This window comes from Ranitomeya imitator, chromosome 1 (assembly GCF_032444005.1).
Source record: "Ranitomeya imitator isolate aRanImi1 chromosome 1, aRanImi1.pri, whole genome shotgun sequence".
NCBI lineage: Eukaryota > Metazoa > Chordata > Amphibia > Anura > Dendrobatidae > Ranitomeya > Ranitomeya imitator.
In genome coordinates this window covers 17,516,277-17,588,365 of record NC_091282.1, presented here as the reverse complement: position 1 = coordinate 17,588,365, position 72,089 = coordinate 17,516,277, and the positions used below count along the sequence as shown (strand labels likewise).

The 72,089-nt window shown below is 45.6% G+C and overlaps 3 protein-coding genes across 3 annotated transcripts; 2 read left to right on the top strand and 1 right to left on the bottom strand.

Annotated features, from left to right (window-relative positions):
- Positions 1 to 18,888: 18,888 nt before the first annotated feature.
- Positions 18,889 to 58,461, top strand: LOC138658245 (uncharacterized). Its single transcript, XM_069745740.1, has 12 exons — positions 18,889 to 18,990; positions 23,872 to 23,995; positions 39,966 to 40,063; positions 40,147 to 40,225; positions 40,324 to 40,421; positions 41,036 to 41,144; positions 52,950 to 53,011; positions 53,099 to 53,185; positions 53,362 to 53,406; positions 53,954 to 54,170; positions 54,274 to 54,424; positions 57,287 to 58,461. Exons 2-12 carry the CDS (start codon positions 23,911 to 23,913, stop codon positions 58,083 to 58,085), a joined length of 1,830 nt encoding a protein of 609 aa, XP_069601841.1. The 5' UTR covers positions 18,889 to 18,990; positions 23,872 to 23,910; the 3' UTR covers positions 58,086 to 58,461.
- Positions 58,462 to 62,455: 3,994 nt separating this feature from the next.
- Positions 62,456 to 64,891, top strand: LOC138658235 (uncharacterized). The gene is made up of 4 exons (XM_069745734.1): positions 62,456 to 62,596; positions 63,014 to 63,126; positions 63,248 to 63,394; positions 63,745 to 64,891. Exons 1-4 carry the CDS (start codon positions 62,513 to 62,515, stop codon positions 64,661 to 64,663), a joined length of 1,263 nt encoding a protein of 420 aa, XP_069601835.1. The 5' UTR covers positions 62,456 to 62,512; the 3' UTR covers positions 64,664 to 64,891.
- A 465-nt stretch (positions 64,892 to 65,356) lies between these two features.
- Positions 65,357 to 66,889, bottom strand: LOC138657574 (uncharacterized). Its single transcript, XM_069745334.1, has 3 exons — positions 66,583 to 66,889; positions 66,354 to 66,498; positions 65,357 to 66,273 (listed from the first exon to the last, which is right to left on the bottom strand). The coding sequence occupies exons 1-3, from the start codon at positions 66,797 to 66,799 to the stop codon at positions 65,505 to 65,507; spliced, it is 1,131 nt and encodes a 376-aa protein (XP_069601435.1). The 5' UTR covers positions 66,800 to 66,889; the 3' UTR covers positions 65,357 to 65,504.
- Between the last annotated feature and the right edge of the window lie 5,200 nt (positions 66,890 to 72,089).

The following is a 72,089-nucleotide window of genomic DNA, read 5'->3' as shown; positions in this document are numbered from 1 at the left end:
ACTAACGTTCATCTTGTCGGGTTAAAATCATGTGAAATAACTGTTCCGTTATTGCTTTACCAAAATGTAGGAATGATTGGAAGGAACACGAATTAAAAGAAAAGAAAAAACAAGAAATTCATGAGAAACAGAAACTGAAGACACTGCATGCTGAAAGGGAGAAGAAGAAAATAGCTCTGGAAAAATATAAAGAATGGCTGGTACGTTACCGTATAGGTTATTTACAATGTATATTTCCAGGTTTGCTTTACTTTTTGATATCCAGGATTTTTAATTTTCTCCTTTTCTGTTTCCTTTCTGCTAACTTTCTTAGATAATTGTATTCCCCATGAATGTAAAAATAACATCCCACATATCTCTTCATGCTATTTTCATTTTCCCAATTTGTCTCTGCTATCTCCATGTTCCATCTTGTGGTTACCATTGTACTAAATAAAAACCAAGAAATACATCGGAAGTGTTAACCACCATTACGGAGTCATAACAAAAGGCACAAGTGCGCGTATTCCTGAAGCGGTGCCGGCCGAAGATCACGTGGTCATATGTGTCAAAGGTATACACCCATCTCCGATATGTCGGCTGAGGATCATATGACCGTACGCATCAGTGAAATGTAAACTCACCCTTCTTTATGCACGCCCACAACTTACGTCATCAGGAGCAGGCTACAGAATAGTGAGAGCCATGCTCGTCGATGACAGATCGGAGGGGTGGAGGCCTCCACTAATCTCTAACATCAGTCACATCACAGATCCACCCTATGGTATGCGATCTAGACTGGCTAACAACACATGCCGATTGTGGTTACACATATTCATTAAATAGAAAACTTGAACCTCATAACAAAAATGATTAGCCATATTCATATATATAATTATTCAATATTCAATACATATAATTAGAAACCAAAATAAACTCCCCCAGGGGGAACTGTCATCAAAATGAGATGTACGTATATTTTTCCCATTTATTCTTACATATTCCAGTTTTAATATCTCTGCACCTTCTTTTATGATCCAGTGTGTACCTCTACAATATGAAAATACTGAAATACTATTATATTTTTTTTATATCACTGTCTCTGAGCTGTTGCTAGGGACAAACATATCTTGTTGGACACAATCTGGCATCATATATATGAACCTGTGTTCGCCCCTCCCTTTTGTTATTTATTTTCATCAGTGGATTCACGTACTTATTTATTTTATTTCAGTATAATTTAACTTGATGTCTCTTCATTCTTCATCACTAGATCACCAGGCTTAACGTGTTCTGTGCTACTATAAGCAGTCCAATATTTGGCAAGGGTGTCTGTGAGGCCCATAGTATATTTTTTTAAAATGTATTCCCCTTGGGGAATTTTTTGTCAGCCCATGCACTCAGTATATGGGCATTACAACTCTAGGTGACACACTCCTTTACATTGGGCCTAGTTTTTCAGGAGGCCTTCAGCAATATCTACTTATTCTCCATCACTAGATGAACACGCTTAACGTGTTCTGTGATGCTACAGGCAGTCCAATTTTTGTCAAGCCTGTCTATGCTGTCCATAAAAGATTTTTAAAAAGGTACCCCCCATGGTGAAATGTTTCTCAGCCCATGCACTTCGTGTATGGTCATTACAGGCCTAGTAGACCCGCTCCTTTTCATTGGGCCTAGTTTTTAATGAAGCCTTCTCCACCTCTCATAATTTTCCACCGCTACATCACCAGGGTTCAAGTATTCCCTGCTGCTACAGACAGTCAATTTTTTGGCAAGGGTGTCTGTGATCCCAATTAAATCTTTTTTTAAAAATTGTATCCCCCTTTGGGAAATGTTTGTCAGCCCGTGCACTGCGTGTATGGGCATTACAAGTCTAGGTGACACACTCCTTTACGTTGGGCCTATTTTTTCATGAGGCCCTCAGCAATGTCTCCTCATTCTCCACCACTAGATCACCAGGCTTAACATCCTCTGTGCCGCTACAGGCAATCCAATATTTGGCGAGGGCGTCTATGTCTAATTTTAAATAAATGGTGAAAAAAATGCATTTCTGCGGTGTTTCTTAGGGTTTTGATCTTACGTTATTCATTCTATGGTAAAAATGAACTAAAAAAATGACTTTCCAGGTAAATGTAATAACAGCGAGGGCAAAGGTGCAAAGATTTGTTGTTTAAAAAAAAAAAAAAGATAATGCTTTAGTTTGTTTAGCAGTTTTCCAGGACTTTTTGCAGTGAGATGATGTCCTTATTGTTTGTAGTTTGGGGACCATGCGGCTTTTTTCACATTTGTATGCTTTTGATTAGATGAGGCGATTTTATAAATTGATAGATCGTTATTTGTAAAAGTGCATTATATCAGTAAAGATGGGGCGATATTGTATATTTGTGATAAGTTTTGCGTCCACTCGCGGCGACTACAGGACAGGGGACACCGTGTACATCGCCGCCTACTATGAAGCTCGGGGTGAAGGAGGACAGGCCAGAGATGGCGGCCCCACAATGTGCAGCATTTCATCTCTATGGTCGGTGGTGAAGCCTCAGCCCCGCACACGGTGACGGCTTCCCCTTCTCTGCAGCCATGATGGAGGCGACACAGCATCTGTGAGAAGTCTGTCATCACCACATGGTAACAATATGGCGGATTATGTGCGAGGCCTCTGTGGCCTCCAAACAGCGTGTATTATTCCCCCGTGTCTGCAGCAGATTCTGCCATTATCTAATATTCCCCCTCATGGCTTCTCTGGCCCTGACCGCCGAACACATCGAGTATTATTCCCCCGTGTCTGCAGCAGATTCTGCCGTTATCTAATATTCCCCCTCATGGCTTCTCTGGCCCTGACCGCCGAACACATCGAGTATTATTCCCCTGTGTCTGCAGCAGATTCTGCCATTATCTAATATTCCCCTTCATGGCTTCTCTGACCCTGACCACCGAACACATCGTGTATTATTCCCCCGTGTCTGCAGCAGATTCTGCAGTTATCTAATATTCCCCCTCATGGCTTCTCTGGCCCTGACCACCGAACACATCGTGTATTATTCCCCCGTGTCTGCAGCAGATTCTGCCGTTATCTAATATTCCCCCTCATGGCTTCTCTGGCCCTGACCACCGAACACATCGTGTATTATTCCCCTGTGTCTGCAGCAGATTCTGCCGTTATCTAATATTCCCCCTCATGGCTTCTCTGGCCCTGACCACCGAACACATCGTGTATTATTCCCCCGTGTCTGCAGCAGGTTCTGCCGTTATCTAATATTCCTCCTCATGGCTTCTCTGACCCTGACCGCCGAACACATCGTGTATTATTCCCCCGTGTCTGCAGCAGATTCTGCCGTTATCTAATATTCCTCCTCATGGCTTCTCTGGTCCTGACCGCCGAACACATCGAGTATTATTCCCCCGTGTCTGCAGCAGATTCTGCCGTTATCTAATATTCCCCTTCATGGCTTCTCTGACCCTGACCACCGAACACATCGTGTATTATTCCCCCGTGTCTGCAGCAGATTCTGCAGTTATCTAATATTCCCCCTCATGGCTTCTCTGGCCCTGACCACCGAACACATCGTGTATTATTCCCCCGTGTCTGCAGCAGATTCTGCCGTTATCTAATATTCCCCCTCATGGCTTCTCTGGCCCTGACCACCGAACACATCGTGTATTATTCCCCTGTGTCTGCAGCAGATTCTGCCGTTATCTAATATTCCCCCTCATGGCTTCTCTGGCCCTGACCACCGAACACATCGTGTATTATTCCCCCGTGTCTGCAGCAGGTTCTGCCGTTATCTAATATTCCTCCTCATGGCTTCTCTGACCCTGACCGCCGAACACATCGTGTATTATTCCCCCGTGTCTGCAGCAGATTCTGCCGTTATCTAATATTCCCCCTCATGGCTTCTCTGGTCCTGACCGCCGAACACAATGTGTATTATTCCCCCGTGTCTGCAGCAGATTCTGCCGTTATCTAATATTCCTCCTCATGGCTTCTCTGGCCCTGACCGCCGAACACAATGTGTATTATTCCCCCGTGTCTGCAGCAGATTCTGCCGTTATCTAATATTCCTCCTCATGGCTTCTCTGGCCCTGACCACTGAACATATCGCGTATTATTCCCCCGTGTCTGCAGCAGATTCTGCCAATATCTAATATTCCCCCTCATGGCTTCTCTGGCCCTGACCACCGAACACAATGTGTATTATTCCCTGTGTCTGCAGCAGATTCTGCCGTTATCTAATATTCCTCCTCATGGCTGCTCTGGCCCTGACCACCGAACACATCGTGTATTATTCCCCCGTGTCTGCAGCAGATTCTGCCGTTATCTAATATTCCCCCTCATGGCTTCTCTGGCCCTGACCACCGAACACATCGTGTATTATTCCCCGTGTCTACAGCAGATTCTGCCATTATCTAATATTCCTCCTCATGGCTTCTCTGGCCCTGACCGCCGAACACATCGTGTATTATTCCCCCGTGTCTGCAGCAGATTCTGCCGTTATCTAATATTCCCCCTCATGGCTTCTCTGGCCCTGACCACCGAACACATCGTGTATTATTCCCCCGTGTCTGCACCAGATTCTGCCGTTATCTAATATTCCCCCTCATGGCTGCTCTGGCCCTGAACACTGAACACATCGTGTATTATTCACCCGTGTCTGCAGCAGATTCTGCCATTATCTAATATTCCCCCTCATGGCTTCTCTGGCCCTGACCGCCGAACACATCGTGTATTATTCCCCGTGTCTACAGCAGATTCTGCCGTTATCTAATATTCCCCCTCATGGCTTCTCTGGCCCTGACCGCCGAACACATCGTGTATTATTCCCCGTGTCTACAGCAGATTCTGCCATTATCTAATATTCCTCCTCATGGCTTCTCTGGCCCTGACCACTGAACACATCGTGTATTATTCCTCTGTGTCTGCAGCAGATTCTGCCGTTATCTAATATTCCCCCTCATGGCTTCTCTGGCCCTGACCGCCGAACACATCGTGTATTATTCCCCCGTGTCTGCAGCAGATTCTGCCGTTATCTAATATTCCCCCTCATGGCTTCTCTGGCCCTGACCGCCGAACACATCGTGTATTATTCCCCCGTGTCTGCAGCAGATTCTGCCGTTATCTAATATTCCCCCTCATTGCTTCTCTGGCCCTGACCACTGAACACATCGTGTATTATTCCCCGTGTCTGCAGCAGATTCTGCCGTTATCTAATATTCCCCCTCATGGATTCTCTGGTCCTGACCACTGAACACATCGTGTATTATTCCCCCGTGTCTGCAGCAGATTCTGCCGTTATCTAATATTCCCCCTCATGGCTTCTCTGGCCCTGACCACTGTACACATCGTGTATTATTCCCCCGTGTCTGCAGCAGATTCTGCCGTTATCTAATATTCCCCCTCATGGATTCTCTGGTCCTGACCGCCGAACACATCGTGTATTATTCCCCCGTGTCTGCAGCAGATTCTGCCATTATCTAATATTCCCCCTCATGGCTTCTCTGGCCCTGACCACTGAACACAGCGTGTATTATTCCTCCGTGTCTGCAGCAGATTCTGCCGTTATCTAATATTCCCCCTCATGGCTGCTCTGGCCCTGACCACCGAACACATCGTGTATTATTCCCCCGTGTCTGCAGCAGATTCTGCCGTTATCTAATATTCCCCCTCATGGCTTCTCTGGCCCTGACCGCCGAACACATCGTGTATTATTCCCCCGTGTCTGCAGCAGATTCTGCCGTTATCTAATATTCCCCCTCATGGCTGCTCTGGCCCTGACCACCGAACACATCGTGTATTATTCCCCCGTGTCTGCAGCAGATTCTGCCGTTATCTAATATTCCCCCTCATGGCTTCTCTGGCCCTGACCACCGAACACATCGTGTATTATTCCCCCGTGTCTGCAGCAGATTCTGCCGTTATCTAATATTCCCCCTCATGGCTGCTCTGGCCCTGACCACCGAACACATCGTGTATTATTCCCCCGTGTCTGCAGCAGATTCTGCCGTTATCTAATATTCCCCCTCATGGCTTCTCTGGCCCTGACCACCGAACACATCGTGTATTATTCCCCGTGTCTGCAGCAGATTCTGCCATTATCTAATATTCCCCCTCATGGCTTCTCTGGCCCTGACCACCGAACACATCGTGTATTATTCCCCGTGTCTGCAGCAGATTCTGCCGTTATCTAATATTCCCCCTCATGGCTTCTCTGGCCCTGGCCACTGAACACATCGTGTATTATTCCCCCGTGTCTGCAGCAGATTCTGCCGTTATCTAATATTCCCCCTCATGGCTTCTCTGGCCCTGACCACTGAACACATCGTGTATTATTCCCCCGTGTCTGCAGCAGATTCTGCCGTTATCTAATATTCCCCCTCATGGCTTCTCTGGCCCTGACCACCGAACACATCGTGTATTATTCCCCCGTGTCTGCAGCAGATTCTGCCGTTATCTAATATTCCCCCTCATGGCTTCTCTGGCCCTGACCACCGAACACATCGTGTATTATTCCCCGTGTCTGCAGCAGATTCTGCCATTATCTAATATTCCCCCTCATGGCTTCTCTGGCCCTGACCACCGAACACATCGTGTATTATTCCCCCGTGTCTGCAGCAGATTCTGCCGTTATCTAATATTCCCCCTCATGGCTTCTCTGGCCCTGGCCACTGAACACATCGTGTATTATTCCCCCGTGTCTGCAGCAGATTCTGCCGTTATCTAATATTCCCCCTCATGGCTTCTCTGGCCCTGACCACTGAACACATCGTGTATTATTCCCCCGTGTCTGCAGCAGATTCTGCCGTTATCTAATATTCCTCCTCATGGCTTCTCTGGTCCTGACCGCCGAACACATCGTGTATTATTCCCCCGTGTCTGCAGCAGATTCTGCCGTTATCTAATATTCCCCCTCATGGCTTCTCTGGCCCTGACCACTGAACACATCGTGTATTATTCCCCCGTGTCTGCAGCAGATTCTGCCGTTATCTAATATTCCCCCTCATGGCTTCTCTGGCCCTGACCGCCGAACACATCGTGTATTATTCCCCCGTGTCTGCAGCAGATTCTGCCGTTATCTAATATTCCCCCTCATTGCTTCTCTGGCCCTGACCACCGAACACATCGTGTATTATTCCCCCGTGTCTGCAGCAGATTCTGCCGTTATCTAATATTCCCCCTCATGGCTTCTCTGGTCCTGACCACTGAACACATCGTGTATTATTCCTCCGTGTCTGCAGCAGATTCTGCCGTTATCTAATATTCCCCCTCATGGCTTCTCTGGCCCTGACCACTGAACACAGCGTGTATTATTCCTCCGTGTCTGCAGCAGATTCTGCCGTTATCTAATATTCCCCCTCATGGCTGCTCTGGCCCTGACCACCGAACACATCGTGTATTATTCCCCCGTGTCTGCAGCAGATTCTGTCGTTATCTAATATTCCCCCTCATGGCTGCTCTGGCCCTGACCACCGAACACATCGTGTATTATTCCCCCGTGTCTGCAGCAGATTCTGCCGTTATCTAATATTCCCCCTCATGGCTTCTCTGGCCCTGACCACCGAACACATCGTGTATTATTACCCCGTGTCTGCAGCAGATTCTGCCGTTATCTAATATTCCCCCTCATGGCTTCTCTGGCCCTGACCACTGAACACATCGTGTATTATTCCCCCGTGTCTGCACCAGATTCTACCGTTATCTAATATTCCCCCTCATGGCTTCTCTGGCCTTAACCACTGAACACATCGTGTATTATTCCCCCGTGTCTGCAGCAGATTCTGCCGTTATCTAATATTCCCCCTCATGGCTTCTCTGGCCCTGACCACCGAACACATCGTGTATTATTCCCCCGTGTCTGCAGCAGATTCTGCCATTATCTAATATTCCTCCTCATGGCTTCTCTGGCCCTGACCACTGAACACATCGTGTATTATTCCCCCGTGTCTGCAGCAGATTCTGCCGTTATCTAATATTCCTCCTCATGGCTTCTCTGGCCCTGACCACTGAACATAGCGTGTATTATTCCCCCGTGTCTGCAGCAGATTCTGCCGTTATCTAATATTCCCCCTCATGGCTTCTCTGGTCCTGACCGCCGAACACAATGTGTATTATTCCCCCGTGTCTGCAGCAGATTCTGCCGTTATCTAATATTCCCCCTCATGGCTTCTCTGGCCCTGACCACTGAACACATCATGTATTATTCCCCCGTGTCTGCAGCAGATTCTGCCGATATCTAATATTCCCCCTCATGGCTTCTCTGGCCCTGACCACCGAACACATCGTGTATTATTCCCCCGTGTCTGCAGCAGATTCTGCCGTTATCTAATATTCCTCCTCATTGCTTCTCTGGCCCTGACCACCGAACACATCGTGTATTATTCCCCCGTGTCTGCAGCAGATTCTGCCGTTATCTAATATTCCCCCTCATGGATTCTCTGGTCCTGACCACTGAACACATCGTGTATTATTCCCCCGTGTCTGCAGCAGATTCTGCCGTTATCTAATATTCCCCCTCATGGATTCTCTGGTCCTGACCGCCGAACACATCGTGTATTATTCCCCCGTGTCTGCAGCAGATTCTGCCGTTATCTAATATTCCTCCTCATGGCTTCTCTGGCCCTGACCACCGAACACATCGTGTATTATTCCCCCGTGTCTGCAGCAGATTCTGCCGTTATCTAATATTCCCCCTCATGGCTTCTCTGGTCCTGACCGCCGAACACATCGTGTATTATTCCCCCGTGTCTGCAGCAGATTCTGCCGTTATCTAATATTCCCCCTCATGGCTTCTCTGGTCCTGACCACTGAACACATCGTGTATTATTCCTCCGTGTCTGCAGCAGATTCTGCCGTTATCTAATATTCCCCCTCATGGCTTCTCTGGCCCTGACCACAGAACACATCGTGTATTATTCCTCCGTGTCTGCAGCAGATTCTGCCGTTATCTAATATTCCCCCTCATGGCTTCTCTGGCCCTGACCACAGAACACATCGTGTATTATTCCCCCGTGTCTGCAGCAGATTCTGCCGTTATCTAATATTCCCCCTCATGGCTTCTCTGGCCCTGACCACCGAACACATCGTGTATTATTCCCCCGTGTCTGCAGCAGATTCTGCCGTTATCTAATATTCCTCCTCATGGCTTCTCTGGCCCTGACCACCGAACACATCGTGTATTATTCCCCGGTGTCTGCAGCAGATTCTGCCGTTATCTAATATTCCCCCTCATGGCTGCTCTGGCCCTGACCACCGAACACATCGTGTATTATTCCCCGGTGTCTGCAGCAGATTCTGCCGTTATCTAATATTCCTCCTCATGGCTTCTCTGGCCCTGACCACCGAACACAGCGTGTATTATTCCTCCGTGTCTGCAGCAGATTCTGCCGTTATCTAATATTCCCCCTCATGGCTTCTCTGGTCCTGACCACCGAACACATCGTGTATTATTCCCCCGTGTCTGCAGCAGATTCTGCCGTTATCTAATATTCCCCCTCATGGCTGCTCTGGCCCTGACCACCGAACACATCGTGTATTATTCCCTCGTGTCTGCAGCAGATTCTGCCGTTATCTAATATTCCCCCTCATGGCTTCTCTGGCCCTGACCACCGAACACATCGTGTATTATTCCCCCGTGTCTGCAGCAGATTCTGCCGTTATCTAATATTCCCCCTCATGGCTGCTCTGGCCCTGACCACCGAACACATCGTGTATTATTCCCCCGTGTCTGCAGCAGATTCTGCCGTTATCTAATATTCCCCCTCATGGCTTCTCTGGCCCTGACCACCGAACACATCGTGTATTATTACCCCGTGTCTGCAGCAGATTCTGCCGTTATCTAATATTCCCCCTCATGGCTTCTCTGGCCCTGACCACTGAACACATCGTGTATTATTCCCCCGTGTCTGCAGCAGATTCTGCCGTTATCTAATATTCCCCCTCATGGCTTCTCTGGCCCTGACCACTGAACACATCGTGTATTATTCCCCCGTGTCTGCAGCAGATTCTGCCGTTATCTAATATTCCCCCTCATGGATTCTCTGGCCCTGACCACCGAACACATCGTGTATTATTCCCCGGTGTCTGCAGCAGATTCTGCCATTATCTAATATTCCCCCTCATGGATTCTCTGGCCCTGACCACCGAACACATCGTGTATTATTCCCCGGTGTCTGCAGCAGATTCTGCCATTATCTAATATTCCCCCTCATGGCTTCTCTGGCCCTGACCACTGAACACATCGTGTATTATTCCCCCGTGTCTGCAGCAGATTCTGCTGTTATCTAATATTCCCCCTCATGGCTTCTCTGGCCTTAACCACTGAACACATCGTGTATTATTCCCCCGTGTCTGCAGCAGATTCTGCCGTTATCTAATATTCCCCCTCATGGCTTCTCTGGTCCTGACCACCAAACACATCGTGTATTATTCCCCCGTGTCTGCAGCAGATTCTGCCGTTATCTAATATTCCTCCTCATGGCTTCTCTGGCCCTGACCGCCGAACACAATGTGTATTATTCCCCCGTGTCTGCAGCAGATTCTGCCGTTATCTAATATTCCTCCTCATGGCTTCTCTGGCCCTGACCGCCGAACACAATGTGTATTATTCCCCGTGTCTGCAGCAGATTCTGCCGTTATCTAATATTCCTCCTCATGGCTTCTCTGGCCCTGACCACTGAACATATCGCGTATTATTCCCCCGTGTCTGCAGCAGATTCTGCCGTTATCTAATATTCCCCCTCATGGCTTCTCTGGCCCTGACCACCGAACACAATGTGTATTATTCCCTGTGTCTGCAGCAGATTCTGCCGTTATCTAATATTCCTCCTCATGGCTGCTCTGGCCCTGACCACCGAACACATCGTGTATTATTCCCCCGTGTCTGCAGCAGATTCTGCCGTTATCTAATATTCCCCCTCATGGCTTCTCTGGCCCTGACCACCGAACACATCGTGTATTATTCCCCGTGTCTACAGCAGATTCTGCCATTATCTAATATTCCTCCTCATGGCTTCTCTGGCCCTGACCGCCGAACACATCGTGTATTATTCCCCCGTGTCTGCAGCAGATTCTGCCGTTATCTAATATTCCCCCTCATGGCTTCTCTGGCCCTGACCACCGAACACATCGTGTATTATTCCCCCGTGTCTGCACCAGATTCTGCCGTTATCTAATATTCCCCCTCATGGCTGCTCTGGCCCTGAACACATCGTGTATTATTCCCCGTGTCTACAGCAGATTCTGCCATTATCTAATATTCCTCCTCATGGCTTCTCTGGCCCTGACCGCCGAACACATCGTGTATTATTCCCCCGTGTCTGCAGCAGATTCTGCCGTTATCTAATATTCCCCCTCATGGCTTCTCTGGCCCTGACCACCGAACACATCGTGTATCATTCCCCCGTGTCTGCAGCAGATTCTACCGTTATCTAATATTCCTCCTCATGGCTTCTCTGGTCCTGACCGCCGAACACATCGTGTATTATTCCCCCGTGTCTGCAGCAGATTCTGCCGTTATCTAATATTCCACCTCATGGCTTCTCTGGCCCTGACCACCGAACACATTGTGTATTATTCCCCCGTGTCTGCAGCAGATTCTGCCGTTATCTAATATTCCCCCTCATGGATTCTCTGGTCCTGACCACTGAACACATCGTGTATTATTCCCCCGTGTCTGCAGCAGATTCTGCCGTTATCTAATATTCCCCCTCATGGATTCTCTGGTCCTGACCGCCGAACACATCGTGTATTATTCCCCCGTGTCTGCAGCAGATTCTGCCGTTATCTAATATTCCCCCTCATGGCTTCTCTGGCCCTGACCACCGAACACATCGTGTATTATTACCCCGTGTCTGCAGCAGATTCTGCCGTTATCTAATATTCCCCCTCATGGCTTCTCTGGTCCTGACCACTGAACACATCGTGTATTATTCCTCCGTGTCTGCAGCAGATTCTGCCGTTATCTAATATTCCCCCTCATGGCTTCTCTGGCCCTGACCACTGAACACAGCGTGTATTATTCCTCCGTGTCTGCAGCAGATTCTGCCGTTATCTAATATTCCCCCTCATGGCTGCTCTGGCCCTGACCACCGAACACATCGTGTATTATTCCCCCGTGTCTGCAGCAGATTCTGCCGTTATCTAATATTCCCCCTCATGGCTTCTCTGGCCCTGACCACCGAACACATCGTGTATTATTCCCCCGTGTCTGCAGCAGATTCTGCCGTTATCTAATATTCCCCCTCATGGCTGCTCTAGCCCTGACCACCGAACACATCGTGTATTATTCCCCCGTGTCTGCAGCAGATTCTGCCGTTATCTAATATTCCCCCTCATGGCTCCTCTGGCCCTGACCACCGAACACATCGTGTATTATTCCCCGTGTGTGCAGCAGATTCTGCCATTATCTAATATTCCCCCTCATGGCTTCTCTGGCCCTGACCACTGAACACATCGTGTATTATTCCCCCGTGTCTGCAGCAGATTCTGCCGTTATCTAATATTCCCCCTCATGGCTTCTCTGGTCCTGACCACTGAACACAGCGTGTATTATTCCCCCGTGTCTGCAGCAGATTCTGCCGTTATCTAATATTCCCCCTCATGGCTTCTCTGGCCCTGACCGCCGAACACATCGTGTATTATTCCCCCGTGTCTGCAGCAGATTCTGCCGTTATCTAATATTCCCCCTCATGGCTTCTCTGGCCCTGACCACCGAACACATCGTGTATTATTCCCCGTGTCTGCAGCAGATTCTGCCATTATCTAATATTCCCCCTCATGGCTTCTCTGGCCCTGACCACTGAACACAGCGTGTATTATTCCCCCGTGTCTGCAGCAGATTCTGCCGTTATCTAATATTCCTCCTCATGGCTTCTCTGGCCCTGACCACCGAACACATCGTGTATTATTCCCCGTGTCTGCAGCAGATTCTGCCATTATCTAATATTCCTCCTCATGGCTTCTCTGGTCCTGACCGCCGAACACATCGTGTATTATTCCCCCGTGTCTGCAGCAGATTCTGCCGTTATCTAATATTCCCCCTCATGGCTTCTCTGGCCCTGACCACCGAACACATCGAGTATTATTCCCCCGTGTCTGCAGCAGATTCTGCCGTTATCTAATATTCCCCCTCATTGCTTCTCTGGCCCTGACCACCGAACACATCGTGTATTATTCCCCCGTGTCTGCAGCAGATTCTGCCGTTATCTAATATTCCCCCTCATGGATTCTCTGGTCCTGACCACTGAACACATTGTGTATTATTCCCCCGTGTCTGCAGCAGATTCTGCCGTTATCTAATATTCCCCCTCATGGATTCTCTGGTCCTGACCGCCGAACACATCGTGTATTATTCCCCCGTGTCTGCAGCAGATTCTGCCGTTATCTAATATTCCCCCTCATGGCTTCTCTGGTCCTGACCACTGAACACATCGTGTATTATTCCTCCGTGTCTGCAGCAGATTCTGCCGTTATCTAATATTCCCCCTCATGGCTTCTCTGGCCCTGACCACTGAACACAGCGTGTATTATTCCTCCGTGTCTGCAGCAGATTCTGCCGTTATCTAATATTCCCCCTCATGGCTGCTCTGGCCCTGACCACCGAACACATCGTGTATTATTCCCCCGTGTCTGCAGCAGATTCTGCCGTTATCTAATATTCCCCCTCATGGCTTCTCTGGCCCTGACCGCCGAACACATCGTGTATTATTCCCCCGTGTCTGCAGCAGATTCTGCCGTTATCTAATATTCCCCCTCATGGCTGCTCTGGCCCTGACCACCGAACACATCGTGTATTATTCCCCCGTGTCTGCAGCAGATTCTGCCGTTATCTAATATTCCCCCTCATGGCTTCTCTGGCCCTGACCACCGAACACAGCGTGTATTATTCCCCCGTGTCTACAGCAGATTCTGCCGTTATCTAATATTCCTCCTCATGGCTTCTCTGGTCCTGACCACCGAACACATCGTGTATTATTCCCCCGTGTCTGCAGCAGATTCTGCCGTTATCTAATATTCCCCCTCATGGCTTCTCTGGTCCTGACCACCGAACACATCGTGTATTATTCCCCCGTGTCTGCAGCAGATTCTGCCGTTATCTAATATTCCCCCTCATGGCTTCTCTGGCCCTGACCGCCGAACACATCGTGTATTATTCCCCCGTGTCTGCAGCAGATTCTGCCGTTATCTAATATTCCCCCTCATGGCTTCTCTGGCCCTGACCACTGAACACATCGTGTATTATTCCCCGTGTCTGCAGCAGATTCTGCCGTTATCTAATATTCCCCCTCATGGCTGCTCTGGCCCTGACCACCGAACACATCGTGTATTATTCCCACGTGTCTGCAGCAGATTCTGCCGTTATCTAATATTCCCCCTCATGGCTTCTCTGGCCCTGACCACCGAACACATCGTGTATTATTACCCCGTGTCTGCAGCAGATTCTGCCGTTATCTAATATTCCCCCTCATGGCTTCTCTGGCCCTGACCACTGAACACATCGTGTATTATTCCCCCGTGTCTGCAGCAGATTCTGCCGTTATCTAATATTCCCCCTCATGGCTTCTCTGGCCCTGACCACCGAACACATTGTGTATTATTCCCCCGTGTCTGCAGCAGATTCTGCCGTTATCTAATATTCCCCCTCATGGCTTCTCTGGCCCTGACCACTGAACACATCATGTATTATTCCTCCGTGTCTGCAGCAGATTCTGCCGTTATCTAATATTCCCCCTCATGGCTTCTCTGGCCCTGACCACCGAACACATCGTGTATTATTCCCCCGTGTCTGCAGCAGATTCTGCCGTTATCTAATATTCCCCCTCATGGCTTCTCTGGCCCTGACCACTGAACACATCGTGTATTATTCCTCCGTGTCTGCAGCAGATTCTGCCGTTATCTAATATTCCCCCTCATGGCTTCTCTGGCCCTGACCACTGAACACAGCGTGTATTATTCCCTCGTGTCTGCAGCAGATTCTGCCGTTATCTAATATTCCTCCTCATGGCTTCTCTGGCCCTGACCACCGAACACATCGTGTATTATTCCCCCGTGTCTGCAGCAGATTCTGCCGTTATCTAATATTCCCCCTCATGGCTGCTCTGGCCCTGACCACCGAACACATCGTGTATTATTCCCACGTGTCTGCAGCAGATTCTGCCGTTATCTAATATTCCCCCTCATGGCTTCTCTGGCCCTGACCACCGAACACATCGTGTATTATTACCCCGTGTCTGCAGCAGATTCTGCCGTTATCTAATATTCCCCCTCATGGCTTCTCTGGCCCTGACCACCGAACACATTGTGTATTATTCCCCCGTGTCTGCAGCAGATTCTGCCGTTATCTAATATTCCCCCTCATGGCTTCTCTGGTCCTGACCACTGAACACATCGTGTATTATTCCCCCGTGTCTGCAGCAGATTCTGCCGTTATCTAATATTCCCCCTCATGGATTCTCTGGTCCTGACCGCCGAACACATCGTGTATTATTCCCCCGTGTCTGCAGCAGATTCTGCCGTTATCTAATATTCCCCCTCATGGCTTCTCTGGTCCTGACCACTGAACACAGCGTGTATTATTCCTCCGTGTCTGCAGCAGATTCTGCCGTTATCTAATATTCCCCCTCATGGCTGCTCTGGCCCTGACCACCGAACACATCGTGTATTATTCCCCCGTGTCTGCAGCAGATTCTGCCGTTATCTAATATTCCCCCTCATGGCTTCTCTGGCCCTGACCACCGAACACATCGTGTATTATTCCCCCGTGTCTGCAGCAGATTCTGCCGTTATCTAATATTCCCCCTCATGGCTGCTCTAGCCCTGACCACCGAACACATCGTGTATTATTCCCCCGTGTCTGCAGGAGATTCTGCCGTTATCTAATATTCCCCCTCATGGCTTCTCTGGCCCTGACCACCGAACACATCGTGTATTATTCCCCGTGTCTGCAGCAGATTCTGCCGTTATCTAATATTCCCCCTCATGGCTTCTCTGGCCCTGACCACTGAACACAGCGTGTATTATTCCCCCGTGTCTGCAGCAGATTCTGCCGTTATCTAATATTCCCCCTCATGGCTTCTCTGGCCCTGACCGCCGAACACATCGTGTATTATTCCCCCGTGTCTGCAGCAGATTCTGCCGTTATCTAATATTCCCCCTCATGGCTTCTCTGGCCCTGACCACCGAACACATCGTGTATTATTCCCTCGTGTCTGCAGCAGATTCTGCCGTTATCTAATATTCCCCCTCATGGCTTCTCTGGCCCTGACCGCCGAACACAGCGTGTATTATTCCCCCGTGTCTGCAGCAGATTCTGCTGTTATCTAATATTCCTCCTCATGGCTTCTCTGGCCCTGACCACTGAACACATCGTGTATTATTCCTCCGTGTCTGCAGCAGATTCTGCCGTTATCTAATATTCCCCCTCATGGCTTCTCTGGCCCTGACCACTGAACACATCGTGTATTATTCCCTCGTGTCTGCAGCAGATTCTGCCGTTATCTAATATTCCCCCTCATGGCTTCTCTGGCCCTGACCACCGAACACATCGTGTATTATTCCTCCGTGTCTGCAGCAGATTCTGCCGTTATCTAATATTCCCCCTCATGGCTTCTCTGGCCCTGACCACCGAACACATCGTGTATTATTCCCCCGTGTCTACAGCAGATTCTGCCGTTATCTAATATTCCCCCTCATGGCTTCTCTGGCCCTGACCACTGAACACATCGTGTATTATTCCCCGTGTCTGCAGCAGATTCTGCCGTTATCTAATATTCCCCCTCATGGCTTCTCTGGCCCTGACCACCGAACACATCGTGTATTATTCCCCCGTGTCTGCAGCAGATTCTGCCGTTATCTATTATTCCCCCTCATGGCTTCTCTGGCCCTGACCGCCGAACACATCGTGTATTATTCCCCGTGTCTGCAGCAGATTCTGCCGTTATCTAATATTCCCCCTCATGGCTTCTCTGGCCCTGACCACTGAACACATCGTGTATTATTCCCCGTGTCTGCAGCAGATTCTGCCGTTATCTAATATTCCCCCTCATGGCTTCTCTGGCCCTGACCACTGAACACATCGTGTATTATTCCCTCGTGTCTGCAGCAGATTCTGCCGTTATCTAATATTCCCCCTCATGGCTTCTCTGGCCCTGACCGCCGAACACATCGTGTATTATTCCCCCGTGTCTGCAGCAGATTCTGCCGTTATCTAATATTCCCCCTCATGGCTTCTCTGGCCCTGACCACTGAACACATCGTGTATTATTCCCCGTGTCTGCAGCAGATTCTGCCGTTATCTAATATTCCCCCTCATGGCTTCTCTGGCCCTGACCACTGAACACATCGTGTATTATTCCCTCGTGTCTGCAGCAGATTCTGCCGTTATCTAATATTCCCCCTCATGGCTTCTCTGGTCCTGACCACCGAACACATCGTGTATTATTCCCTCGTGTCTGCAGCAGATTCTGCCGTTATCTAATATTCCCCCTCATGGCTTCTCTAGCCCTGACCACCGAACACATCGTGTATTATTCCCCCGTGTCTGCAGCAGATTCTGCCGTTATCTAATATTCCCCCTCATGGCTTCTCTGGCCCTGACCACTGAACACATCGTGTATTATTCCCCTGTGTCTGCAGCAGATTCTGCCGTTATCTAATATTCCCCCTCATGGCTTCTCTGGCCCTGACCACCGAACACATCGTGTATTATTCCCCCGTGTCTGCAGCAGATTCTGCCGTTATCTAATATTCCTCCTCATGGCTTCTCTGGCCCTGACCACTGAACACATCGTGTATTATTCCCCCGTGTCTGCAGCAGATTCTGCCGTTATCTAATATTCCCCCTCATGGCTTCTCTGGCCCTGACCACTGAACACATCGTGTATTATTCCCCGTGTCTGCAGCAGATTCTGCCGTTATCTAATATTCCCCCTCATGGCTTCTCTGGCCCTGACCACTGAACACATCGTGTATTATTCCCTCGTGTCTGCAGCAGATTCTGCCGTTATCTAATATTCCCCCTCATGGCTTCTCTGGTCCTGACCACTGAACACATCGTGTATTATTCCCCCGTGTCTGCAGCAGATTCTGCCGTTATCTAATATTCCCCCTCATGGCTTCTCTGGCCCTGACCACCGAACACATCGTGTATTATTCCCCCCGTGTCTGCAGCAGATTCTGCCGTTATCTAATATTCCCCCTCATGGCTTCTCTGGCCCTGACCACTGAACACAGCGTGTATTATTCCCTCGTGTCTGCAGCAGATTCTGCCGTTATCTAATATTCCTCCTCATGGCTTCTCTGGCCCTGACCACTGAACACATCGTGTATTATTCCCCCGTGTCTGCAGCAGATTCTGCCGTTATCTAATATTCCCCCTCATGGCTTCTCTGGCCCTGACCACTGAACACAGCGTGTATTATTCCCCCGTGTCTGCAGCAGATTCTGCCGTTATCTAATATTCCCCCTCATGGCTTCTCTGGCCCTGACCACTGAACACATCGTGTATTATTCCCCCGTGTCTGCAGCAGATTCTGCCGTTATCTAATATTCCTCCTCATGGCTTCTCTGGTCCTGACCACTGAACACATCGTGTATTATTGCCCCGTGTCTGCAGCAGGTTCTGCCGTTATCTAATATTCCCCCTCATGGCTTCTCTAGCCTTGAACGTGACTTTCTCTATAATCTATGCTGACAGGACGTTCTTCCCGCGCTTTCTAGTCAGTAACTAACAACGACAGACTGGCTAATGGCTCCGCCTCTTCCTGTCACATGACCACAGCTCCTTCATCGCCCAGATCCTAAATCACTGCTTAGCTCCGCCCCCGTGTCACATGACCATGTGTAAAGGTCCTTCACTACAACTAATCCTAGTTTTCCCTTCTGCTCCGCCTCTTCCAGCACTGGTCACATGACGGTGACGTCACCGCAGGTCCTTCCTCTCTCAGTGCAGCAGCTCCGTCCTGGTTGTGTGCAGCTCGTGTTCTCTGGTGTCAGCCAGCAGCAGATTTCCCGCCATTCCGGTGAGATTACAGGAGGGTTTGTGGTAAATCTGTGAGAGGAGAGTGTGGGGTGAGATCAGAGCTGTTCCTGTGCAGTGAGGCTGAAGTGATTTGTTGTTTTTTTTGGAGTTTTTTTTTATTATTTTGTTTTTCAAGGCACAGATAGGGACAGGTCACTAGTGCTTAACCCCTTCCCGCCACGGCCCTCTTTCATTTTTGCGTTCTTGTTTTTCGCTCCCCTCCTTCCCTGAGCCATAACTTTTTTATTTTTCCGTCAATTTGGCCATGTGAGGGATTATTTTTTGCGTGCCGAGCTGGCGTTTTTTAATGATACCATTTTGGTGCACATACGATCTTTTGATCGCCCGTTATTGCATTTTAATGCACTGTCGCACCAACCAAAATAACTTAATTCTTTCGTTGTTTTTTTTTTCTCACTCCGCCATTTAGCGATCAGGTTAATGCTTTTTTTTATTGATAGATCGGGCAATTCTGAACGCAGCGATAATAAATATGTGTAGGTTTGAGTTTTTTTTGTTTTGTTTTGAATGGGGCAAAAGGGGAGTTATTTAAAGGGAACCTGTCACCCCCAAAATCGAGGATGAGCTAAGCCCACCGGCATCAGGGGCTTATCTCCAGCATTCTGTAATGCATTCTGTAATGCTGTAGATAAGCCCCCGATGTATCCTGAAAGATGAGAAAAAGAGGTTAGATTATACTCACCCAGGGGCGGTCCGATCCAGTGGGCATCGCGGTCCGGTCCGGCGCCTCCCATCTTCATAGGATGACGTCCTCTTCTGGTCTTCACGCTGCGGCTCCGGCGTACTTTGTCTGCCCTGTCGAGGGCAGAGCAAAGTACTGCAGTGCGCAGGCTCTGGGAAAGGTCAGAGAGGCCCTGCACACTGCAGTACTTTGCTCTGCCTTCAACAGGGCAGACAAAGTACGCCGGAGCCGCAGCGTGAAGACCAGAAGAGGACGTCATCCTATGAAGATGGGAGGCGCCGAACCGGATGTGACGCCCATCGTACCGGGACCGCCCCTGGGTGAGTATAATCTAACCTCTTTTTCTTATCTTTCAGGATACATCGGGGGCTTATCTACAGAATGCATTACAGAATGCTGGAGATAAGCCCCTGATGCCGGTGGGCTTAGCTCATCCTCGATTTTGGGGGTGACAGGTTCCCTTAAAACTTTTATATTTTTTCATTTTTTTTTTAACTTTTTTTTTTTTAACTTTTGCTATGCTTCAGTAGCGGGAGGCTAGAAGCTGGCATAGACTGATCGGCTCAGCTACATAGCAGCGATTATCAGATCGCTCCTATGTAGCTGAATTACAGGCTTGCTATGAGCTCCTTCCACAGGGTGGCGCTCACAGCAAGCTGGCATCAGCAACCATAGAGGTATCAAAGAGACCTCTGGTTGTTATGCCGACGCATCGCTGACCCCTGATCATGTGACGGGGGTCAGCGATGCGCTCATTTCCAGCCCGATGGCCGGAAGTGGTAGTTAAATGCCGCTGTCAGAGTTTGAACAAAACAGCTGAGATGTCCCAGCTTTGACGTGGGCTCAGCGCCGGAGCCCACATCAAAGGGGGAGACACGACATGCGCCGTACTAGTACGGCGCATGTCATGAAAGGGTTAAAAGGGTGACTTGACTTTGTGCCTCCGCTCTCCTCCTGTCTGTAGGGTGACATGACTTTGTGCCTCCGCTCTCCCCTCGTCTGTAGGCTGACGTGACTTTGCGCCTCCCCCCTTCCTCGTCTGTAGGGTGATGTGACTTTGTGCCTCCGCTCTCCCCCTGTCCACATACACACAGACAGTAGTGCCCCGAATCAGTATCCGCTCCTGATATTCACCCGCCATCACCGTGCAGTGGTCATTCATTATTGATGTGAATATCTTAACTCCGATTCATCAGTATTTTTTGAGAGAATTCTGGAGTAAAACCAATTAAGGCTGTAAATGTTCGTGCAGCTCCGGGTTGTGTGACAGATTCACCAATATGGAGCATAACTGCACAACTTGTCTACGTCATGATGAGCCGCTGTGTTCCTTCTATCTGAAATCTAACTGCAGATCTTGCCGAGGTGCACTGAGGCGGGTGACACATTCCAGATCCGCCAAATTCATTACCACACGTGCACATCTTCCTGACTCAAGCACGCCCCACCGTGAATGTCAGCCTTTCTGAACCGGGGGCCGTTGTCCTGTAGAATCATTACACGCGGAGTCCTCGTGTAGCAGCACATAGGTCGCTCTGTGGTCACAGCTGTCGCACAGTGTCGGATGCGTAGCAGTGTAATATCTAATATACCAGAACCTCTTGGGATGGGACATATAGTGCTGCCTTGGTTAGCAGCTTATTTATATCTCCATACATGTGGCATTGGCAAGAACAGGTCACAATTCGACTTTTGTTACTTATTTTGGGTTTCTTCGTATCAATAACTGATCCATGGTATACTCCGTTATTATCTGACTATCCAATATCAATGTTAAAGTACCGGACAACCCACTTACGCTGAGCACATCCTCAAATTGTCACGGATCCACTGATTTTTTTTATTTTTTGGTTTCCTATGCTCCTCCGTTTCAAAGTGTTTTTTCTCTGGTAACAATAACACAAATGTTCCGTTCAACAACTGGTCATGTACCAGAAAACTTCTTCGTAGGCTTGTGGATTTTGTCCTCTAACACTGGGCAATCAAAACATCGCTGCGCCCACTTAGAAGATTTGTGATTGACACCTTGAAGTTAAAATTTGCACCTTCATTGGTCGGGGGAGCTCAGTACTAAAGGAAAAACTGCCCTAGAATCAGTGCAGCAGCAACAGTTGGAGGAGGCGCTTCTAAAGAGGCTCGAGGGACATCTCAGGATACCTTCAGGGCCTCCTCCACCTATGATTGATGAACACAGCAGGTAAAATCTCAGTTGAGCAGAGAGCCTTGACGCGCATCTGTTGGGGGTCTTCATCGGCAGTGTAGATAAAGTAGAAAATATCATAAGAGATGGACAGTGTTACAATCAGAGAGGTGATGACAAACATGATTCAGAGACTTCCTTAGGGCCACTAATCGCTTATTAGAATGCAGCACTGGACAGCTTCATTGATCTGTTTATAAGGTTAGCGCCAATCTGTCAATACCTGTAGTTTACGTAGCAAAATCCTGATGACAAGATCGCTTTAATGAGTCCAATGTGCTTGAAAAGTGACCTGCACCTCTGTGAGCCACACCAATAATCTTACTCCAATCCTTGGCAGTAAGATTTATGTCGTAAGGAATTCTTTAACTCACCATCAAGTAGACGAACTGTGGCGTCCTGCCCCCCGTTCCACCCTTTCTCTGCCCCTATTGATGGAGCTCTGCAAAACAGGCGAGAATTGACAAAAACTGGAATTTTTTGTGCAACTTGTAGTGGCGAAAACTTTTTGCGACTTATCAAAGTGTTTTTCTCCAGAATTCTGGCAAATGTACTTTGGTGAACTCAAGGCCATGATATTTAAATCGATATTGAATTTTCACTGCCCACTGTGCCTTGTTAATTCAGGAATTTATTTTGATAAAGGACATGGCTGTCAGTGTGTGAAGTCACCAGAGATATCAGACGCAGGACATAGGAGATGGCTGTACCGGGGGTCACTGGGGATATCAGACGCAGGACACAGGAGATGGCTGTACCGGGGATCACCAGAGATATCAGACGCAGGACACAGGAGATGGCTGTACCGGGGATCACCAGAGATATCAGACGCAGGACACAGGAGATGGCTGTACCGGGGATCACCAGAGATATCAGACGCAGGACACAGGAGATGGCTGTACCGGGGATCACCAGAGATATCAGACGCAGGACACAGGAGATGGCTGTACCGGCGATCACCAGAGATATCAGACACAGAGGACACAGGAGATGGCTGTACCAGGGGTCACCAGAGATATCAGACACAGAGGACACGGGAGATGGCTGTACCGGGGGTCACCGGGGATATCAGACACAGAGGACACGGGAGATGGCTGTACTGGGGCTCACTGGGGATATCAGACACAGAGGACATGGGAGATGGCTGTACCGGGGGTCACCAGAGATATCGGACACAGAGGACACAGGAGATGGCTGTACCGGGGGTCACCGGGGATATCAGACACAGAGGACACGGGAGATGGCTGTACCGGGGCTCACTGGGGATATCAGACACAGAGGACACAGGAGATGGCTGTACCGGGGCTCACTGGGGATATCAGACACAGAGGACACGGGAGATGGCTGTACCAGGGGTTACTGGGGATATCAGACACAGAGGACAAAGGAGATGGCTGTACCGGGGGTCACCAGAGATATCAGAAACAAAGGACACAGGAGATGGCTGTATCGGGGGTCACCAGCGATATCAGACACAGAGGACACAGGAGATGGCTGTACCCGGGGTCACCAGAGATATCAGACACAGAGGACAAAGGAGATGGCTGTATCGGGGGTCACCAGCGATATCAGACACAGAGGACACAGGAGATGGCTGTACCCGGGGTAACCAGAGATATCAGACACAGAGGACAAAGGAGATGGCTGTATCGGGGGTCACCAGAGATATCAGACACAGGATATGGAAGTAACGAGGGTCAATAGAGATATCAGACACAGAGGACACGGGAGATGGCTGTACCGGGGGTCACCAGAGATCTCAGACACAGAGGACACGGGAGATGGCTACAGGGGTCATCGGGGTTATTAGACACTGATGACACAGTAAACTGCTGTACCAGGAGTTGGAAAAAAATTAAATTTTACAAAATCCCAATGTGAACTTTTTGGTGTGGGTTATGACTGGAGAGGTGACTGCTGGGACATTATACAGGACAACACTGGAGGATTCTGGGTGATGACGGTGTCGCTGTTGTCAGGTTCCTATAAGGTGTCAGGACGTCGCTGTCTATCTCTCCATGGAGGAGTGGGAGTATCTAGAAGGACACCAGGATCGGTACCAGGATGTGATGATGGAGGAGCTCCGGCCTCTTACACCACGAGGTGAGAGGAGACTTGTGTGTGTGTGTGTGTATATAATATACCGTATATACTCGAGTATAAGCCGACCCGAGTATAAGCCGAGACCCCTAATTTTGCCACAAAAAACTGGGAAAACTTAATGACTCGAGTATAAGCCTAGGGTGGAAAATGCTTCAAAAATAAAAATAGATACCAATAAAAGTAAAATTAATTGAGACATCAGTAGGTTAAGTGTTTTTGAATATCCATATTGAATCAGGAGCCCCATATAACGCTCCATACAGTTCATTATGGCCCCATAAGATGCTCAATATTAAAATATGCCCCATATAATGCTGCACAAAGTTGATTATGACCCCATAAGATGCTCAATAGAATATTATACACCATATGCTGCTGCTGCTGATGCGATTTAAAAAAAAAAAAAAAAAAATGACATACTCGCCTCTCGTCGCTGAGGGTCTGGTGCTGGTGTCCTGAGCAGGTGGGGACAATGACACGCTATGGGGGGCCAGGTGCCGGTGTCGCCACTGGCTCAGGTCCCCGGCACTTGCGATATCCACCTGTCCCCGTTCCACCATCGCGCGCCGCTGTGTCTTCCGGGTCTCTGCAGTGACTGTTCAGGCAGAGGGCGCGCACTAATCACGTCGCACCCTCTGACCTGATTGTCACAGCCAGATGCAGAAGACAGAGCACAGCGGTGGAACGGGGACAGGTGAATATCGCATGGCTCACCCTCCCCCATCATACTCACCCCCTCCTGGTGCTGTCCCTGCTTCTCAGATGGTCTCTGACGCCGGCAGCTTGTTCCTGTGTTCAGTGGTGACATGGTACCGCTTATTAAGGTAATGAATATGCACTCCACACCTATGGGAGTGGAGTCGCGTCCATATTCATTACTTTAATGAGCGGTACCACGTGACCGCTGAACACAGGAAGAGCTGCAGGCACCAGAGACCATCTGAGAAGCAGAGAGGTGCAGAGACCGCGCAGGGAACAGGGGAGTATGATGTGACAGCCGCCACTCCCCCTCCCCGGCCGACCCCCTGGGACAATGACTCAAGTATAAGCCGAGAGGGGCACTTTTAGCCTAAAAAAATGGGCTGAAAATCTCGGCTTATACTCGAGTATATATTTATAATATTATATTACCGTATATACTCGAGTATAAGCCGAGATTTTCAGCCCAAATTTTAGGGCTGAAAGTGCCCCCCTCGGCTTATACTCGAGTCACGGTAGTGGTGGGGTCGGCAGGTGAGGGGCTGAGGGCGCTGGGGTATACTTACCTAGTCCCAGCGATCCTCGCGCTGTCCCTGCCGTCCCACGGGCTTCGGCGCTGCAGTTTCTTCCTCTCTTCAGCGGTCACGTGGGACCGCTCATTACAGAAATGAATAAGCGGCTCCACCTCCCATAGGGGCGGAGCCGCTTATTCATTTCTCTAATCAGCGGTGCCGGTGACCGCTGATAGAGAAAGAAGCTGCAGCGCCGAAGACAGGAGGGGACAGCGCGAGGATCGCCAGGACTAGGTGAGTATAGCATATTCACCTGTCCTCGTTCCAGCCGCCGGGCGCCGATCCATCTTCCCGGCCGGCGCCTCCATCTTCCCGGCGTCTGCGCTCTGACTGTTCAGGCAGGGGGCGCGATGACGCATACAGTGTGCGCGGCGCCCTCTGCCTGATCAATCAGAGCAGAGACGCCGGGAAGATGGAGGCGCCGGAACGAGACGCCGGGAGCTGCAATCAAGGGAGGTGAGTATGTGTTTTTTTTTCTTTATTGCGGCAGCGGCGGCACAAATTTATGTGGAACATCTATGGGGCACAGTTAACGGTGCAGAGCACCGTATATGGCACAGCACAGCTATGGGGTACAGTGAACGGTGCAGAGCACCGTATATGGCACAGCACAGCTATGTATGGGGCACAGTGAACGGTGCAGAGCACCGTATATGGCACAGCACAGCTATGGGGCACAGTGAACGGTGCAGAGCACCGTATATGGCACAGCACAGCTATGGGGCACAGTGAACGGTGCAGAGCACCGTATATGGCACAGCACAGCTATGGGGCACAGTGAACGGTGCAGAGCACCGTATATGGCACAGCACAGCTATGGGGTACAGTGAACGGTGCAGAGCACCGTATATGGCACAGCACAGCTATGTATGGGGCACAGTGAACGGTGCAGAGCACCGTATATGGCACAGCACAGCTATGGGGCACAGTGAACGGTGCAGAGCACCGTATATGGCACAGCTATGGGGCACAGTGAACGGTGCAGAGCACCGTATATGGCACAGCACAGCTATGGGGCACAGGGAACGGTGCAGAGCACCGTATATGGCACAGCACAGCTATGGGGCACAGTGAACGGTGCAGAGCACCGTATATGGCACAGCTATGGGGCACAGTGAACGGTGCAGAGCACCGTATATGGCACAGCTATGGGGCACAGTGAACGGTGCAGAGCACCGTATATGGCACAGCTAGGGGGCACAGTGAACGGTGCAGAGCACCGTATATGGCACAGCACAGCTATGGGGCACAGTGAACGGTGCAGAGCACCGTATATGGCACAGCACAGCTATGGGGCACAGTGAACGGTGCAGAGCACCGTATATGGCACAGCACAGCTATGGGGCACAGTGAACGGTGCAGAGCACCGTATATGGCACAGCTATGGGGCACAGTGAACGGTGCAGAGCACCGTATATGGCACAGCACAGCTATGGGGCACAGGGAACGGTGCAGAGCACCGTATATGGCACAGCACAGCTATGGGGCACAGTGAACGGTGCAGAGCACCGTATATGGCACAGCACAGCTATGGGGCACAGTGAACGGTGCAGAGCACCGTATATGGCACAGCACAGCTATGGGGCACAGTGAACGGTGCAGAGCACCGTATATGGCACAGCACAGCTATGGGGCACAGTGAACGGTGCAGAGCACCGTATATGGCACAGCTATGGGGCACAGTGAACGGTGCAGAGCACCGTATATGGCACAGCTAGGGGGCACAATGAACGGTGCAGAGCACTATATGGTTCACACCTATGGGGAAATATGAACGGTGCAGAGCACTATATGGCACAGCTATGGGGAAATAATGATCTATTTTTATTTTTGAAATTCACCGGTAAATGCTGCATTTCCACCCTAGGCTTATACTCGAGTCAATAAGTTTTCCCAGTTTTTTGTGGCAAAATTAGGGGGGTCGGCTTATACTCGGGTCGGCTTATACTCGAGTATATACGGTAGTTCGATTTTTGTCCACATTGAGTTTTAGGAAGCGAGAGGAGAAGGAGGATATGGCCGATAGACACTCTGGGATTCTGGAGAGCAGAGAGGTGACATCTGGGCCAGAGAGATAGATCTGAGTGTCATCAGCATATAGATGGTACTGGAAGCCATAGGACCTTATAAGTTGTCCCAGGCCAATGGTATAGATTGAGAAGAGGTCCTAGGACAGATCCTTGGGGGACTCCAACAGAGAGGGGGCGAGATGAAGAGGTAGTATGCGAGTAGGAAACGCTAAATGTGCAGTTGGTGAAGTATGAGGAGATCCAGGATAGGGCGAGGTCTTTGACACCAAAGGAGGAGAGGATCTGTAGTAGGAGGCCGTGGTCAACTGTGTCGAAGGCAGAGGACAGGTCTAGAAGGAGGAGTATTGTCTGTTAGCTTTGGCTGTAACTCGTTCGTAAGTTTGGTCAGGGCAGTCTTCAGGTCCGGTTGGGTTCATGGACCCCGGGCATTGATACAGGTAAGCACATGGGCAGCAAGAACTTGTATCTATCAGGAATCTCAGGAGCAGCAGGAAGAATTAAGTGGAACCCAGCAGAGAGGGAAGCAAGTAATGCAAAGAAGGTGGAGCACACCAAGCCTAGAGTTCTAAAGTCTCAATCCCAAGACACAGGTGTGTGTCTTAATGGTGTAACAACTCTCCTGGCATCACAGCATGGCCTCACATCTCTCACACAATCTTACCCACTGCTCCAGGCCATGATGTGGTTTCTGTTTCATGCCAGCTCCATGTTCTGTGTCTCTGCTCTCTGCATGCCTTATGGCTATGTGTATAGGGGGCCGGCGCCTGAACTCTCTGGTTCTTATAGGAATCGGGTGCATCTGTCTAATCAGTTCCTGACCAATTATCAAGAGGCCTCCTGTATATAGTGCAGCTCCACCCTGTGGTCTGGGCCTGTGCAATGTGTTAGCTCAGTTAGTGTTTAGCTGCTGAGTTTGCCTGGCCTTGCTCTGAGTTTCTCCCTCTCTGGAGGCTTTTCTCTGTGCTATTGCCTTGATCTTGTAGTCCGCCCTCCAGGAGGCAGAATATCCTGGTCCCTGTGTCTTTGTCCCTGTGTCTTGTTCCATTGCCTTGTCTGTACTTTGTCTTTTCTCGGTCTCCTTGTCTGTGGCTTCCTTCCCTGCTTTCTTTCCTTGTGTTCTCAGTCTGCTTACACTCCGCACTCTTGCGGCTCTGCACTCAGACCTTGCTTTGCACTCTCTGGCTTTGCTCTGTGGCTCCGCTCTTTGCGGTTCTATCTGGCTCCGCTCTTTGCGGTTCTATCTGGTTCCGCCTCCTGTGTTTCTGCACTTGGCTCCGTCTCTGCTCTTGGCTCCGCCTCCAGCGTCTCCGCTCTTGGCGTTACCTCCAGCGTCTCCGCTTTTGGTTCTGCCTCCAGCGTCTCCGCTCTTGGCGTTACCTCCAGCGTCTCCGCTCTTGGCTCCGCCTCCAGCGTCTCCGCTCTTGGCTCCGCCTCCAGCGTCTCCGCTCTTGGCGTTACCTCCAGCGTCTCCGCTCTTGGCTCCGCCTCCAGCGTCTCCGCTCTTGGCTCCGCCTCCAGCGTCTCCGCTCTTGGCTCCGCCTCCAGCGTCTCCGCCTCCAGCGTCTCCGCTCTTGGCTCCGCCTCTAGCGTCTCCGCTCTTGGCTCCGCCTCCAGCGTCTCCGCTCTTGGCTCCGCCTCCAGCGTCTCCGCTCTTGGCTCCACCTCCAGCGTATCTGCTCTTGGCTCCGCCTCCAGCATCTCCGCCCTTGGCTCTGCCTTCTCCTTCTCTTCTCTTAGTTCCACCTTCTACTTGTTACTTAGTCCTCCTGTCTGAACAGGTTCCAACCTGTTTCACATACCTGCCTGCAGACCGGTCCCTACCGGTTCTTCCTATGTTCCAGCCGTACCCGCCTGCCTACCAGAGAGCCAGCCGTGTCCGCCTGCCCGCCAGTGTCTCTGTTGTACCCGTCTGCCTGCCTGTGTCCCAGCCGTGCCCGCCTGTCAGCCAGAGTGCCAGCCGTGCCCGCTCCGTTCCTTAGTGGGATCAGCAGCCACAGCCAGACATCACCCTGGAGTGGCACCTGGTAGCTTCCTATTGCACAAGTCTGACCTCACCATCAGAGGCTCCAGCGAACACCTAGGAAGCTACTTAGTTACGCCCCTTCCAGGGAAGTTTGGTCTGTGGTCCAGTGGGGCCACACCCCCGTATGCCCGCGCCAACCAGTCTGGGCGCGTGCGTGACAAATGGGTCCTGAAGAAGTCTAAGGATATGTCATTGATCCAGGCCTGGCAACTTGCAAAACCCGACGTGAAGCACAGCAGAGGGCTGCAGACCCAGGGGAAGGAGGCAGAGACCAGCACACCTGGGACTGGTCTGCAACAAAAATGATGCAACAGCTACCTCTGTCTGTAACTCTGAAAATATTATCCCCAAAAATATTAAAAAATTGTATGTAAAATTGAATACATGGTATAAAACATGGGAAGTGGTTGAATATGAAATGTTTACACAGATCAATAATAAAAATATTTTTTCATCAACGTGTTCTAAAGAGAAGGACTCAGGATGGGTTTATTACTGTCTGGGAGACTCTCCAGGAGGCTGCTGCACTGATGATGCAAAGAAAAGGATTCTAATGGATCTGTAATGATTAGTGATGATCAAACCTGCTCGGATAAGGCGTTATCTGAGCATACTCGTGTGCTAACAGAGTATCTTCTGCATGCTCGTATAATATGTTTGAGTCCTCGTGCCTGCGTATCTCGCTGCTGTTCGACAGACACAACACATGCAGGGATTGTCTAGCAAACACGCAATCCCTGCATGTGTTGCAGCTAAACTGTCCAAAACATCGTAAGTATATATAAGAAAATTCATTTATTGAAAAATTACATACGAGTATTTCAAATATAAATATTGCATACAAAAAAGGGGAGATTTCAAGGGGAGATCTCGTATCGTAAGGCAATTGTCTATGCTGTGAAGATACGAGATGTGCAGCATCTGAAACAACGGATACTGGAAGCCTGTGCTAGCATTTCTTCTGCGGTGCTGCTATCAGTGTGTCAAGAGTGGGAGAAGAGGGTTGCATTGACAATCCAACACAATGGGCAGCACTTTGAACACGTTTTATAAGTGGTCATAAACTTGTAAATAACTCCTGAAAGAATAAAGTTACGTTAAAACCAAGCACTCCATTGTTTTTCTTGTGAAATTCTCAATAAGTTTGATGTGTCACATGACCCTCTTCCCATTGGGGAAAAAATAAAGTTGGATCCAAAATGGCCGACTTCAAAATGGCCGCCATGGTCACCACCCATCTTGAAAAGTTTTCCCCCGCCCATATACTAATGTGACACAAACAGGAAGTTGATATCACCAACCATTCCCATTTTACTTCGGTTTATCCATATACTATGGCCCATCCTGTAGTTTAATTTAGGCAAAAACATTTTATAATGTTTGTATATTTGACCTTTTGGAATGTTGGTGATTTTGTTAGGATAAAATTTATTCTAAGATTCCAGTCTTTGATTGTTAAGCGTGACTGTATTGGGTTTATATGGCTGCGAGCTTGAAAAACAAACAAATATTGGAATGTGATTCTCTAAGGCTATGTTCACACTTTGCAGATTCCACTGCGGATTTTTCCGCAGCAGAATTCCAAAATCCGCAGTGAAAACCCATCGCGGTTTTTACTGCGGATTTATCGCGGTTTTTACTGCGGTTTCTTCTGCGGATTTTCATCTGCAGTTTTCTATTGGAGCAGGTGAAAATCCGCAGAAAAGAAGTGACCTGCTGCGGAATGTAATCCGCAGCGTTTCCGCGCGGATTTTTCTGCAGCATGTGCACAGCGTTTTTTGTTTCCCATAGGTTTACATTGTAATGTAAACTCATGGGAAACTGCTGCGGATCCGCAGCGGTCAAATCCGCTGCGGATCCGCAGCAAAATCCACAAAGTGTGGAACACGGCGCTGCTCGCTGCTGAATCCCTTTTATCTTGGAAGCAGCGGCGGTGAATGGTGCTGGAGAGTGAGACGGGGAGCTTGCACGCAGGAGCGGTGAGGACTGGCAGGTGTCGGTACGTGCCTGGGGCAGCGGCCATTAATATAGCGCACACCCTGGCAGATAGGGAGTTGCGCTTTTAATTACATCAGCGGTGCTGGGCAGTGAGAGTGTGCCTGAAGAAGTAGGGGTGGTGCAGTGTGGGCCCTGAAAAAGTGGGACCTGCGCCCCCCTGTCGGGTGGACATTGTCCCTACTAGTGCCATAACACTACAGGGATTAACCCCTTTCTAGCTGCTTCCCCGGTGGTAACTGTGAAACTACACAGCCTGCGTGTTACAGTGACTATCTCTGAACTTCCCCATAATTGCCTCTGAGGTCGCTTTGCATAATCTTCTTGTGAACACTCATCATGCAGCACCCTAGAGGAGCTGCAGCCGCTGAAAAATTAAAAAAATATGCCAAGGATGATCCTCCTGATAATGTGCGCAGTCTTAGAAATAACCCCGCACAATCTCAGCGCAAAGGTCGCCCCTCTGATGGTAATGAGGAGAGAGGAGAGGATGAACTGACTCTTAAACAGGCATCAGAACAGTTGATGCAAGCTATATCTCTCACTAGATCATCTCTCACGGAGAAAATAGAAAATGTGCATACTGAGGTGGGGCGCCTGCGACATGACATGCAGGCTATGAGAGGGCGTATCTCAGAGGTTGAAACGAGGGTGTCTCATATAGAGGACACTATCACCCCTATGGAAGCTAAACTGAATAAAGCTGCTGGATCCGTGAATGCCTGGAAGCAAAAGGCAGACGACTTGGAAAATAGGCTGCGCCGCAATAATATCCGAATTATAGGTCTCCCGGAGCGGTCAGAGGGCCAGCAGCCTGAGCAATTTCTGGAGGAATGGCTTAAGTCTTCATTGGGAGATGGATTCTCCTCAACATTTTCAGTGGAGAGGGCCCATAGGGTCCCGACGAGACCTCTCCCTCCTGGAGCCCCTCCGCGACCTTTTCTGGCGCGTCTCCTTAATTGTAGAGACAGAGACACCATCCTTCGCTTGGCGCGACAGAAGGGCCTCATTAAATTCGATAATGCTACCATATCGATCTTTCCAGATTTTTCCATGGAGCTTCAAAAGCAGCGGGCACGATTTATAGATGTCAAGAAACAACTTAGAGAGAAGAACATTGTCTACTCTATGCTTTATCCGGCCCGGCTCCGTATTATTTATAAGGGCTCCTCCTTATTTTTCACAGACCCAGCGGAGGCGATCGAGTGGCTGCGGTCCCGTGTGGGATCGAATGCGGAGGACTCCTGACCTGGGTTCCCTGACTAATGGCAGTATAGATAGAGCTCTCTGTCTGGGTGCAGGAAATGTCAACAATACCGGACACTGAATCCAGTGAGGGTATCCCTTTTTCAATTTGACTGTGGGAGTATGGAAATATACTCCTCTATTGTTCAAGTTTTGTTCAATTTGGTTTTATGTATTAGATTTAGTTGTTTACTAAGTATAGTTGCCGCTAATGCTGACTCTTTGCTCTGTGCAATGCCGCTGAACTACACCCGAATAGTAATGATATGCATTAATTTTCCCTTTGAGAGTAAACATGGGGGCTGAAATTATATGTATGACCTGGAACATACGAGGTATAAAGACCCCACGAAAGAAAATTAAGGTGTTTTCGCAGATAAAAAAATACCACCCTCATGTTGTGGCACTAATAGAGACACATTTAACAAGGGACACAGTTCGATGTATGCAGAAATCGTGGGTACAATGGTCCTTGCACACATTCCACACTAGCTACTCTAGAGGGGTTTCTCTGCTGATACACAAGGAGGTCAGATGGGAGGCCAGGGAGGCGAGACGTGATCCAGAAGGCCGTTTCGTTTTTGTGCATGCATTTATTAATTCACGAGAGTATGTGTTGTTGTGCATCTATAATCCTCCTCCTGCTAATGTGTCAATCCTCCGTATGGCTCTAGGCTTCTCCTTAAAATATCCAGAAGCCAAGGTTATTTGTATGGGGGACTTTAACTTAGTTATGAATCAATCCATGGATAGATTGAGACTGGATGACGTAACACCAGGGGACACTTTACCTCAACAACCCTCTCAATTAGCATTGTTTATGAACGGGAGCGGGTGGTTAGATTTATGGAGAATAAATCATCCGGAAGTTAGAGGGTACACCTGCCACTCGTCAACTAGACAATCTCTATCTAGAATAGACTATATATTTGGGTCGAGTGAGTTGGCATTACGGGTGGATAGCATTGAACATGGTAATCGGGGGATCTCGGACCATAGTCCAATTATTCTAAAACTTAAATATGAGCAATCCGATAATAGTAATAGGTTCTGGAAATTGAATCCCTTTTGGTTGAAATTGATAGACTCTAGTGATAGGACGGTTGATCAGTTAAACGTTTTTACTCTAACACATTCGGAACTCCAAAACTCTGGTTTATTTTGGGATACCCTGAAGGCATACCTGAGAGGATGCTTGTCTTCAACTATTTCCTATATCAAGAGGGTAACGGCGAGGGAGGACGAGGAGATAGAGCAAAGATTAAAAGACTCAGAGGCCACTTATATAGCTAATCAGTCCAGCAGTAATAGAATTGAATGGCTTACTTCCCAGAGACTATATAACCAGCATGCAGATGCTAAGTCAAAACGCAAACTATTTTTTACTCGGCAGTCCTATTTTGAGCTGGGCAATCAAGCCAGCACACTCCTGGCCTTCTTGGTGCGGCAACATAACACCTCCAACACAATATTGCAGATCCGGGCGTCTGATGACTCGTTGGTATCCTCTACTGATAAAATACTTCAGAGCTTTTACGATTACTACATTTTGTTATACAAGTCTAAAAGTGGTCTTGATGTTGATGAATGCTTGGATTATCTATCAGATATAACATTCCCTTTGCTAAGCCCATCTCAACGAGCCCTTATGGAGGCTGAATTCACCCTGGAAGAGGTAGAACATGCAATAGCGGATATGGCTACTGGGAAGGCCCCGGGACCTGATGGGTTCCCCATTGAATTTTACAGGAAATACCGTGATAAATTGGCACCTATATTGCTAAAGGTACTTAGGGGAATATGGGAGGGTGAATCTGTACCTGAAACATTTTATGATGCTAATATTGTCGTGCTCAGGAAGGAAGGGAAGGATCCTCTAGATTGTGGATCATATAGACCAATTTCTTTGGTGAATGTTGACTATAAAATTTTTACGAAAATTCTAGCTACTAGACTGAATACGATCATATTGGATCTCATACACCCAGATCAAACTGGTTTTATGCCCGGGAAAAATACCTCTATTAATATCAGGCGGGTGCAATCAGTTATTCAATATAGTTCACTAGAACCGGACAATAAGTGGGCATTGGCTTCGCTGGACGCAGCCAAGGCTTTTGATTCCCTCGAGTGGTCTTTTCTAATTGCATGTCTACGGAAATATGGGTTTGGGAATAAATTTCTGAGAGGGATAGGTACATTATATGCGAAGCCTGGGGCGCGAATGGTGGTAAACGGCTCTGTGTCTGCACCATTTTCTCTGCATAGGGGAACTCGCCAGGGATGCCCTCTCTCCCCAGCTTTATTTGCCTTGGCAATAGAAGCCTTGGCAATACGGATGAGGTCCTCTGTAGATATTAAAGGGATACATATTGCTGATCGGGTGGACACTATAGGTCTTTATGCTGATGATATGGTGGTGTTTATGGACCAGACAGAAGATACATTACCAAAAGTAATAACGATGATTGATAAATTTAGTAAGTTTTCTGGCCTATGTATAAATTGGGACAAGTCTGCTCTGATGCCTCTCTCTCATACCCCAATGCCAAGCCTTGAAACCCTCTCGCTGCTGCCCATTGTCTCCAATTTTAAGTACCTCGGGATACATATGACTCAGCGCAGTCACCTAGATTTACATCTCAATATATATCCACTAATTGACGTGGTTAAATCTAAATATGCTACCTGGGACAAGCTCCCGCTATCTGTAGCTGGTCGTATCAACCTGATCAAAATGATTTTACTCCCAAAATTGAGCTACTGTTTTCAACATAGTGCCGTTTTAATACCTAAATCTTTCTTTGCAACCCTAAACTCCCTTACTACATCCTTCATATGGGGGAAGGCTAGACCTAAACTTAAATTATCCACCCTGCAGAGACCCAAACAGGGGGGCGGGGCGGCTTTGCCGGACTTCTATCTGTATTACCTTGCTGGGCAGGCCAAAATGATAAGTGAGTGGATGCCCGGGAAATCTCTTCCCAACTCTGAAAGCCATATATTACATTCAGCTAAAGTTGATTGCCCGATGGGTTTTTTAGAGATGGAGAAAATTGCTGTCCCTCGTTTGCTTCCTTTGCTCCGCCTGGCACGATCAATATGGAGACAAATTAAAAAAGTGACACAATATGTCGATATAGCAGCAGAAATGCCGTTATGGAACAATAGTTACTTTCCGGGATTATTGGGTCACCCGTCTACCGAATTTTGGATATCACATGGCGTTCTCACGGTGAGCAATATACATAGCCAGGGGGTTTTTGTTTCTTTTGAACAATTACAAAATACTCATAATATACCGAAGTCTCAATTTTTCCGCTACCTGCAACTAAGATCTGCCTTCCAATCACATATACGAAACACGGGTGCGGGTAGAGCTATTTCAACTCTGCCGTTAATAGGAATTCTTAACTCACAGGGCCCCCAGGGACTCATTTCCTCTCTATACACCTACCTGATATCCATAGGTGAAGAATCTGCCATAGATTCAATTAAGGGAAAGTGGGGGAGACTTCTTCCGGATACACTGGGAGAAGAATGGGATGAAATCTTGGAATCTCCAACTAAGGTCTCCCCATCAATCAATAATAAGATGATCCAACTGTATATAATCTATCAATCTTATTTGACCCCGACTCGTCTTTTTAAAATGGGCCGTCTTCATTCATCAGACTGCTTGAGGTGTCACTCTGGTGACGCAGATTTTATCCATATGATATGGAAGTGTCCTGTTATTTTTCAATATTGGAGAGAAGTGACGGTACTATTGACATCTTTGGTGTCGATCCCTGTTCCACTTGAGCCACTGGTATGTTTGTTTGGAGTATGGGAGGCGGAGGCTTGGGATCACCACACGGGAATATTTCTGAGGGAATCACTGTTTATGGCACGAAAGGTGTTGGCGCTGCGTTGGATGGGAGGTTCTGGTCCATCTCTTAGAGCATGGGTTGACTTAGTAAACTCAATTATTCCGTATGAGCGGACGCTATATCAGAATAGGGGTTGTCCAACTAAATTTGAGAAGATATGGGGAAGATGGAATTCATCCTGTCATACTATATAAGTTAAAAGGACTCAATATACGCATAAGAAAAGGGTGTATGATTCTCTAGACACTATTTACCAACAGAGCGGGTTTTATTTAGAACTCTTTTTCGTAAGCGGCATTACGTTAGTATTAGAGGCTTTATTAGAAGTTAATGTAGTTACAGTTAAGGTTTAAAATAAGGCATTAATGATTAACATGCACAATTTATTATCCTTATAATATCTTATACATGGCTATGTATGGTGATTTCCTGTAATCAATGGATAATGATAAATACAAACAAAATGTGTATGATCTTTCCTGAATTCAATAAACGAATTTAAAAAAAAAAAATCCACAAAGTGTGAATATAGCCTTAATGTGTTTATTACCAAGTGGATGAAGAGCAGAGGAGAAATTTAAGGAAAATTTAAGATTCTTGCAGTTTGCTATCCAAAACCTTGAAGCAGATTGCAAACCAAAGTCGAACACTATAACTTGGAAGATCGTGGAGCTGGAAAATTTCTACCAGCATATAAGCCAGCTGTGGAGCAGATGGAAGTTTGTGTGATGAAGCAAAATAAAACATTGAAAGAAAAAAACGGTCCACCACAATCCGACAACGGTCCTCCACAATCCGACGACGGTCCTCCACAATCTGACAACGGTCCACCACAATCCGACAACGGTCCTCCACAATCCGACGACGGTCCTCCACAATCCGACGACGGTCCACCACAATCCGACAACGGTCCACCACAATCCGAATCCGATGGCTGTGAACTTTTTATGCTTCTTGAAGATCTGTAACAGAGTTTTCAGAGAATTTTCAGCCCGAGGTTCTTGCACAATAGGCTGAGGATGTGAAGGACCAAGAGGCACCCGGTGAAGAGATATAAACTGTGCAGACACAATGCCATAAACTCTTTGGCATCTTATTTTTATTTAGGCTACCAACAGAATCTAGAATTGAACCCTGTTCTTCATCTTACGCTTACGCTACGACCAGAGAGAATAATGGGCCCAATTTAAGACTTTCCGGCAAAGTGTTTTAGAGATGAGAGAATATTTTTTAGATGGAGAGCTAGTAGAAGGGGGAAAAATAGAAACAAAAATATGTTCACGTTCAATTACATGTCATGGGAACATTTCCTGAGGTATCATGTGGATCAAAGGACCTGAAAAGTGCATCAGGCTTGTGATTTTTTATTTTTTTTTTCCCAGCTGGATGGTAGGGGTAAATTAGTCAAACCTCAAGAGAAAAGAGTGACAATTGAGCTTGATCAGATTTCAGCCTTATCTGACTGAAGGTACTTAATGTTTTTATGGTCTGTATAGATGGTCACTGGAAACTTGGCTCATTCAGATAGATGTCACCAACCTGGAGAGAAAACTGCAGAAAAAGATGGTGTAAATCCAGTTCTATGGAGAAGATTTGGATGTCATCCCAGTAGACTAAAGCCTACCAAGGACAACATCTGCAAGGAGTTTGCATCTTCTCTCCCCATGCTTGTATGGGGATTTTTTTTCTGAGCTTCTAATCCTTTTTCACAGCAATAAAGGCAAAGTCTTTCAGTCTGGTGACAGATTCTTCTAAAGATAATATCTTCTGACGATAATTTCCACCTGCCAATTTGCATGGGTTCTTTATGGCCTTTCTGGGAGGAGATTTTGCAAATTCTCCAATATTCGAAAATCTCAAAATCCTGAGAATTTTCCCTCTTTAATATACAAGTCCACACAAGTAGCGAGAGAAATGAGTTCATTAAGGAAAGATGGTAATTAAATCTCAACTAGCAAGTGCATCCTTCATCGTCAAGATGGGTCAATAGGTAGCAAAGTTCGAAACTGGATAGCACAACGTCTCACAGAGTCAGTTCTCTGAGCCTGAGTATAGAGTTCGACAGTTGGGGAGAATGATCTGGTTCTCCAAACACTCTGCAGATGTCCGACAGGAAGGGAGGGAGATAATGTATCATAAGCTTTTCTTTTTCCCATTAAGATTCAGGGCTAGCCATAGCATCTCCGAACAGGAAAGAAACACTAAGCCACTTTGTACCGGTCAGAAAATAATACCATACACGAAGCCTTGGCAGGACTTAGGATTTCAAAGCGAGTAGCATTAGACAGATATGGAGATGATGCCTAAGAAAAATGTCCTAGATGGAAAAGGGAGGTCGTGGTAGATGTTGACATGCCAGAAATGAAACCGTAGATGTTTGGGATAGTAAGTTGTATAACCAGTCCAGATAAATCCTCCCTATGAAATGGCAACTGGGTTCATTCTGCATCTTTGAAATACATGTCATGAATATTTTAGGGCTCCTCTAGGGTGGTGGGTTCTCTAAGCTTTTAGTTGTGTGAGCAACATATACTGGAGGAAGTCATAAAGTGGAATTGGTCATGCTGGATAGCGAACAGAACAGTGCATGAACCGGCGATGACCAGTGCAGCTGGATATGGAGGACGGCAGATGGATATAGGAAGCACAGCCAAATGTACGGACTCCTCTGGAGCAGCATAATCGTAGATATGGCAGCACCAGGATAGCTGAGATGGCAGAGGTACTTGATGAACCAGAGTTGTAGCCGTGGTGGTACCAGAATAGCAAACATGAGTTCGTTCTTGTGTACCTTACTGTAACAGAGTTATAGGTGTGAACACAGTTCAAAATGTAAAAAAAATTGCAGGTATGAGTTGGGTTAGGACTGCTCTGATACGGGTATACCTTGACGTTTGGTAGAGCGGCTTAATATACATTTTTTGCAAAAAAAACGTATCAACCAAATACCCTGTTTTTTTTCCATCTTTTTACTAGCACTTGCTGTCCACTGTGGTTTCAAGTCTCTTGGTGGTGTGAACATGTCTCTACGGGCTTGTTCACTGTGCGCGCAGCTCATGTGTTCTGGTTTTACATTAGTTGGGTGGTGGTAGATGGTTGCAGGTAGCAGAAGAGCAGAGACTAGTGGAAGCATAGTTGGACTTTTTGTACCCTTATGGTAGTAATGCATGTGTTGGCATTATTATCTTAATACTCAGCACGCTGCTTCTTAATCCTGATTTAAATGGCCTTGGATGATGACATCAAACATGCTTGCCGGCAGCAGAGGGAGACGGCCATAGAAGGGAGCAAAGCCCGGTGCTTGAGCCTAGTCACATGAGTAACAACTGTTCTTACTACTATACCTTGCCAGATATATGTGCTTTTGCAAGTTGAAAATTAATACTCCCTGATACATAAAGATAGTTAATGGTTTTGAGAGCAGTGCATGATTATGTAGACAGGTGTACAGCAAGACGTATTCGGGCACGGTGTCTGGTATATAGGTATACGGAGAGTGTGTATTCAGTTACTGTATGTCTGTGTCTCCTACAGATGGATCCAGGAGAAGGAATTCATTAGAGAGATGTCCCCGTCCTCTGTATCCCCAGGACTGTCCGGAGGAGAATCACAACATCCCGGAGGATCATCAGGTAGATGACACTGAAGCCTCCACAACATCTGACCATGAAGTGATGGGACCTGAGCTCATCTTACATTTTTCTTGTCTTTTCAGGGTGAAGATCTGACTGATATTAAGGTTGAGGTTATAGATGAAGCAGAAGAGACGATGGATTTATGGGCCGATCAGCAGGGTGAGGAGGGGAGACTGTTATGTCTGAGCAGTGGTCACCTACTACCACTGCCATCATCTCATGACACAATCTATTGTGTCACTGTGTGTCTCCTACAGATGGACTTGTGGAAAGAAATTCACCAGAGAGATGTCCCCGTCCTCTGTATCCCCAGGACTGTCCGGAGGAGAATCACAACATCCCGGAGGATCATCAGGTAGGGGGAAGGGGCATTTCTGGCCCAGCGTCATAGATGGTTTCTTCAGTTGATCTGTTGGCTCTTCCCGGCCATACACCATATACCCGTACGCGTCTTTCCAGCAGTGACCATATCCAGCGGGGTTATACTTCCATGGGTAATCCTGATTGTTGGTACTTCACACCTTGAAGCTGCTTAGATCCTGAGTCATGTCGTCCAATCCAACATTTGATGTATATGTGCTTCACATGCCCGAAAGGGGTTAAATCTACACTGAATAACATAACATTAAAGGGGCTGCCGGGGACTGACAGTTCTTCTATTGGTCAGTGAAAAGCGGACAGAACTAGGCCACAGCATGGATGGCAACGACCCAATTACTTAGATAGGTTAGCTTGGCTCTCAAGTTGGATAAAACACAAATACCTTGCTGTTGTTTGTTTTGTTTTTTTGTTTTTTTTTTATTTGGAGGTCCAAGAGAAAGAGAAAAAGTCATGGCGCTATGTAAAAAGGCCCTATAGACTAAAGTGGTCAGATGTCTTAGCCACAAAAAAAAAAAATAATTAGAAAAGGTTTGTGTCTGGCACCATCAAATTCCCAATTGTACTGAATTGTTAAATCTGTCATATCAGGGGGAAGATCTCACTAACATTAAAGTGGAGGAAGGCATAGAAGAGGCGATGAGGGGAGGTCAGCCGTATAAGAACGTCGTGAAGGAGGAAACTGCAGATGTTTTCACAGGTACGTAATTATTTCCATTATTTGTATCTTCGTAATAATGAGATCACATTTCCTAAGACGAGATCCATTATAGGTGATGTCACAGCTCACCTCCTCCTCCATTATAATGATGACTCTATACAGTAAACGCAGGATCCACTATTCGCAATAGGTGATGTCACAGCTCACCTCCTCCTCCATTATAATGATGACTCTATACAGTAAATGCAGGATCCACTATTCGCAATAGGTGATGTCACAGCTCACTTCCTCCATTATAATGATGACTATATACAGTAAATGCAGGATCCACTATTCGCATTAGTTGATGTCACAGCTCACCTCCTCCTCCATTATCATGATGACTATATACAGTAAATGCAGGATCCACTATCCGCATTAGGTGATGTTACAACTCACCTCCTCCTCCATTATAATGATGACTCTATACAGTAAATGCAGGATCCACTATTCGCATTAGGTGATGTCACAGCTCACCTCCTCCTCCATTATAATGATGACTATATACAGTAAATGCAGTATCCACTATTCGCAATAGGTGATGTCACAGCTCACCTCCTCCTCCATTATAATGATGACTATATACAATAAATGCAGGATCCACTATCCGCATTAGGTGATGTCACAGCTCACCTCCTCCTCCATTATAATGATGACTATATACAATAAATGCAGGATCCACTATCCGCATTAGGTGATGTCACAGCTCACCTCCTCCTCCATTATAATGATGACTATATACAGTAAATGCAGGATCCACTATCCGCATTAGGTGATGTCACAGCTCACCTCCTCCATTATAATGATGACTCTACAGTAAACGCAGAATCCACTATTCGCAATAGGTGATGTCACAGCTCACCTCCTCCTCCTGTACAATGACTGATATCGCCTGTTAGATAGTAAATAACACAGGATCCACCAGTCACAATAGGTGATCGTCAAGGAGATCAGGAATAATAATAATAATTTTTTATTTATATAGCGCCAACATATTCCGCAGCACTTTACAATTAAGCGGGGACAAATTCAGTACAAGTTAAGACAATTTAATCAGTGACATTAGGGGTGAGGTCCCTGCTCGCAAGCATACAATCTACAAGGAAATGGGGGGACACAATAGGTGAAAATTGCTCGTTATTTCAGGTCTGGCAATTATAATAAATAGGGATTTTCATATAAAGCTGCATGATCCGGTCATCAGCCCGTGTGTTTAAGTGCAATAGTCAAGTATCAAGTGCAGTTATCATGTGCATGGAGGGTGTGGAGACAGATGAGTAGTAGGGGGCAGATTCAGGGTAATATTTGGAAGGAGGGAACAGGGCAAAGTTAGTTTACTGAGTAGTTGATGTGGTAGGCTTGTTTGAAGAGATGGGTTTTCAATAGGTCTGGGCTAGGTATCAGTCTGATCGTCTGGGGAAGTGCATTCCAGAGAGCTGGCGCAGCACGAGAGAAGTCTTGGAGACGGAGGTGCGAGGTTCGGATTACGGGGGATGTTAGTCTTAGGTCATTTGTAGAACGGAGGGCACATGTAGGGCGGTAGACAGAGATGAGAGAGGAGATATAAGGCGGTGCAGAACTGTGGAGAGCTTTGTGGGTGAGAGAGATGAGTTTATACTGGACCCTGTAGCGAATGGGTAGCCAGTGTAATGACTGGCACAAGATGGAGGCATCGGTGAAGCGGCTGGACAGAAATATGACCCTGGCTGCCGCGTTCAAGATGGATTGGAGAGGAGAAAGTTTGGTAAGAGGGAGACCGATCAGAAGAGAGTTGCAGTAGTCCAGACGGGAATGAATAAGAGCGACAGTAAGAGTCTTAGCAGTTTCAAAGGTGAGAAAAGGTCGGATTCTGGAGATGTTTTTAAGATGCAGGTGACAGGAGCGAGTGAGTGATCGGATATAGGGAGTAAAGGAAAGTTCGGAGTTATGGTTGACCCCTCCAGGGTAATTTCGATGTTGGGTAGAGTGAGGTTAGTAGAAGGGAGAAGCACAAGAAGTTCCGTTTTGGAGAGATTTAGTTTCAGGTAGAGGGAGGACATGATAGAGACAGCAGACAGACAATCCTTGATATTTTGAATTAGGGTAGGGGTGATGTCGGGGGAAGAAGTGTATAATTGGGTGTCATCAGCATAGAGATGGTACTGGAACCCAAATCTGCTGATTGTTTGTCCAATAGGGGCAGTGTATAGAGAGAAGAGGAGGGGGCCTAGGACTGAGCCCTGCGGAACCCCGATACTAAGGGGACGAGGAGAGGAAGAAGAGCCGGCAAAAGATACAGTGAAGGAGCGGTCAGAGAGGTAGGAGGAGAACCAGGAGAGGGCTGTGTCCTTGAGGCCTATGGAGCGGAGCATAGTGAGAAGGAGCTGATGATCCACAGTGTCAAATGCGGCAGAGAGATCGAGGAAGATGTTTCACCACACCAACCAATTGTCCGAACAATCACACAATTGACTGTCGATTGATGGACGAGACGATGACAGCTATGCCGTTTTTTTGGGCACTTTCACCATGAACATATAATATATACACATCCGATTCTATCCTTGACCAGCAACTGTCCAGGTAGAATCCAACATGTGGGTATCTGCCAGTAAACAACTGGTGGTGGCAGCGAGGTTTTCTTTAGTTATTGCAGAGTTTGATGATGATCATACCAAAGAAAACATATATACAGTCATGGCCAAAAATATTGACACCCCTGCAATTCTGTCAGATAATACCCAGTTTCTTCCTGAAAATGATTGCAATCACAAATTATTTGGTATTATTATCTTCATTTAATTTGTCTTAAATGAAAAAACACAAAAGAGAATGAAGCAAAAAGCAAAACATTGATCATTTCACACAAAACTCCAAAAATGGGCCAGACAAAAGTATTGGCACCCTCAGCCTAATACTTGGTTGCACAACCTTTAGCCAAAATAACTGCGACCAACCGCTTCCGGTAACCATCAATGAGTTTCTTACAAAGCTCTGCTGGAATTTTAGACCATTCTTCTTTGGCAAACTGCTCCAGGTCCCTGATATTTGAAGGGCGCCTTCTCCAAACTGCCATTTTTAGATCTCTCCACAGGTGTTCTATGGGATTCAGGTCTGGACTCATTGCTGGCCACCTTAGAAGTCTCCAGTGCTTTCTCTCAAACCATTTTCTAGTGCTTTTTGAAGTGTGTTTTGGGTCATTGTCCTGCCGGAAGACCCATGACCTCTGAGGGAGACCCAGCTTTCTCACACTGGGCCCTACATTATGCTGCAAAATTTGTTGGTAGTCTTCAGACTTCATAATGCCATGCACACGGTCAAGCAGTCCAGTGCCAGAGGCAGCAAAGCAACCCCAAAACATCAGGGAACCTCCGCCATGTTTGACTGTAGGGACCGTGTTATTTTCTTTGAATGCCTCTTTTTTTCTCCTGTAAACTCTGTTGATGCATTTGCCCAAAAAGCTCTACTTTTGTCTCATCTGACCAGCGAACATTCTTCCAAAACGTTTTAGGCTTTTTCAGGTAAGTTTTGGCAAACTCCAGCCTGGCTTTTTTTATGTCTCGGGGTAAGAAGTGGGGTCTTCCTGGGTCTCCTACCATACAGTCCCTTTCATTCAGACACCGACGGATAGTACGGGTTGACACTGTTGTACCCTCGGACTGCAGGGCAGCTTGAACTTGTTTGGATGTTAATCCAATCAGATAAGCAACCAATTGTATGCAAAATATACTTTGTCTAGCACTGTTAACAAACAAATCCTCCCAAGAAATTAGTGCAAAAAGACGATATAAAATTAATTATTTTATTGAAAATTAGATAAAATAAAAATATATATCAATTATAAAAATTAGTCAATATCACAGCTGATGAAAGCACATACAATGATAAGTATAAAGGTATAAGAACATATAACTAATGTATAAATATAATACTGCCAGGCGATACAAAAATATATATAAAAGACTGTAAGCAGCAAAACACAAAGCCCTCAAGAACATATATATAGTAAAAAATATAAAATATAGAATATTTTATTATATATATATATATATATATATATATATATATCTACACAGCAGCACAAAATTATTATTACCAAACAATGTATATAGAACAAAGTGCATAAGTGCTGTGCAAAAAAACACATATAACAAAAAATATATCCAGAAAATACATAAGGTGCCACAAAAATGGAAACAATAAATATATGAAAAAGGTTTTTTGACATAAAGTGCAATAATATGTGCAATGTTGCAAAATCTAGGAAAACCGCAAAAAAATTACTAAGGTGCAAAAGTGCTAAAAAGCATGTTCCATTGAAGGGCAACCTATACAAGATACTCTGAGAGTGTTATATACTGCTGGAGATATATAAAATGTAACACAATCACTGTAACTAGTTACAATAAAGAGACCATCTACATACGGTACTCCTAGGGGCTATATAAAGTGTTGAAGTGCTCAATATGGTAAGGCTGCAAGCGCCTAGCAGGAAATAAAGTCACAAATTTGTACAGTTCCTCATATGTAGATGGTCTCTTTATTGTAACTAGTTACAGTGATTGTGTTACATTTTATATATCTCCAGCAGTATATAACACTCTCGGAGTATCTTGTATAGGTTGCCCTTCAATGGAACATGCTTTTTAGCACTTTTGCACCTTAGTAATTTTTTTGCGGTTTTCCTAGATTTTGCAACATTGCACATATTATTGCACTTTATGTCAAAAAACTTTTTTCATATATTTATTGTTTCCATTTTTGTGGCACCTTATGTATTTTCTGGATATATTTTTTGTTATATGTGTTTTTTTGCACAGCACTTATGCACTTTGTTCTATATACATTGTTTGGTAATAATAATTTTGTGCTGCTGTGTAGATATATATATATATATATATATATATATATATATATATATATATAATAAAATATTCTATATTTTATATTTTTTACTATATATATGTTCTTGAGGGCTTTGTGTTTTGCTGCTTACAGTCTTTTATATATATTTTTGTATCGCCTGGCGGTATTATATTTATACATTAGTTATATGTTCTTATAGCTTTATACTTATCATTGTATGTGCTTTCATCAGCTGTGATATTGACTAATTTTTATAATTGATATATATTTTTATTTTATCTAATTTTCAATAAAATAATTAATTTTATATCGTCTTTTTGCACTAATTTCTTGGGAGGATTTGTTTGGATGTTAGTCGAGGTTCTTTATCCAACATCCGCACAATCTTGCGTTGAAATCTCTTGTCAATTTTTCTTTTCCGTCCACATCTAGGGAGGTTACCCACAGTGCCATGGGCTTTACACTTCTTGATGACACTGCGCACGGTAGACACAGGAACATTCAGGTCTTTGGAGATGGACTTGTAGCCTTGAGATTGCTCATGCTTCCTCACAATTTGGTTTCTCAAGTCCTCAGACAGTTCTTTGGTCTTCTTTCTTTTCTCCATGCTCAATGTGGTGCACACAAGGACACAGGACAGAGGTTGAGTCAACTTTAATCCAAGTCAACTGGCTGCAAGTGTGATTTAGTTATTGCCAACACCTGTTAGGTGCCACAGGTAAGTTACAGGTGCTGATAATTACACTAATTAGAGAAGCATCACATGATTTTTCCAACAGTGCCAATACTTTTGTCCACCCCATTTTTATGTTTGGTGTGGAATTATATCCAATTTGGCTTTAGGACAATTTTTTTTGTGTTTTTTTCATTTAAGACAAATTAAATGAAGATAATAATACCAAATAATTTGTGTTTGCAATCATTTCAGGAAGAAACTGAGTATTATCTGACAGAATTGCAGGGGTGGCAATACTTTTGGCCATGACTGTACAGCAGCTTGCAAAAGTATTCACCCCCTTGGCTTTTTACCCGTATTTTTTTTTTTTTTTTTTTTTACATTACAACCTGTGTGTACATGTTTTTGTGTGTGAAGCATCAGCACTTAATGTTCTAAGTTGGTAAAGTGAGAAAAATATAGATAACAATGTAATTTATGGGATCAAATAACTTAAAATTGGCATGTGCATATGTACTCACCCCTTTTGCTGTGAAGTTCTTAAAAATTTTGGGTGCAAGCAATTCCCTCCATAAGTCCCATGCTTAGTGACAGGACGTCCCCCATGTTCAATCTAAGTGTCACATGTCTGTCAGTATATACACTTTACCTTTTCTGAAAGGCCGCAGAGGCTGCAACACCATTAACGAGAGGCACCACTAACCAAACAAAACCATGAAGACCAAGGAGCTCTCCAAACAACACCATGAAGGCCAAGGAGATCTCCAAACAACACCATGAAGGCCAAAGAGATCTCCAAACAACACCATGAAGGCCAAAGAGATCTCCAAACAACATCATGAAGACCAAGGAGCTCTCCAAACAACACCATGAAGGCCAAGGAGATCTCCAAGCAACACCATGAAGGCCAAGGAGATCTCCAAACGACGCCATGAAGGCCAAGGAGATCTCCAAACAACATCATGAAGGCCAAGGATATCTCCAAACAACATCATGAAGGCCAAGGAGATCTCCAAACAACACCATGAAGGCCAAGGAGATCTCCAAACAACATCATGAAGGCCAAGGAGATCTCCAAACAACATCATGAAGGCCAAGGAGATCTTCAAACAACATCATGAAGGCCAAGGAGATCTCCAAACAACACCATGAATTCCAAGGAGATCTCCAAACAACACCATGAAGAGCAAGATCTCCAAACACCATGAAGGCCAAGGAGATCTCCAAACAACATCATGAAGGCCAAGGAGATCTCCAAACAACATCATGAAGGCCAAGGAGCTCTCCAAACAACACCATGAAGGCCAAGGAGCTCTCCAAACAACACCATGAAGGCCAAGGAGATCTCCAAACAACACCATGAAGGCCAAGGAGATCTCCAAACAACACCATGAAGGCCAAGGAGCTCTCCAAACAACACCATGAAGGCCAAGGAGATCTCCAAACACCATGAAGGCCAAGGAGATCTCCAAACAACACCATGAAGGCCAAGGAGATCTCCAAACAACATCATGAAGGCCACTTTGTGCGGCAGTAATGCTGCATTCTGGCAAGGTGGCTCTTTTAGGCCGGGTCCCTGGCACTGCTGAAATAATCGTTTTTGAAATTTGTCCCCCATACCTCAATCGCCAGGGAGGCAGGTATTTCTTCCCTAATCCAGACGCCTGCCAGACGTCACTCATGGCGTCTGCACGCCAGGCGCCGCCTCCTCTTCCTTCAGTAGCGTTCTTGGCGCCTGCTCTGTAAGTTCGAAGGGCAGCGCAACTGCGCATGCCCGAAGAAAAAAAAATAACAGCGCAGGTGGCGGGGACGCTAATGAAGGAAGAGGAGGCGGCGCCCGGCGTGCAGAGGCCATGAGTGACGGCTGGGAGGCTTCTGGATTCGGGGGGGAAAGACCTGCCTCCCTGGTGATTTCGAGGTATGAGGCACAAATTTCAAAAACGATTATTTCAGCAGTGCCAGGGACCCGAACTAAAAGAGCCACCTTGTCAGAATGCAGCATCCGTGCTGCACAAGGAGGCTCTTTTAGTTACAAACGTCGGGCGGGGTGACAGGTTCCCATTAAGGGAATTACTTGCACCAGAAATTTTTATTACATAAATTAAATGTTTACCTTTATTTTTCTCACTTCACTAGTTTAGACTATTTAGTGCTGATGCATCAGTACCAATCTGATAACAACAAAAAAATTAAACACAGGTTATAATGTAAGAAAAATAGATAAAAAGCCAAGGGAGTGAATACTTTCGCAAGCCACTTTATGTGGTGAATTATTCATTAGACAATATGTCTAACTCTTGAGTGGAATTTTTTTTTTTTTTGTGAATTTTATCCAAGCTTCATTTTGTAGTTTCGCATCAATTCCAGCACCCTTACAAAAACAGGTTTTTAAAAAAGATAAAAAAATAATAATTTATTTCTATAGCGCCGACATATATTCCGCAGCACTTTACATTTTAGAGGGGACTTGTGCAGACAATAGACATTACAGCATAACAATAAACACAGATACCAAGAGGAATGAGGGCCCTGCTCGCAAGCTACAAGCTATGGGGAAAGAGGTGAGACACGAGAGGTGGATGGTAACAATTGCTTTGGTTGTTTGGACCGGCTATAGTGTAAGGATCGGGTGTTCATGTAAAGCTGAATGATCCAGTTACCAACCAGTATGTGTAACAGGACAGACACAGAGGGCTATTACATGCATAAAGCATGTGACAACGTGATACGAGGAATCTGGTTATGGTGAAAATATTGAATGGGCCACACAGGGATGGTTAGATAAGTGAGGTGAGGCGGTAGGCCAGTCTGAACAAATGAGTTTTTAGGGCACACTTAAAACTGTGTGGATTGGTGATGAATCGTATTAACCTGGGTAGTGCATTCCAAAGAATCGGCGCAGCACGTGAGAAGTCTTGGAGACGGGAGTGGGAGGTTCTGATTATTGAGGATGCTAATCTGAGGTCATTAGCGGAGTGGAGGGCACGGGTAGGGTGGTAGACTGAGACCAGGGAGGAGGTGTAGGGTGGTGCTGGGCCATGGAGTGCTTTGTGGATGAGGGTAGTAGTTTTGTACTGGATTCTGGAGTGGATGGGTAACCAGTGTAATGACTGGCACAGGGTAGAGGCATCGGTGTAACGGTTGGTGAGAAATATGATCCTGGCTGCAGCATTCAGGACAGATTGGAGCGGGGGAGAGTTTTGTAACTCTCTACTAATCGGCCTCCCTCTTACCATAGTCCAGACGAGAATGAATAAGTGAAACAGTAAGAGTTTTTGCAGAGTCGAAAGTAAGAAAAGGTTGAATTCTAGAAATGTTTTTGCGATGCTGAAAAGAAGAGCGAGCCAGTGATCGAATGTGGGGGGTGAATGAAAGCTCGGAATCAAGTATGACCCCAAGGCAGCGGGCATGTTGCTTGGGAGTAATGGTGGAACCGCACACGGAGATGGCAATGTCAGGCAAAGGTAGGTTAGTAGAGGGAGAAAACACGAGGCGTTCAGTTTTTGACAGGTTCAGATTCAGATAGAGGGAGGACATGATGTTAGAGACAGCGGTAAGACAATCACTGGTGTTTTCTAAAAAGGTCGGCGTGATAACAGGAGAAGTGTATAATTGGGTGTCATCAGCATAGAGATGGTACTGGAAACCAAATCTACTGATTTTGTCCAATAGGGGCAGTATACAAAGAGAAGAGGAGGGGGCCTAGGACTGATCCTTGAGGAACCCCAACAGTAAAGGGAAGGTGAGAGCAGGAGGAACCAGTAAAACATACAGTGAAGGATCGGTCAGAGAGATAGGAGGAGAACCAGGAGAGAACGGTGTCCTTGAGGCCGATGGAGCGGAGCATAGTGAGGAGGAACTGATGATCCACAGTGTTGAATGCTGCGGAGAGATCCAAGAGAATTAGCATGGAGTAGTGACCATTAGATTTAGCTGTTAGTAGGTCATTAGAGACTTTAGTGAGGACAGTTTCTGTAGAGTGTAAAGAGCGGAAACGAGATTGTAGAGGGTCAAGAGAGATAGCAGATAAGACGGGAGTGGACCAGGTGTTCCAGGAGTTTAGAGATGAAGGGAAGATTAGAGACAGGTCTATAGTTAGCTGCACAGTTTTGATCGAGGGGCTTTAAGTAATTGGTGTAAATGAGGAGTGAAAGATACTGGAAGAGAGAGAGAGGTTGAATATTTTTGTTAGGTGAATGATGACAGCAGGGGAAAGGGACTGGAGGAGATGTGAGGGAATAGGGTCATTGGTGCAAGTAATAGGGCTAGAGGATGCAAGGAGCCTATTACTTCTTCCGTGACTGGTTCAAAGTCAGAGAGTGAACTAGATGCAGTGGGGGAGGGAGGACAGTGCATGGTATGAGGGGATTGGGAGAAAATTTCCTGTCAGATATGGTCAATTTTTTATTATTTATTTTTAAATAATTGGCCAGATCGTCAGTGCGGAGATTCGTGGTTGTGGTCTGCACTATAACTTTCTTTAAAAATTGTTAATGGATTATTATTCCAGAAGAAGGGGACCGTCTGTCCATGGAACGTGTTATTTTTATTTGTGCTGTAACCCACGGCTCTGTGTCCGAACTCTTTTGGTATACCGGGCGTTTTCTCCACAAAACTCCTCATTGTTTGCTCCTATAACTATAGTATTGGTTATTTAACCCCTTAACGAATGCTGATACACATTAAAACGGCAGCTGCTAAGGGGCGTTATTCTTCGCTGCTGTTTTAAAATGGTGATTGGGAATAAGGATGTAGCATCCCCCAGACTCCGAAAAATTTTCTGTGTCTTCACTACTTTGAAGTACATATGGGTTCAGAGTGCTCACCACATAGATACATTCCTTGAGGGGTCTAGTTTCTACAATGGGTTTCCACTGTTTAGGCACATGAGGGGCTCTCCAAACACGACATGGTAACCGCTAATTATTCCAGAATATTTTACATTCAAAAAGTCAGTGTGCTGCTTTCCTTCCAAACCCTGCCGTGCGCCAAACAGTAGTTTTCCCCCACATATTGGGTATCTGCGTACTCAGAAGAAATTGCACAAATCCAGCAAAATGTGAACTCCAATATGGCACTTCTCCTGAGCTTTGCACTGTGCCTCAATACCTATGCGGTATTTGCTTACTCATGAGAAACAACAAATTTCAGGGTTCATTTTCTGCGCTTACCTTTGTGAAAGTAAAAAAAATTGGGGCCTAAGTAAACTTTTGTGGGGGGGAAAAAAAGTTAAATTTTCATTTTTTTTTTCTTCCACATTCCATTAATTCCTTTGAAGCACTTGAAGGGTTGATAAACCTCTTTAACCTGGTTTGGAGGGTGCAGTTTTTAGAATGGTGTTGTCAAATAAGCCCCCCCCCCCCCCCCCCCCCAAAGTCACTTCAAATGTAATGTGGTCCCTAAAAAAAAAAAATGGTTTTGTAAAGTTTTTGGGGAAAATTTTTGAAATTGCCGATAAACTTTCAAACTTTCTAACTTCCTAACAAAAATTTTCAGTATTTTCATAAATATATACGACCAATATTTACCACTATCACAAAGTACAATATGTCACGAAAAAACAATCTCAGAATCACTGGGATCCATTGACGAGTTAAAGTGACACTGGTCAGATTACAAAAATGTGGCCTGGTCATTAAGGTCAAAATTTGCTCCGTCACTAGGTGGTTAAGACCCTAACAGCCGGAATCGGAGAAAACTGTGCTGGTCTGGGGCTACCTTTCAAACTTACAACCATCAAACTGTAAGGGACAAATCACACACGGAGCGGCTTCTGTGACTGTTTTTGAAATGAACAAAAAAAAATGTACAAAAAAAGTGGGCAGCAGACGGATCAATTTTCCTATAAAGTCTATGGGAATCGGATCATACCGGAACGGTCGTCCCAAATGTCCTCCATTAACTGATTCACGTTTTAGCGCTGTACGTGCCCAGAACACTAGAGGTGACAGGCACCTTCATCGACCAGAGTAAACTCATGTCACCGCCCCCGGCCTCCACCATCTTAGATTTCGTGTAGCACCCCAGCAGCATCTGCAGCCCCCCTGTAAAGCTCCAGGCCCTGCCAAGTACAATAATACAAGAAAACCTGCAAAAACAATAGAACAGTAAGTTTCATGGCTGGTGTACTATTTTTCAGTGTTGCCTACCCAAATAATTGGGTTTTCTTGAAAGGAGCAGGAAAAGAAGTCGACTTTGGCTGCATACTACACCGACAAGTTTTTTGTTTTAAGTCTGATCTCCTCAGATTACACCTACATATATTTTGGTATCTTATTTTACAGAAACCCAAATGTCATCACCCATTGACAGCGCCAGGCCTACACGTCACCGACAAAATATTGAGGTAATTTTTTTTATTATTACTGATTTTATTTTTTATCTTAAGAGGATTATCCTTGAGTTTTTTTGGGTTTTTTTTGCCTGTGTGTAGAGTTTTTCACCCTTCGAAGGGCTCCCTTACGCTATGGATTCTCCCACACCACCAGCGAGGTTCACGGTGGGAGAAAGAGAGACGTCTGTGAGTAGAATTGTTATCGTAGTAGTAATGAATTATGGTCGTGAAGTTAACATCATGGCCGACCATTGGAAATGGAAAATTCTGCATCGTATATTGCGTCAGACTTTCTAAAAAAAAGAATGTGTCTTTCTGTCCTAAATGAACCGGCCTCGGGCCAACCTTCATACCGGCGGCAGAGACCTTCCCAGAGACATCGTGGTGCTCGACGTGGCCGCAGAAGGGTAATTTATCGCTTTCCTCCCTCAATCTACTCAAAATAGATTAGAGCACAAAAAAACTTTACACCAGCGAAAAGATCTGTGAGAAATGGGAAGGTGGCACCATAGATCTCCCGCACCATCCAGCCGCCCCCGGAATCCTCGCAATCTCGTAACATATCGTGGATTTCAGAAGTCCCGAGATTGATGGCAAATTTTCTATGTATGAAAATGGGCCCTGGCCCCATTATTTGCCATTTTCTTTCCTCCCTCAATGTACTCATCATAGATTAGAGCACAAAAAAAACTTTACACTGGCCAAAAGATCTGTGAGAAATAGGAAGATGGCACCATAGATCTCCCGCACCATGGAGCCGCCCCCGGAATCCTCGCAATCTCGTAACATATCGTGGATTTCAGAAGTCCCGAGATTGATGGCAAATTTTCTACGTCTATGTATAAAAATGGGCCCCGGCCCCATTATTTGCCATTTTCTTTCCCCCATCTGCCACATTCATGTCTGACTGGCGACCATCCAATTTCATGTTTGGATATATGTTTACGTTTCCAGGTCTCCAGAGGCTCCACCCGAGGGGACGAGGAGTACAAAGGGCCGGACATCGACAACGAACTCCTCATCCAACTGGTGGAGGCAAGAGCCCCTTTATGGGATTCTATGGACCCCAGGCATGCCGACTACGTCCACACCCGCCGCCTCTGGGAGAAGATATACCGGACTATTGACACCCGCTGGGGTGAGCTGACGCCTGAGCAGAGACGGAGAAGCGGTGAGTAGTATCTGGAATTATTGCCTCCAGTGAAATCTATTTATTTTTAATGTTATAGTTTTCAATTAATATTGTATTTTTTTATATATATGTTTTCTCCTAGGAGAGAAAATTCTGATTCGGTGGCGGTCAATCAGGGACCGTTACATGAGAGACTTAAGGGAGGAAAGAAGCGGCTCGGCGCCCTGCCGAAGACCCCTATACTGCTATAGGGAGATGCTGCGGTTTCTGGACCGCTGCGCCGATCTCCGTCTGTAAGTATCTCCTCCATTATTTCACTACTTGTAGTTTGTCCAGATCAGTACAATTACACCGATTCCAATTTTTTTTTTTATTAATTTTTATAAAGATTTACACAAAAAATAAAGGAAAAACAACAACAACCAGTGGGGTACCGCAGGGGTCAGTATTGGGACCTGTTCTCTTCAACATATTCATTAATGATCTGGTAGAAGGTTTACACAGTAAAATATCGATATTTGCAGATGATACAAAACTATGTAAAGCAGTTAATACAAGAGAAGATAGTATTCTGCTACAGATGGATCTGGATAAGTTGGAAACTTGGGCTGAAAGGTGGCAGATGAGGTTTAACAATGATAAATGTAAGGTTATACACATGGGAAGAAGGAATCAATGTCACCATTACACACTGAACGGGAAACCACTGGGTAAATCTGACAGGGAGAAGGACTTGGGGATCCTAGTTAATGATAAACTTACCTGGAGCAGCCAGTGCCAGGCAGCAGCTGCCAAGGCAAACAGGATCATGGGGTGCATTAAAAGAGGTCTGGATACACATGATGAGAGCATTATACTGCCTCTGTACAAATCCCTAGTTAGACCGCACATGGAGTACTGTGTCCAGTTTTGGGCACCGGTGCTCAGGAAGGATATAATGGAACTAGAGAGAGTACAAAGGAGGGCAACAAAATTAATAAAGGGGATGGGAGAACTACAATACCCAGATAGATTAGCGAAATTAGGATTATTTAGTCTAGAAAAAAGACGACTGAGGGGCGATCTAATAACCATGTATAAGTATATAAGGGGACAATACAAATATCTCGCTGAGGATCTGTTTATACCAAGGAAGGTGACGGGCACAAGGGGGCATTCTTTGCGTCTGGAGGAGAGAAGGTTTTTCCACCAACATAGAAGAGGATTCTTTACTGTTAGGGCAGTGAGAATCTGGAATTGCTTGCCTGAGGAGGTGGTGATGGCGAACTCAGTCGAGGGGTTTAAGAGAGGCCTGGATGTCTTCCTGGAGCAGAACAATATTGTATCATACAATTATTAGGTTCTGTAGAAGGACGTAGATCTGGGGATTTATTATGATGGAATATAGGCTGAACTGGATGGACAAATGTCTTTTTTCGGCCTTACTAACTATGTTACTATGTTACTATGTAACCAGACAAACATTAGAGAAACACAGTTCTCCACCCCTCAACCTTAAGAAGCATAAAACATGAGTTATTTATACATCTTGGCTCTACAAAACCAGCATAATTAAATGAACAAATATTTGAACATAGTAACAATAGTCAACCCAGTTACATATAGCTTGTGAAAACACTAATAGCATTTTAATTAATTTTCAAAGAAGTTTTAATTTGAGGCATCGTATAAACTCAAAGCAAGCCGAGGCGCAATCTCCTCAATTCCCTAGATGTCAGAGCCATAAATCCATAGACCCCATATCTTGTCAAACTTAGGGTTAGCAACTCTTTTTTTTTTTTTTTTTTTTTTTTTTTTTTTTTAGGTATATGCCTTTTACTAGCCAGTTAACGTTATCAATAAATTCTGATATCATAGGCTCCTTATCTGCTCTCCATTTTTGGGCTATCAACTTTCTCGCCATATATAACATACGTGCCGCCACGATTTTGCCTTACTCATCAATAGACAGATCTTCAACATATTCCAATATACATACTAATGGGGAGAGCGCTACGTCAACTGAATAAACCCTGTTAATCGTTGCTACAACACTCCTCCAAAAGGACACCAAGCTAGGACTGTTCTGGTATATCACATACACTGTGTGCAGAATTATTAGGCAAGTTGTATTTTAGAGATTATTTTTATTATTGATCAACAACTATGTTCTCAATCAACCCAAAAGACTCATAAATATCAAAGCTTAATATTTTTGGAAGTTGGAGTGTTTTTTTTTTTTTTAGATTTGGCTATCTTAGGAGGATATCTGTTTGTGCAGGTAACTATTAGGCTGCCGTCACACTAGCAGTATTTGGTCAGTATTTTACATCAGTATTTCTCAGCCAAAACCAGGAGTGGGTGATAAATACAGAAGTGGTGCATGTGTTTCTATTATACTTTTCCTCTATTTGTTCCACTCCTGGTTTTGGCTGCAAATACTGATGTAAAATACTGACCAAATACTGCTAGTGTGACGCCAGCCTTACTGTGCAGAATTATTAGGCAACTTAATAAAAACCAAATATATTCCCATCTCACTTGTGTATTTTCACCAGGTAAGCCAACATAACTGCACAAAATTTAGAAATAAACATTTCTGACATGCAAAAACAAACCCCCAAAATTAGTGACCAATATAGCCCCCTTTCTTTATGATGACGCTCAGCCGCCTCCATCCAGAGATTCTGTCCGTTGCTTGATCTGTTTACGACCAACATTGAGTGCAGCAGCCACCACAGCCTCCAGACACTGCTCCGAGAGGTGGACTGTTTTCCCTCCCTGTAGATCTCACATTTTATGAGGGACCACAGGTTCTCTATGGGTTCTGATCAGGTGAACAAGGGGCCATGTCATTATTTTTTCTTCTTTGAGACCTTCACTGTCCAGCCACGCTGTGGAGTAGTTGGAGGCATGTGGTGGAGCATTGTCCTGCATGAAAATCATGTTTTTCTTGAACGATACTCATAAATTCCCACCTCTCCCACTAGACACCGGCTGTCGTCTGGCCTCTCCTTTAGAGCATTTGTTGCTCCACATCATACAATACTCTGTTTCCACTTGTAATAGAGAGTTAACAGCATTAATGGTTACATCGTTATTACTAAGATTCCTCACATTCACTTATCATTTATATATTATAGTAGTAGAATAATTCATTTTTATCCTCTTTTCAGGACGACATCCAGCTCTCGACCACCAGAAGTCCCTCATGTAGTGGTCCCGGAGGAAGAGGATAGAGCCGGCCCCTCTGTCCCTCACACTCATGCTCAGGCACCAATAGTCCCTCATGTAGTCGTCCCGGAGGAAGAAGCTAGAGCCGGACCCTCTGTGCCTCGTTCTCAGGGACCAATAGTTTTAAATGTAGTTGTCCCGGAGGAAGAAGCTAGAGCCGGACCCTCTGTCCCTCATACTCGCACTCGGGCACCTGAACGTCAAATTCCAGAATCTGCTCTCTCTCGAACAAATCGGTCAGCCATGTATAATGAATCTGAACCATTGTTACGGCGGGAACGGTCCGGTAGGAGACATCTTGAGGTCTTAGATGATCTCACAAGGATCACACGTGAAGCCATGATGGGACTGGAAGAACAGAACCTTTCTGTAAGGGAAGAATTGAATCGGCTGCTGGAGGGGGTGGGGACGTCGCTTCCCCCTTCAAGAAATATCCCATACCTCATAAGTCTCAGCCCCTGGATGGACCTAATGCCTCCAGAGCACCAACATGAGTGCCGCCTCAAACTTCTTAGCACCGTTTTGGAATTCCTACAGCGCCCCCCATCCCAGTCATATCCCCAGTCTGAGTCATATACACCCTCTCATTCCAATCACCAGTTCCATACTCCTTCCCATCACGAGTCCCAGCTACATTCCCCCTCTCATTCTTATCCCCAATCGTATAATTATCCCCAGTCCCATCCCCCCTCCCAGTCCTATCCCCAGTCCCATCCTCCATCCCAGGCCTATCCCCGCTGAAAGTCTTGCTTTCTCCCATCTCATTCTCTCTCTTCTTCACTTTTCCCTTCTGTCATTCCTACTACCTCTACGCCAGCTGGCCATTTTTCTCTGTCCTTTTCTGAAACTTTGTTCTTTTCCACTTCCCGTGTCCCTCTTGTAGGCTTTCATGGGTGAAATTTAGTCTTTTTCAAAGTGCCTTTGGTTATCCCCAAAACGTCAAGAACGGAGAGATTGACTGCCACAATCACCACTCCACATCCACACACAGGAACTAAATACTCAACTTTCGCTCCTGCTGTATGTGTGTATGTATATATTATATATATGTATATTATTCCTTTGTATTGGTTTTAAGGAAAATAAATTGTAACATAAAAGTAATGTTAAGTCAGTCAAATAATGTACATTGTTTTGTGGATTTTTTTTTTGTCTTTTTTATGTATATGTCAGCCTATATTCTGCCAAGGTAGAAAAGAATTAGAAGTATAAAAACGTTTTCTAAAATTTAAAAACCAAGAACGAATATTTGTTTTGATGGGTATAGTATAGGTGTGGACCGTTTATGTGGGAAGGCTTAATATAAGGGACGAAATGAAATTACATTTTCACTGCACACAGTAACAATCCCGAAAAGGAGGAGGAATTGGAAGCATTTAAAGAGACCAGGATGGATGAACAGAGAACTTAATAACTTGTTAAAAAGGAAAAAAGAAATGTATATCAAATGGAAAGAGGTGGGCATATCAAAAAGGAAAACAGAAATGTATATCAAATGGAAAGAGGTGGGCATATCTAAAGAAGAGTATAATGCTGTCTGCAGGGAATGCAGGGCAAGAGTTAGACGAGCTAAAGCCAGTAATGAAGTTAGGCTTGCAAGGGAGACCAAAAGCAGTAAAAAGGATTTTAAGGGTATGTCAAAAGCAGAAGAAAAGTCAAAAATGCAGTAGTGTTTTACAGGATGAAAAGAGTGAAGTGGTCAAAAATGATGTTGAGAAGCCGATCTTTTAAATTCCTATTTTGCATCTGTGTTCTCTAAGAAAGTAAATGTAACATTAACTGATCTTCACGGTGCCATCGAAGGAATAAAAGAATCCACACTATCCATAAACCAAGAGATGGTGAGGGAACACTCAGCTAATTTACATTAATTTGCATCTCCTAGTCCACATGAATTACATTACTGAATGGCCTTTTCTTAACAATCCTTTCAAGGCTGCGGGTATCCCGGTTGCTTGTGCACCTTTTTCTACCACACTTTTTCCTTCCACTCCACTTTCCATTAATATTCTTGTATACAGCACTCTGAACAGCCGGCTTCGGGTCAGCAGTCTTCCCCATGATTGTGAAGCTACTGAAACAGACTAAGGGACCTTTGTAACCGCTTAGGAGCCTTTACAGGTGTTTATTGTTAATTATTCTAATTTAATGAGATAATGACTTTTGGGTTTTCATTGGCTGTAAGACATAATCGACATTAACTTAATGTTGATGATTGTCTTACAGCCAATGAAAACCCAAAAGTCATTATTAACTTGAAATAGATCACTCTGTAATGACTTTATATATAATATATGAGTTTCACTTTTTGTATTGAAGAACTGAAATAAATTAACTTTTTGATGACATTCTAATTTAGTGAGAAGCACGTGTATGTCCTGTGAGGAATGGGTACAAGACCTGGGAATGTTTAGCTGCAGAAAAGAAGGCTAAGAGGAGATTTAAAGGGAACTTAACCCCCCACTGACCCCCCCCGCCCCACAGGGTGTTTTTTAAGTGAAAGATTCACCTTCAACAGCACTAAGGCTGCATTCTAAGAAGGTGGCTCTTCTGTTTCTGATCCCTACTAACACTGAAATATTGACTTTTATAAATTGCGCCCCATACCTGTATTGAGTCCCAGAGGTATGGTGTCTCCCTGTTTCAGCTGCCTCCCAGCCGTCCATCATCCCCTTCTTGTGTCGCGCCGCCTCCTATGTTGCTGTTACATGCCCTGCGACTGCTTCCATTTCCCTCCTCTTTCCTCCCTTGGCAGCATCTGATGAGCTGAGCTCCCCACACGCAGCGTCTGATGAGCTGAGCTCCCCACACGCAGCTCACTGGCAGGTCAGCTCATCAGATGCTGCCGAGGGAGATGGGGGCAGGCGCAGGGCATGTAACAGCAACACAGGAGGCGGCGCACAGACACAGGGGGATGATGGACAGCTGGGAGGCGGCTGACACAGGGAGACACCATACCTCTGGGACTCAATACAGCTATGGGGCGCAATTTATAAAAGTCAATATTTCAGAGTTACTAGGGATCAGAAACATAAGAGCCACCTTCACAGAATGCATCCGTAGCGCTGCTGAAGGTGGATCTTTTAGTTAAAAACTCCCTGGGGGGTGACAAGTTCCCTTTAATAGCTGTCTACAAATATCTGAAGGGCTGTCGCTGTGTAGAGGGATCATCCTTAGTCTCATTTACATATGGAAACATGAGAAGCAATGGAATGAAACTGAAAGGAAGATACAGATTGCATACTAGAAAACACTTTTTGACAGTGAGGGTGATCAATGAGTGGAACAAGCGGGAGGTGGTGAGTTCTCCTTCAATGGAAGTCTTCAAACAAAGGCTGGACAGACACCTGTCTGAGATGTTAGTGACTCCTGCATTGAGCAGAAGGTTGGCACGATGACCCCGGAGGTCCCTTCCAACTCGGGGGGGGGGGGGGGGGATGGGTTTGGACTGCACAGGGGATGAGGTGAAAGGAGACAAGTCAGGACCACCAAATGATCAAGTTATTCTGACCTGTGTTCATCCTCCTCAGCTCATCCGAAGTGCAGAGCAGATGGGGCCTAGTCAGAACAAAATAAAATGCACAAACGCAGAAGTAGTCACATTGCTGTTAAGTTTAATTTGGGCAATTTCCTCCGTTCCCAACCAAGCACATTTTCTGACTATCGTACATGCACTTATAACTACTCCCAAAAATGTTCTCGTTCGAACATTCACATGATTTTTGCCTTTGTTTTTTGACGATACATGGGGCTTAATTTTTATATCCTTTTTCTATTCCTTCATTTTTTATACAGTAAATCACGAAAGTAAGTACACTTTTGATATTTTTATTTGTCTTTTTATGGGACAACACTGAAGCTCTGACACTTTTATACAATTTAAAGTAGTCAGTGTGCAGCTCATATAACAGTGGGTGTAACCTCTAAATAATAGCCATTAAACGTAAGTGTCAATATTTTGTGTGGCCACCATTAATTTCAAACACTGCCTTAGCTCTCTTAGGCATGGAGGTCACTAGATCTTCACAGGTTACTGCTGGAAACCTCTTCCTCCATGACGACATCACAGTGCTGGTGGATGTTGGAGACCTTGCGCTCCTCCACTTTTTGTTTGAGGATGCCCCACAGATGCTCAATAAGGTTTAGGTCTGGAGACATGCTTGGCCAGTCCAGCACCTTTAGGCCGGCTTCACACTCAGCGTATGAAAATACGGTCCGTATATTACGGCCGTAATACGCTGAAAAGTCCCGAAAATAGTGGTCTGTAGCTCCTCCGTAGGCAGGGTGTGTCACCGTTTTTTGCGCATGGCATCCTCCGTATGTAATCCGTATGTCAGCCGTAATGCGTGTTTTTATCGCAGGCTTGCAAAACCGACATACGGATATACAAGGGATCCATGTGTTAAAAATAAAAAAAAAAAACATATACTGTGTATATATATATATATATATATATATATATATATATATATATATATATATATATATATACACAGTTAGGGCCAGAAATATTTGGACAGTGACACAATTTTCGCGAGTTGGGCTCTGCATGCCACCACATTGGATTTGAAATGAAACCTCTACAACAGAATTCAAGTGCAGATTGTAACGTTTTTAGTTTGAAGGGTTGAACAAAAATATCTGATAGAAAATGTAGGAATTGTACACATTTCTTTACAAACACTCCACATTTTAGGAGGTCAAAAGTAATTGGACAAATAAACATAACCCAAACAAAATATTTTTATTTTCAATATTTTGTTGCAAATCCTTTGGAGGCAATCACTGCCTTAAGTCTGGAACCCATGGACATCACCAAACGCTGGGTTTCCTCCTTCTTAATGCTTTGCCAGGCCTTTACAGCCGCAGCCTTCAGGTCTTGCTTGTTTGTGGGTCTTTCCATCTTAAGGGTATGTGCACACGTCAGGTTTTTTGTGCAGAATTTTCCTGAGATTTTCCTGAGGAGAAATTGGCACCACTCCCAGGAAAACCGCATGCGTTTTTTGTGCGTTTTTTATGCGTTTTTTATGCGTTTTTTTACATGCGTTTTTTGTGCGTTTTTTATGCGTTTTTTACAGCAGTAAAGTTGGTTGAAAAAAAAAAAAAAACATGAGCTCATTTCCTGGTCCAACCCCTCTTCACCATTTAGCTTCCTTGTTGAATTCAAGATGCCGCACCATCGTCTAACTCCAGAACAGAACTGCCTACTGTTGCATACGGCACTACTTTTGCTGCACCACTACAGCGAGCTGGTAAGAAAATGTCATTAGATGTGAACACTTTCCGTATTAGGCTGGGTTCACAATGTGTACAGCAGCCCGTTCAACACATACGTTCACGGTCTGCTGCAACGCAAGTGCTGACTTTGGCACATCACTAACGCAGATGGAGCATCTGCTAGCTACATCTGCGCTAGCAGTGACAGACCCGGAAACGCTGCAGTCAGAGTCTAGAGGTCCGACCGTCACTCAAATGACGGCACATGGCTAGTGATGTCACACATAGGAGTCAATTGTGGCGCTAGCGGACTACGTTTCACCGCATTATGCAGCGGTGTTACGAAGTCCGTCAAAACGGACTGGGGGAACGCAATGTGAACCCAGCCTTGCCAGCTGTATAACATGTGTTGTACAGTTCCATGTAATAACACATACTATATTCTCCCATAGGAGCAATCGCGGAGAAGAAGGGATAGACGGCAAAAAAGGATGTGGGTTCATCCCATCATTCATGAACGGGAGGAAAAGGGACACTTCCATGTTCTTTATCGTGATTTAAGGAGGTAAGATATAGTGAGAAATTGTATGTTGACAGCTGTGTTTCTTTGTACCTTTTTTTGATATATACAACATACATTATGTGTGTGTTTAAAATTAAAGTTTTATGTTCCTTTTTATTTTCAGCTTTCCAGATAAATTTTCTCAGTTTTGCCGTCTTTCCATTGAGGCATTTGATCGTCTTCTAATTCTTCTTGGTCCACACCTCACTTACGAAGATACGGTCATGCGAAGAGCGATCTCTGCAGAAGAAAGGCTGCTCATCACCTTGCGGTAAGGCCTTGCTGCTAGTGCACCCCTAAATGCTGCCACAAATGCTGCCTGTTTAATCCGTAATGCTGCCGCTATGCTGCGAGTGCCCCCATAATGCTGCCAGTTTCCCTCATAATGCTGCCGCTATGCTGCGAGTGCACCGTTTCCCTCATAATGCTGCCCCAATGCTGCGAGTGTACCGTTTACCTCATAATGCTGCCCCAATGCTGCGAGTGCACCCTGTTTCCCTCATAATGCTGCTGCAATGCTGCCTGTGTCCCCATAACGCTAGTGGCCATGATGTGGATGTTTTATCTTGCGACACAATTTGTGTTGGTAGGTTTTCTAAATTTTTTTTTTTCTTTCTTCAGGTTTTTAGCCACAGGAGAGAGCTATACATCCCTGCACCTCCAATTTAGGGTTGGCAAATCGACCATCTCGCAAATTGTACGGTGCACATGTACCGTCATCTGGCAGAAGTTGCGGCCCATCGTGATGCCTTGCCCAACCGAGGAGACTTGGCTGCAGGTTGCAGCAGGCTTTCAAACTGTGGCCAATTTCCCCAACTGCGTAGGTGCTGTTGATGGTAAACATGTGAGAGTGCTAAAGCCACCAAGATCAGGATCACGCTTCTTTAATTATAAGAAGTATTTTTCAGTGGTCTTGATGGCGGTGGCTGACGCACATTACAAGTTTGTTGCCATCGACGTTGGTGCCTATGGTAGTACTGGGGATTCTCGGGTGTTGCAATCATCACAGATTGGACTTCAAATTCTTCGAGATGGCGGCACGCTCCCAGCCCCTAGACCTTTGCCAGGTTCCACACATCCAGTACCCTTTGTGATGGTATCGGATGAGGCATTTCCCTTGAAGCCCCACCTGCTGCGCCCATACCCACGAAGAGCACTGGATGACCGGCGGAGGATTTTTAATTATAGGCTGAGCCGTGCACGAAGATATGTGGAATGTACCTTCGGGATCATGTGTAGTCGGTGGAGGATCTTTCACACTGCCATCCAGTTAGATCCGGAGACCGTGGACACTGTGATAAAGGCATGCTGTGTGCTCCACAACTATGCTCGTGAATACAGCACTGAGGTAGTTGAGGAATTACAGGTGTCAGAATTAGATGCAGTGGACAACTTTGGTCAAGGAAGGCAATGTAACACGGGTGTGCGTGTGAGAGAAACCTTTGCAGACTACTTCATGAGTCCTGAAGGTGCCGTGCACTGGCAATACTCTTGTGCCGGTGTTGAGCTGCCAGAACTGCAGAGAAGATCTGATGCCTAAACAGAATCAAGGCCCAAGACTGGACGTGAGATATAACAGCACAGAACATATGACGGCGGAACCCTATCCACTAATGAACCAGTCTGTACGGCACAGATGCTAACACCTGTGAAAATGTGAGGCATAATCCCTATCAACCGTCGCCAAATCCCTATCTACCAAGGCCCCTTTTTAATTAATCTAATTGTAAACATTGCTAATAAATAAAAAATATTATTTAAACAATAATCGTTTCCATGTTGTTATTGTTTACCGTTGCTTAATCAGATCCCATTTCCGAGCTTCTTATTTTTATGATAATAAGAAATCTGAGTAGTTAAAATAATTTTTTTTAATAAAGTAAAAGAAAAATTAATTACATTAAGAAACTTTTTTTAATGTATATGAACTTACATTTTATAACAAAACTTAAAGGGAACCTGTCACCCCAAAAATCACGGGTGAGGTAAGCCCACTTCTGTAATGCTGTAGATAAGCCCCCGATGTTATCAGAAAAAGGAGAAAAAGACGTTATGTTATACTCAACCACAGGCGCTCTCGCTGCTGGTCAGGTCAGATTGGCGTCTCCGGTCCGCTGCGGCCTGACCTGACCAGCAGCGAAAGCGCCTGTGGTTGAGTATAACATAACGTCTTTTTCTCCTTTTTCTGATAACATCGGGGGCTTATCTACAGCATTACAGAATGCTGTAGATAAGCCCCTGATGACGGTGGGCTTACCTCACCCGCGATTTTCGTGGTGACAGGTTCCCTTAAAGAACTTTTGTAAGATTTGGTCATGAACACAACGGTTTAACATTCAGTACACTTCCGTCTCTACTGAAATAGGATGAGATATCGAAACTCAAAATTGATGGTATTCCGGTTGGTAGCCCATATCATTAAATAAGTCAGGTTGGGAGTAGACACTGCTATTGGGCATACTGGAACGATGGCCAGTTGAACTAGGTAAAGGTGTATGGCCACTGTACGCATCTACTTGATTGGCCCTGTATGTTGCCGCCTGTCCGTAACGCTGCGATGCAGCAGCTGGTGGTGGTGGTGGTGGAGGCATAATGGGGTTGCTGAAAATGTTGAAAATACCCGTCATTACTTGTGGAGCAGGGGGTAGGGTTGGTGTGTCATCAATTGCCATTAACAGACAATTGACAGCTGTAACGAACATTTGCTGCTTGTCCCGTGGCAGTGTTCTAACACGGTCTGCCAAAAATGACCCAAATTTGTCATGCTCATCTTGCTTAGAAGAATTATCAAGAAGATTGAGCGTTTTACTCGTTAATTGTTCTATAATTTGACCTTGTTTGGTCTTCTTTTGCACCGGTCTTTTCACTGCCACGGGACGGACAGAAGCAGCCCCCCTCCCCATGTGCCTCGACACACCGCCACCAGAGTTTGCACCAGCGTCAGAGGAAGTAGAAGTAGTGGTATTTGCTGCAACGTCCTGTTCTCCAAGGGAATCACTTATTTCGTGTGACCTTCCGGACAAAGACATGTTCCCCGGAGATTCTTGGCTGTTCATTATGCAGTCTTCTACTTCCTCTCCAATACTGTCCACCGTGGTGTCACCATCGGTAAGGTCCGGAGGTGTTTGGGCAGAGATGTTGCTTTCGGTTCTGCAGACCCAAAAATAAAACAAAGGTTACAAAAATACAAATCATTACGTCAAGCAACACTATTTATTTATATTATCTACCTCCTCAAACTCCGGCTTCCCAATATGAACTTCAGCTGGTCTCCATAGGGCACCCTCTTCCTTGGCGGCGAGCTGCCACTCGGAGTCTTGAGTGATTTAAGATATCTGTCTGTGACAGACCGCCATCTCGTCTTCACATCGCCCACTGCAAATTTAAAATTTTTAAATAAAACATTACAAATCCATTCTTCTTCCTTTTTTTAAAAAAAGGAAATAAATTTATACTTACAAATCTGTGTTTGCTGCTGTGTTGGGAGATTCGGCCACTCTGGAAAGAGAGCGGTTACTATTTTGGGCCAGGCATCACGTTTTGCCCCCTTGTATTTTTCACTTGACCGGTCCCAGACCTCAGGGTGTTGTTCAATCTTCATAAAAAAGGACAACAAGTAAAAAAAATTGAAATTAATTGTGGCCAACAATAAATACACGGTTATGTAAATTTGCATATTTTAGATATAGTAGCATACATCGCAGCAACATAACATAGTGACCAGCCACGTAGTATATTGCACAGGCACTTAGTATATTGGCCAGCCATGAAGTATATTGCCCATCCACGTACTATATATTACCCATCCACGTAGTATATTCCACGTAGTATATTGCCCTACGTTGATGGCCAATATACTACGTGAATGGGCAATATACTATGTGGAATATACTACGTGGATGGCCAATATACTACGTGAATGGGCAATATACTACGTGAATGGGCAATATACTATGTGGATGGGCAATATACTACGTGGAATATACTACGTGGATGGCCAATATACTACGTGAATGGGCAATATAGTACGTGGATGGGCAATATACTACGTGGAATATACTACGTGGATGGCCAATATACTACGTGAATGGGCAATATACTACGTGGATGGGCAATGTACTACGTTGATGGCCAATATACTACGTGAATGGGCAATATACTACGTGCATGGGCAATATACTACGTGGATGGGCAATATACTACGTGGAATATACTACGTGGAAGGCCAATATACTACGTGAATGGGCAATATACTACGTGGATGGGCAATGTACTACGTGAATGGCCAATATACTACGTGAATGGGTAATATACTACGTGCATGGGCAATATACTACGTGGATGGGCAATATACTACGTGGAATATACTACGTGGATGGCCAATATACTACGTGAATGGGCAATATACTACGTGGATGGGCAATGTACTACGTGAATGGCCAATATACTACGTGAATGGGTAATATACTACGTGCATGGGCAATATACTACGTGGATGGGCAATATACTACGTGGAATATACTACGTGGATGGCCAATATACTACGTGAATGGGCAATATACTACGTGGATGGGCAATGTACTACGTGAATGGCCAATATACTACGTGAATGGGTAATATACTACGTGAATGGGCAATATACTACGTGGATGGGCAATATACTACGTGGAATATACTATGTGGATGGCCAATATACTACGTGAATGGGCAATATACTCCGTGGATGGGCAATATACTACGTGGATGGCCAATATACTACGTGGATGGGCAATATACAAAATATAGTATATTGCCCATCCATTTTGTATATTGCCCAGCCACATAGTATATTGACCATCCACGTAGTATATTACCCATTCACGTAGTATATTGCCCCGCCACGTAGTATATTGCCCATCCACATAGTATATTACCCATTGACGTACTATATTGCCCATCCACATAATATATTACCCATTCACATACTATATTGCCCATCCACATAGTATATTGACCATCCACGTAGTATATTACCCATTCACGTAGTATATTGCCCCGCCACGTAGTATATTGCCCATCCACATAGTATATTACCCATTGACGTACTATATTGCCCATCCACATAATATATTACCCATTCACATACTATATTGCCCATCCACGTAGTATATTACCCATTGACGTAGTATATTGCCCATCCACATAATATATTACCCATTCACATACTATATTGCCCATCCACGTAGTATATTACCCATTCACGTAGTATATTGCCCAGCCACGTAGTATATTGCCCAGCCACGTAGTATATTGCCCAGCCACGTAGTGTTTTAATGAAATAAAGACACCGAGTTTTTGACCATATTTTATTAGTTTGGTATTGGAAGGGTTAAAAAAAAATGGTTTACAATGGAACAGGTGCAATTGCACCTGTCCCATTGTAAACATTACTGCAGATGACATATATCATCTCTGCGCAGCCTCACCGGCTGAACGGAGATGAACTGATAGCATGGGAAAATTTTCCCACGCTCCAGCGTTCACCTCCGGTCAGCCGGGGAGTCCGCGCAGCTGCAGTGACTGCCGAACGAGTTCCCCCGAACAGCGCGAGCTGCGTTCGGGAGAACTCGGTATACAGTGAACGGGATCGCTTTACGATCCCGTTCATTGTATCGGCGGCCGCGGTTTAGAGCAGCCGCATGTTATGTGGCTGCTCTAAACTCCAGATCATCGTGGGACAATCGTTTAATTGGATGCTGCGGAGGGTAGGTATACGTTGTGGTTTGTTATTTTAATTTTTTCTGACAAGGGAATCGTGGAATTGGGCGTTTAGGTGAGTATGGTTTTTTTTTTTTTTTATTTTAGGTGGCGATCGCCGGGGACAGGTAATTATAAGGTAACCACTGGCCACCAATGAAATTGTACTTTTTATTATTATTTATTCCACTGTCCACCAATGAAAATAAATAATAATTTACATATCCGTTCCACTGGCCACCAATGATAATTATTAAACACTGGCCACCAATGATAATACACTGGCCACCAATGTAAATAATTATACACTGGCCACCAATGTAAATAATTATACACTGGCCACCAATGTAAATAATTATACACTAGCCACCAATGATCATACACTGGCCACCAATGACAATTAAGTTTAGGGGAGAATAGGGGTATATAACTAAGTTTATTAGGGGAATGGGCCCGTAACCACTGTTCACCAATGACCATAGGGGACATTTCATGGGGGAAATAGTACATTGCAGCAGGGACAGTTGGATGGGAAATACTGCTCCCATCGAGCTGAGCCTGCTGCAACGACTTGGAGGGAACAGACATCGGCCGATGAGACTAGTCTCATCGGCCGCTGTCCGAACACACGCACACACATAGATACACATACACACACATATATACACATATACACACACACTTACCACACTTATCATCTGCACCACATCCAGCCTCATCCGATCATACCCCTCCATGTCGGCAGCCATAATACAGGAAGACGGGAATGGTGAGTTTCCTCTTCCTGGATTATGGGATGGGCATGAAATGGCATGATGGGATAGATGGCATGTCACTTCCTGTAGTTTTTCAGGAAATAAACGCTAGAAATCCGCAAATTTTAATATGATTGCGGATTTCTAGCGTTTCAATACAAGTCAATGCATGCGGGAAATCAGCGATTCCGCAAAAATAATGAACATGTTGCTTCTTTTTCCGCAATTCGTTTTTTTTGCGGAAAAAAACGCTACATTGGCACAATTTTTGCGGATTCAATACAAAAGATTGGGAGCCTTATGTTAGCGTTTTTTTCACGTTTTTATCGCGATTTTATTGCGTTAAAAACGCGAAAAAAACGCAAAAAAACCTGAACGTGTGCACATAGCCTAAGTCTGGATTTGAGCAAGTGAAATGCATTCTCAATTGGGTTTAGATCTGGAGATTGACTTGGCCATTGCAGAATGTTCCACTTTTTGGCACTGATGAACTCCTGGGTAGCTTTGGCTGTATGCTTGGGGTCATTGTCCATCTGTACTATGAAGCGCCGTCCAATCAACTTTGCAGCATTTGGCTGAATCTGGGCTGAAAGTATATCCCGGTACACTTCAGAATTCATCCGGCTACTCTTGTCTGCTCTTATGTCATCAATAAACACAAGTGACCCAGTGCCATTGAAAGCCATGCATGCCCATGCCATCACGTTGCCTCCACCATGTTTTACACAGGATGTGGTGTGCCTTGGATCATGTGCCGTTCCCTTTCTTCTCCAAACTTTTTTCTTCCCATCATTCTGGTACAGGTTGATCTTTGTCTCATCTGTCCATAGAATACTTTTCCAGATCTGAGCTGGCTTCTTGAGGTGTTTTTCTGTCTATTTTTGGTATTGATGAACGGTTTGCATCTAGATGTGAACCCTTTGTATTTACTGTCATGGAGTCTTCTCTTTACTGTTGACTTAGAGACAGATACACCTACTTCACTGAGAGTGTTCTGGACTTCAGTTGATGTTGTGAACGGGTTCTTCTTCACCAAATTAAGTATGCGGCGATCATCCACCACTGTTGTCATCCGTGGACGCCCAGGCCTTTTTGAGTTCCCAAGCTCACCAGTCAATTCCTTTTTTCTCAGAATGTACCCAACTGTTGATTTTGCTACTCCAAGCATGTCTGCTATCTCTCTGATGGATTTTTTCTTTTTTTTCAGCCTCAGGATGTTCTGCTTCACCTCAATTGAGAGTTCCTTTGACCGCATGTTGTCTGCTCACAGCAACAGCTTCCAAATGCAAAACCACACACCTGGAATCCACCCCTGACCTTTTAACTACTTCATTGATTACAGGTTAACGAGGGAGACGCCTTCAGAGTTAATTGCAGCCCTTAGAGTCCATTGTCCAATTACTTTTGGTCCCTTGAAAAAGAGGACGCTATGCATTACAGAGCTATGATTCCTAAACCCTTTCTCCGATTTGGATGTGGAAACTATCATATTGCAGCTGGGAGTGTGCACTTTCAGCCCATATTATATATATAATTGTATTTCTGAACATGTTTTTGTAAACCGCTAAAATAACAAAACTTGTGTCACTGTCCAAATATTTCTGGCCCTAACTGTATATATATATATATATATATAATGTCAGTAGACACATATATGTATATATATTATTACTTCATACAGCGCAAGATAGCAGAAAGCCGGTAATTCAATTACCGGCTTTTTCTTTCTCCTTCCTAAACCCGACATGATATGAGACCTGGTTACATACAGTAAACCATCTCATATCCCCATTTTTTTTGCATAATCCACACTACTAATGTTAGTAGTGTGTATGTGCAAAATTTGGCCGTTCTAGCATAGCTTTACTACTCTGGGAGCCCACGCCAATTTTTTCCGCCATTTAACCCCTTATTTTACTATCTAGAACAGCCAAATTTTGCACATACACACTACTAACATTAGTAGTGTGGAATATGCAAAAAAAATGGGGATATGAGATGGTTTACTGTATGTAACCAGGTCTCATATCATGTCGGGTTTAGGAAGGAGAAAGCAAAAGCCGGTAATTGAATTACCGGCTTTTCTCTCTAACAGCGCAGCGTATTCCTCGCAAGTCACACTGCTGGTCCGTGTGTGATCCGTAATTTTGGGGCTTCCATTGACTTTCATTGACGTTTTATTTGCGCAATACGGTGACAAACGCAGCATGCTGCGATTTTCTACGGCCATAGAAAGCCGTATAATACGGATCAGTTTAATACGGCAGATAGGAGCAGGGGCATAGAGAATAATTGTGCCGTATTTTTTGCGAGTTTTACGGACGTAGTTTCTGCGCTCTTACGTCCGTAAAACTCGCAAGTGTGAAGCCGGCCTTACCCTCAGTTTCTTTAGGAAGTCAGTGGTCGTCTTGGAGGTGTGTTGTGAATTCTGTGGCAGAGCTCCCTCCTGTGGTCACAAGTGGTACTTCGGCTGGT

Bases quoted from the DNA above. Each gene is read 5' to 3' on its own strand.
- LOC138658235 (XM_069745734.1), top strand. From the start codon at position 62,513: ATGCCGCACCATCGTCTAACTCCAGAACAGAACTGCCTACTGTTGCAT. The intron at 63,127-63,247 runs GTAAGATATAGT...TTTTATTTTCAG, and splicing joins CTTTATCGTGATTTAAGGAG to CTTTCCAGATAAATTTTCTC. The intron at 63,395-63,744 runs GTAAGGCCTTGC...TTCTTTCTTCAG, and splicing joins AGGCTGCTCATCACCTTGCG to GTTTTTAGCCACAGGAGAGA.
- LOC138657574 (XM_069745334.1), bottom strand. From the start codon at position 66,799: ATGCAAATTTACATAACCGTGTATTTATTGTTGGCCACAATTAATTTC. The intron at 66,499-66,582 runs GTAAGTATAAAT...TTAAATTTGCAG, and splicing joins ACAGCAGCAAACACAGATTT to TGGGCGATGTGAAGACGAGA. The intron at 66,274-66,353 runs GTAGATAATATA...TTGGGTCTGCAG, and splicing joins GGAAGCCGGAGTTTGAGGAG to AACCGAAAGCAACATCTCTG.
- LOC138658245 (XM_069745740.1), top strand. From the start codon at position 23,911: ATGGAGGAGTGGGAGTATCTAGAAGGACACCAGGATCGGTACCAGGAT. The intron at 41,145-52,949 runs GTACGTAATTAT...CTTATTTTACAG, and splicing joins AACTGCAGATGTTTTCACAG to AAACCCAAATGTCATCACCC. The intron at 54,171-54,273 runs GTGAGTAGTATC...GTTTTCTCCTAG, and splicing joins TGAGCAGAGACGGAGAAGCG to GAGAGAAAATTCTGATTCGG.